The sequence below is a fragment of the Quercus suber genome, unplaced genomic scaffold (genome assembly GCF_002906115.3).
Source record: "Quercus suber isolate HL8 unplaced genomic scaffold, Cork oak 2.0 scaffold_970, whole genome shotgun sequence".
In the NCBI taxonomy this organism is placed as follows: Eukaryota; Viridiplantae; Streptophyta; class Magnoliopsida; order Fagales; family Fagaceae; genus Quercus; species Quercus suber.
This window is the reverse complement of record NW_027070389.1, coordinates 69,165-141,106: the sequence shown is the minus strand read 5'-3', so window position 1 is coordinate 141,106 and position 71,942 is coordinate 69,165. Positions and strand designations below refer to the sequence as shown.

Below are 71,942 nucleotides of genomic sequence, written 5' to 3'. Positions count from 1 at the left end.
AAAAGGAAAATACTAGAGATACATATTTTCAAGTTGTTTTACAAATTGCTAATATAGTGAGGGAATATTGATAAATGAAAAAAATGATATTAGTGTTAGGTCTTGGTGAAAAACAATAAAAATTAGCTACAATAATAGTTTATAAAAATATTGTAAAATAATTTGTGGTTGTAACATTATCTATTTTATAATGGTAAATAAATTGAGAATTTGGAAAGTGAATTATTTTTCAATGGTCAGATCTGGATCCCGTAAGAATCGGGATATTGAGTAATTGCAATTTGATTTTTTCTCACATTAACACCATGTTACCAAAAAAGCTTTCAAAAATAGTATTAATACCACCCCCATTTTGCTTCCTCCACATTAACAAGCCCAATCAACCCCTTGCCTTGCCTTTGACTCAGTGGCATTCTTCGAACACAGTCATGTTGGGCCTCACATACATAACAAAATGTTTTGTAGGACTCCTTTGGTATGCTGCATTTGCATGTTCCTATTCTTTGTTTCTAGTTTTGCATGTGTTTTGGTCAATTTCGAAAGTAACCTTACTTCTTGTTTTCTACACTTTGTTATAGTTTTATTTATATTAATTTCGTTTTTTTCAATAACTTGATCAGGACCTTTTGCAAGCTTGTAACCAACAACATGTTTGGTCTAAAGAAAAGAATATCAGTCAGAAACAACACAAAAAAAAAGGTGGTAATCATCATGGGGGCAACTGGAACTGGCAAGTCAAAATTGTCTGTTCATCTAGCTAGTCATTATGAGGCAGAACTCATAAACTCAGACAAAATGCAAGTTTATAAGGGACTTGACATTGTCACCAACAAACTCACCATGGAAGAGCAATGTGGTATACCACACCATTTGCTGGGGATACTCGATCCCTATGCTGATTTTACAGTAGACCATTTTCGTGACATGGTCGTACGTGCCATTGAGTCAATTGTGAGTCGCGGCCACCTTCCAATCATTGTTGGAGGGTCTAATACCTATATCGAGGCCCTAATTGATGATGAAGATAGCAAGTTTAGATCAAAGTATGATTGTTGCTTCCTTTGGGTGGATGTGCCCGTGTTAGTGCTTGACCCATTTTTATCAAAGCGGGTTGATCAAATGATTGAAAATGGCATGGTAGATGAGTTGAGAAAAATGTTTGATCCCAATGTGGATTATTCACAAGGGATTTTTAGGTCAATTGGGGTTCCTGAATTTGACCAATATTTTAGAAATGAATCTTCTTTAGACAAAGAAACCAATGCGATGTTAATCCAAAAGGCAATAAGTGAAATGAAGGAAAATACATACAAATTAGCATGTCGTCAAGTGGAGAAAATTTATAGGCTCAGAGATATAAAGGGATGGAATATTCACCGCCTTGATGCTACACAAGTGTTTAAGAAAAAAGGCGAAGAATCTGATGAGGCTTGGAATGAGCTCGTGGCTGGACCAGGTGTGGCAATTGTTGGTCAGTTTCTTAGCAAAACCTATTAGGTTTTGTAGGGATGCATGGTACTTTACTTGAATGTTTGATCAATCTTTTTTAATGGGGGTGGTTTTGATTTCAAATATATCTGGACTCTCCCGATTATGCATTTTACTTACGTAATACCCCTATCTAGTGTTATGTCCCCCCCATGCCAAAAATAAATGTGCATTTCCTTCTCTTTTAAAAATTTATAGAAGATTTGATTTTCTATATCACATTTCTGTTTGTTTCGACATTAACATTTTGAGAAATATGAATCATTTTTCAAAAACCATTTTCAAGAAAACTATCTCATTTTCTTTTGTTTGGTATCAACCTTAAAATGAGTTAGAAAACTATTTCTTTACTTTCCATGAGAATGAGTAATTTTCCCTATTTAACTTTGCATGAGATATTTATAGTTATTTTCCAAAAAATGTTAGTAGAAGTTAACTATATCTCATGTTAAGCTAAAATAAGAGAAGTTAAGAGGTAATTTCCTTGGACAAAATTTAGCTACAAAATTGGTTGTACTTACTTAATAAAATAAACAATACTATATATTTTAAAAATCTAACCATTGAATTATATGTTCTTTACGCTCTTAGTACACATGTCAAATTTTGTGTTAATCGAATATTATTTACTATATGATTTATAAACTTATATTTTATGCATGATTTTAAACTACAAAAACTTGTAATTTAAACAATTGTCGGGGACGTTTTTGTGACAAGGGCCGAAAATGCGAGAACGGCCTAGATCTCCCCTTGGGTTTTTTAGAAGTGTTTATTGAAGAGAATCAAGCCTAAAATTCCAAATGTATAATGAACAAAAGACTAATGGTGCTTTGACAAGAGAGAATTAAAATGCTGATAACAAAAGTGCAGAAAAAGTATAAAAACATAACAAGTTTGAAACTTCGACCCATAGAGTCCGTTTGGATAGCACTTATTGTTGCTGAAAGTTGATAAAAACTGATTGTTGCTGAAAACACTGTAGCAAAATAATTTTTAAATGTGTAAATAGTATCGTGGGACCCACTTTTAATATTTTTTAATACATAAACAGTGCGTGCACGCACAGCACACGCACAGTGAATTTTGTCCCCCCAGTCAACAAGTGCGGCCAGAAGAAAAAAAAAAAAAAAAAAAAGAGTAAAACGCAACTTAACTTTCAGCAGAAAAACCTGCTATCCAAACACAGACATAGTCAACGAGAAGAGGAAATTGAGAGAGGTTATGAGGAAGAGAGGGAAGGTACCCCTGTACCCATATTTTCACCTCTATGCTTTAGAATTGCAAGAATGTTAGCTGGCTAGATGAGCTTAACAAAAGTGCAAAAATAACATAAAAACATAACAGGTCTGAAAGTTCGACCCACAGTCAGCGAGAAGAGCAAATTGATAGAGGTTGTGAGGAAGAGAGGGAAGGTTCCTCTGTACCCATATTTACACTCCTAAGGTTCAGAATTGTGAGAATGTTTCCTGACTCAGTGGGCTTTTGCTTTCAAGTTTCAGCTCTATAGGGAAAACTTGGTTGGTCTTGTTTTGAACTGAAGAGAGAGTTTTATATAGAGTTTGGAGTGTTGCTAATGACTATTTTTTGAGTAGTGGAAGAGGCTTTCATCCCCCATGATACTAATTTAGTGTTTTGGCTTGGGTTGCTTTTGTTTAGGGAAGAGTTTGGCACGCTTTTAGCATGATTTTAGAAATAAAGTGGTTGATTCCATTAGTTATTATTTCCTTGTCATTGTAGGGTTTTGAGAGCTGCATTTGGTGGCTACAATAGGCTAGCTAATTAGTTTAGGGTCAGCTATGTTTTTTGGGTGGAAAAGAAAATATGGTAGCAAAATTAGGTTAGGGCAGAAACTTTGGGCCACAATCAGTTAGAGCATAAAATTTTTTTTTGAGGTGAAAATTTTGGTTACAAGACCTTTTCCATGAGCCTGAGGTACTATCAGTGTTTCTTGCTCACTTGGTAGCACGTATAGGCTGGGCTGGGCTCATGCAAAAGGTCCGAAAGGAACTGACCCATATTTTCCAAATCACACTTCTTTGATTTCCCCCATATGTTGCATGGGCTTAGGCCATGCTTAAAAAAATAAAATAAAATATAATACATAAATTAAGCCCACAAGAAAGTCGGGCTTGTAAAGAATGTGTTGCGAAAATAGGTATCAACAACAATTTATTGATGACATAGCTATTGATATTTAATTTTCTAAAATTTTTGCAAGCATAGAGGATATAAGAAGAAGATGTAATCCAATGATGGATTTGTCAAAATTCATCTCCAATAAAAAGATATTGAGTAAGGTTGTAGTCTAAAGTTATAACTAATTTTGTAGCTAAACTTTGTCCAATTTCCTTTAACTCTTTTTTTTTTTTCCATACACAAGAAAATAAGAAAAAATATCTTCACATAAGGTTTTCCATTGAAACCAATGGAGCATTAATATTAAATTGAAAAAGAAAATAGAAAAATGAAAGTAGAAGTAAAGTGTTGTTAGACAAATAACTACTATAATTATCAAATTTCATATTTTGAAAAAAATTTAAATTGTAGAATATATAATTATACAAACACAATCATAGAAAATGCTCATTAATAATTGTTGTAAGTATCAAATTTCATATTTAGAAAAAAAGAAAAGAAAATAGAGAATTTCTTATTTGTAAAAATTTCCAGTATATTGTATGGGCTACTGACTTAAACATATATAGAATCGAAAATGTTTAACTTTTGGTTAACCTAAAAATATTGTGCCATATAAAATTTTGATGAGGCTTTACAATTTTTATACATATTCTAATTAAGTTTAAAATGCTCATTACCATATGCTTTAAGTAGGTAACTAGGTTGTCTTTAACCCTACCATTCCAAGTGCATCAATGAATTAATGTTGAGTTTGGATAGCAAGATTTGGGCATATGGATTTAGATTTGAGTGATTAAAATCTAAATACCTTGTTTAATTTGGATAGTTTTAAAAGATCAAGGATTTGGATTTACCACATCTACTGAAGATTTTAACCCTTTAAAATCCTTAAATTTGAAATGATATATGAATTCAATAGATTTGAAATCAAGATATCATATATATATATATATAATCAAATCAAATTTTCAATTAGAGTCAGTTGGGAAATATAGTCCCCGGTTGATAGAATTAACAAGTTTTAAAACCAAGTTGTTAATTAGATCTATTATGAATAATCTTTATTTAAGCAAACAAATATCAATATCATGCTCAATGGAATAGTAAATAAGATAAGATATAATGACCCAGGAAAACTAATGAAACAAACTAGTTTCACAATAAAAAAACCTGAGGGGAAACCTTCCTAAAAAGCAATCCATTATAATAAAGAAATGTTTCAAATCTAGTACAAAGCCTTTGTCCTTAAACTTTATAATCCTAGTAGATGAACTTATAGTAGAAACCATTTACTGCTTTAGAACCTCTAAACTCTTCAATATATGAACACTCCACCCACAATCACAATTGAATCTCCATCTGACTTCAAGAACCTCTTGAATGTTTTCCTCATAGTAGCAAGTTTGTGGTGGTTACTATGACTTCAACTTTTTCACCAATAGAATCTTCAAATCTACTTTGAAACTCTTTGGTTTGGTGAAATAGAGAAAATTTGATTACAAAACCCTAGCCACATAAACAGAGTGTTTCTCTCTCTCTAAAAAGCCTTATAATAGATGGCTTATGATGTCCTTTAAATACCGGTTCAAATGGGTCTCAATTCGAGCTTCAAACAAATAAGTTGTGGGCTTTTTCATGTTGCTGATTTTTGCTAATTCGTGAAGCTTGATCGATCGAGAGGTATCAAGACTTCTATCAAGGAGGCAGTAGGTTTCAAGCTTCTATCGAGAGGTATTGAGACTGCTATCGAGGTTCATGCTGAAAATGTGCTAAAAATGTATTTTTCTTGAGCAAATTTTATGTCTTTAACTTGGTCTTCAATTACAACTTTAAGACACGTCAAAACTTAATAAAAGACACATAATTTGGCATGGTTGACAATACCAAAACACATAACCCTAACAATCTCCCCCTTTGTCAATCCATGACAAAACCTTAAGTACAAGAGTAAGCCCAATACATTAATAACCCGAATACAATGAATGAATCCGCTATATTCAAATAAACTAGCCTATCTAAAAAGAACCAGCCCTGAGAAACTATAGCACGAACTAGAATTGACTGTTTTAATTGGCTCCATACTTGTCTTTCTTGAAAGTACTTAACAAACATGTTATGCACACCATGTGAAAACAATGACAAATAATAAACAAGTAAAGTGCATTTTGTCATAGGATATACCAATTACATAAAAATATTAACCTAACAAAGTCTAAAGTTGTGTCACATGTTTATGTAATTTTCTAATTTTTGTGCAAAGTGAGTTATTAGTATAAAAGTTGAAGGGTCAAAAATAAATAAAACAAAGGAAAAAGAAAAGTTTTTGTTTGACTTTGATAAGGAAAAAGAAAGGTTTGGAGAGAAAAAAAAAAAAAACAAAAATAAAAATAAACTTATATTTACGTTGGACTTTTACGCTTGAACTTAGGTTTCATTCCCGTCAAGACCAAATTTAGATCAGCGTAAACTAAAAAAAAAAAAAAAAAAAATCTATCAACATATATTTTTTCTTATATTCAAGACCAAATTTAGATCAGCGTAAACTAAAAAAAAAAAAAAAAAAAAATCTATCAACATATATTTTTTCTTATATATTATTATTATTATTATACAAATAGTGCTTGGACAAACTAAAATTGAGAATTTAATAGATAAAAATTTAAATGATTTTTCTTTTTCATTTTAAAAAAAAATAAATAAACTTATATTTATTTTATAACTAACTCATTTATATTTTCAAATATACAAGCATTATATATATAAACTTGGTAAAAAGTTAATATGTATTTAGTTATGCTCATTTGTTAATGTATCACATGCAGTATGCATGAGTTACAAGCTTGTTTTAAATTTATTGATTCTTGTTGACGAAAATTGTTAACCCATGTTTAACAATAATTGTTAGATTATGTTTAACAAACATTGATAAATTATGTTTAACATGAATTTTTATTTAGTCAAATTCATCAAACATAATTTCACCCATAGGGCTTTGGCGTATGAGTTTTATTCATATGAGTAGTGTCCATTCAAGACAATGTATCTCTTAATTACAATCCCTTATTTCAAGGGAAGACCATTTGATTCCAGTCACGTTGTCTTTGTACATAAGTTTATTTATTTTCATACTTTAAGGGGATATGTGTTTTTTTATCTATTTGTGGCTGCACCTAATGATTTATTTAGGTTGCCTATGTACCCTTGGCGAGGATCATGCAAATTCGTAGTTCTTAATTTGAGGTTTTAGATTTAAAATCCTCAAATATAATTTTGCCCAATTTAAATAATGGACATTTAAGTCAAATACTTTGTATTTAATTAAGCATCGACTTAAATTTTTTTTTTTTTTGGTTGAGATAATTAATTTTAATTTCAAGGATAAGTCAAGGACCATGTTTTTATGGAAATTGAACCAAGGATTCTCTCTTTGAGAAGTTGAATGTCCAAGCAATTTTCCTTTTCTTTCATTTGCTTTTTTGTAGGAATTTTAATGATATTTTGATTGAGGTTCCCAAATTTAATTAAGGGAAAAAAAACTCCATTGAAGCAATTTTATTTTTTTATGAACATGTTTTAGGAATTGGGAATTGAAAAATTTCCTCAAATCAATGTTTATGGTCATTTTATTTTGTGAATTATTAACTCCAATCTTGATTAAGAAATTAGGAGTTCCAAAGAATTAGTCATGTTGGAATTTGAAGGAATTAGAATCCCCACTTTATTTAAAATAATTTTGGGAGTCAATGACTTCATTGAAATGTGGTGGAGTCGAGGACTCTATTAGTTTGGTAGTGCCAAGGACTCTATTAGTTTGGTAGTCAAGGACTCCATTAATTTAGTAGAGTTAAAGACTCTATTAAAATGTGGTAAAGTTAAGGACTTCGTTAAGATGTGGTAGAGTCAAAGACTCCATTAGTTTGGTAGAGTCAAGGACTCCACTATTTGGGTAGAGTCAAGGACTCTGTTAGTTTGGTAGAGTCAAAGACTTTATTAAAATATGGTAGAGCAAGGACTCCATTGATGAATTTGATTTGGTAGAGTCAAGGACTCTAGTTGAGAAAACACTGAACCAAAACTTGAAAGAATTTTTATTTGGTAATGTTCAAATAGGATTTACGAGTCAAAGACTTGTATCTAAAGCTTCATGTATGGAGTTAGGAACTCCTCATGAAATCCAACCCTATTTGTTTTACCAAACAAAAATTCAAATTTGAAGAAGTGGGAGAGAGAGAGAGAGAGAGAGAGATTTTGGTGGAGTCAAGGACTCTAGTTGAGAAAATATTAAATCATACTTGAGAGAATTTTTATTTGATAACTTTTAAATAGGATTTACAAGTCAAAGACTTAAAGCTTCATGCATGGAGCTAGAAACTCCTCATAAAACCTAACACTATTTGTTTTACCAAACAAAAATTCAGATTTGAAAAGAATGAAAAGAGAGAAATTTAGAGAAGAAAGGGACTAATAAAATCCCAACCTAATGTTGATACTGTGTGTTCGTCCTTTGCTTGTTGCTCTCTATCTCTGTTTGTGTGTGTGTGTGTCTCTCTCTTTTTTCTTTTTTCTTTTTCTCTGTTTTGCTATCTATTTTTTCGCTATTGCGTGCTTCTTCCTTTTTTTGGCTTGTTAAAGTCCCTTTAATTTTTTTTTGAGGAATTGAGAAACCCTTTTCTCGTCTTTTTTCTCTTAACTGATCAATTCATGGGCCAAAACTGCAAGGAAAGTGCAATACTGCACTAGCATTTTCCGGGACCATTAACTTCTTTCACGTGTTCATGCTATCACCCCACTTTTCAGCTTTTCAATTTTTTATTATTATTTTTGTTCCTGCGGTGGAAACCTTTTTCAGTCTTTATCTCTTTTTTTTTTTTTGGGATAATGGTAGACTAGTTTTTCATAATCCTGTGCCTACCTTTCCTTTAGCTCCTTCTTTTTCTCTTCTTACTCCTTTCCTACAGGTAATGGCAGAGTAAGGTAGCTTTTCAGCCTCTCTAACCAAAAAAAAAAAGCTTTTCAGCCTCACGTGGACCCCTATTTTTTTTTACACACCCATATATATGTACTTGCTTCTGAGCACGTGCTCACGTGCATACTGAGAGGTTTTTTTTATTTTTTATGTAAGAATTAATTTAGAGTATTTATTATAATTTGGGATTACTAAATTTTTCAATCACAAAAAAAAAAAACCATAGGGGTGTGATAACTGATGAGTATCATGTGTGGAGAAATAATTTTTCATCACAACCCAGGATTTTTTTGTGATTGAAAAATATAGTAATATCAAATTGTAATAAATGTTCTAAATTAACTCTTACTCAAAAAATAGAAAAACCTCTGAGCACGCGCGTGCTCAAAGGCTATTTAAAAAAAAAAAAAAAACTTATTGTCATCATTTTCCATTCATCCAAATTTGAGGTTTATGCATTAGTCCAATAATATGGTTTTTTTTTTTTTTTTGTTGATTTAAGGTTAATATTTGGGCAATTAACTTAGACGTAGTAAAATTAGGGTGATTAACTTAATTTCTATCTTTTTCTTAATATTTAAAAGTAATATTACTCTCTTATATTTTGATTTTTTATATTGCTATAATATTCTAAAAAAGTTGTGAATTTTTGTGACACATTTTGATTTCAAATCCTAATCTTTATCTGTGTAGTTGAAAAAAAATCATCTTCTCTACATGCAAATAATAAATCAACAACCATAGCTAAACTGTAGGTGCAACCAATATATATATATATATATATGCCTTGAATTTCATAGCAAAATCAAATAATCGATCAAACTTCCAAATTCCAAATGGAGTAATAGTCTGAGAACTAAACCGAATGCTCATAGTAGTACAAATTTAAATTGAAAAATTAACATAAATTTTAAAAACTAAGAACTATCTACTATGACTATAGCTCATCACTGACTCCCTTCCATCTCTCTCACCGCTATTAATGCTAACAACTATGTCGTTGATGATTAGCTACAACACCGCTGGGGCTCAAAATCTTTGTAGACAACATTGGCTTCATTTTAAAAATGGGTCACTCACCTAAGAAATAATAAGAAAAAATTTTAGACGTTTGCAAACCAAATATTTTTTACAAACACCTAGAACACATATTTAACCACAAAAGCAACGGACACAACTCACCACATTCCCCAAATTATGAAATGCAGAAATATAAAAGGAAAAAAAATGAAGAACAATCAAACGTGAAGAAGAAAAAGAATAGGAGGAAGAGAGAGCACCACTTAAAATAATTAGGGAATGCCTTTATCATCTATAATATACAATATCAACTAATTAGTCAATAACTTCAAACCGATAACCACAAAAACAAAAAAAAAAAAAAGAGATAAAAATATATATCATTTTCATACTTTGAAAAAGAATTCGCACCAAAGTGAAACAATTAGAGAAAATATTTTTAAAAAAGAACCAGTACGGCAAAATTAAAAGCAAATAGATATTAAAGAGACTAAAAAAAAAAGAAAAAAGAAGAGGTTGTTCAGTGGGAGGATATTACCAATTACCAAAGTCAAGTAGATGAGTGGATTCGGAATGGCTCTAGATCTAGACTCTAGAGTGGCAATAGAAAACAAGAATGGCCAAGATCTGCTTTCTCTCCCCACTGGCCAAATCTCTTTTTGGCAGCCTCTTCTTCTCTCCATCTAAAAACAAAATATATAGATACAGGATAAAAAAGAGATGAGAAGAAAGTGCATTTGTTTATATAAAAAAATTGTTAGAGAAGAAAGTGCAGTTATTTTGCGATATAGCTGTATAATAACTGATCAATAGTGGCTAGCTGAGAAAGTGTGAACCGCAAAGAAACTGAAAAGGAACTAATGAAAAATGTATTTTACAATGATTTTTTTTTTTTTTGAGAAACTATTTTACAATGAATTTGGTTTACAATTTGTTGTAAAAGGAAAAAAAAAATTTGAGTTTAGTAATTGTATAAGTGGAAAACGTGGTTGGCAAATTAATAACAATTTTTTAGGAGTGAAACATGGTAAATCTAATTGGTTAAAAAAAGGGGGAAAATGATTTTGTTAATTTAAAAAGTTGAAAACGTTCCATCAAAATAAAAAGTGGGAAGTTATCCACACACGCACACAAAAGAAGAAGAAGAAGAAGTGGAAAACTAACCGTGAGAGAGAAATGGAGAAGTGGGAGAAAAAACTGTTTTTTATTTTATTTTATTTTATTTAAACTTTAGCTAAAAATTAGGAGTTTTTAAATTACTACTTTTAAAAATCTAACCCTCTTATTTAAGCCTTAAAAATAGATGAATTTAAGGGTATTTTGGGCACAAAAAATGTGGAACCCAAACACGAAAAGTCCCTTAAATAGTAGTATAATAATAAATATATATATATATATATACACATATGTGTTCATAAAAAAAAAGTATATATATATATATATATATTGATCTCATTACGAAAAGTCCCTTAAATAGTAGTATAATAATAAATATATATATATATATATACACATATGTGTTCATAAAAAAAAAGTATATATATATATATATATATTGATCTCATTCTATTATTTAGTGCACAGCATTAGTGTCACTGCTGTTTGTGTTGCCGTATAGGTGTATCCGTGTATGTACTTATGACAATTTTTTTTTTAGTTTCAACAATTCCAAATCCAAATTCAAATTCAAATTTAAGTTTCCAAACATAATATAAATACTTTAATTGAAGTGGCAGTCTAAAATCTAAATACTTTTACAATAATTTTTCCCCATATGACATGCCATGTAGAAGCCTTAGGGTACGTTTGGTACGTTGTAATAGCTCCTGTAATGGAATAGCTATTCATGTGTAATATCAATTCGGTCATTTGGTTGCATCTTTATTACATGGATTAATTATTACATTGGAATAACTATTCTTTAAATTGAAGAATAGCTATTCCTCTTTAAAATGGATGTAATAGCTATTCCTCAGGGTATATAATAGGTTTTAAAATTAATATATTTTCAAAAATGTAAAGTTTCCTTATACATTTTCTTTTACAAGTTTTCCATATGTAACAACCAAACTAATGAATAGTAATAATTATTCCATTACAATGTCTTCTATTCCCAGTAATAAATATGAGTCCAAATCTTCTGTCCCACTTTTCCTGCTCCACTCTATACTCCACAAATAAATACTTACCACGTGTTCACCTAATTAATTAAATATTATCATTATTGACTTATTAATCTTACAGTTATTAATTAATAGTATCATGTGGCAAGTATTTATTGGTGGAGTATAGAGTGGAGCAGGAAAAGTGGGACAGAAGATTTGAACTCAATAAATATTACTATTCCTAATGTAATCTACATTCAGTGTACCAAACGTACCCTTAATGACCAAATCAATATAATTAACAGGTTCCCTCTTCCTGCATTAGTAAATGACTAAAATTGCTTTCTTTTAAGTATTATTTTTCTTTTAAATGCCATTTGCATAAAAATGTGATATCTATACTACTATTTAAAGGGTTTCCCTTGTTTGGACTGGATTTTTTTATTATTCTAAAATACCCTTATTTCTCTAGGTTTAAGTAGAGATAAAACTAAATGATAATTTGGTAAAAATACATGTCTAACTTGTACTAAAATATTGCCTATAAAATAAGAACACTTTCTCACTAACCCACTTTTATTATTTTTTTTTAGTACTTTATTATTATTTAAAAAAACACCCCACGTACTAATAGTTATAAAAAATAAAAATAAATAACTGAGTGCCGCACACCCACGTTTCAGTCACACACTCAACTCCAAACTTTTACCTAACAAATTTAAATCTCTCTGGTAGTTATAATGTTATCAAATTACTTCCCATCTCTTCCATAATGTTAACATGTATAGTGTTGTGGGCTTTAGGCTCAACTAGATTACTTGTATAGCACACATTTTTGTACTACACTTTTACTTGTACTGCACTCATATGCCTTCTATATAAAGGCACTCACGTATATTCTTTCACTATGAAATACAATATTACAGATTTCAGTATTTCTAACATAGTATCAGAGCCATCGCTCTAACATTTTCATTGCAGTCTTGTCTCTATTAGTGTTATTCCAGACTCACAATTGCTTCCGCTGTTACAACTGCTGTTGCAACCATTCGTCGTTAAACCTCTAACGCATCTCAGTCATCGTCTTTGGTTCGGACCTGCAACCATCGTCATTTAGAGTCCCGAGACCACTGCCATATCGTCGCCGCCGTGATCCTTGCTCCGATTGTGTTTTTGCAGGCATCACTAAGATCGTCCACTGCCGATCTACCATTTAGTGAAAACCTGACCACCATCAGAGGTTCCACGCGCCCTCACGCGCTGCCCAAAGAATCTGCGCATAAGATCACGTGCTCCATGCACTGCCAAGCGCCGTCTGTCTTCTTCATGCGCCTACATGCGCTGCCATGCGGCAGATCTGCACCTGTTGACGTCAGCCCTAGGTGACATCATCACTGCCACGTCAGCCCTAGCTGACGTCATCACTCTGCGTCATTGCTTACATCATCATAGTCAGCCGCTTACATCAGCAAACGTCATCTGCTTATGTCATCCTAGTTAGCTGACTGAGCCGTTGACCGTTGACTTTGACTTTGACCGTTGACTTTTTCATAGTTGACTTTTTGCAGTCTCAGTGCTCCTTACCCAGTTTTTCACTTAGATTTCATTTTTGCAGTCCATTTTTGCATATTTTGCTTCTAAATGAAGAATAAGGACATGTATTCTTCTTGTTGCAATAATCGTAGCCTACAATTCAGCAAACGTTTTTGCAATTTTTGCAAACGTTTTGGCCACAATATTGAGATATCGTCGCAACAAATCAGCTATTTCAATTTTTGCTGCTACTGTTGCTAACACTGAGAGTGTCCAACTGATGGCTCCCATCTTTGCACAGTCTAAATCTTCAAGACGCACTTTCACCATGTCCATAGATGACCTTAAAAACATCATCGCCAATGTTATTCGTATGGTTGGTAATGCATCTTATTCCTTTTCTCTCTCAGCTTTATCTGGTATGTCTCCTTCCTCTTGGCTTATGGATTCCGCTTGTTGCAATCACATGACACCTCACTCGTCCTTATTTTCTGAACTCAAACCTGCACCACACCCTCTTAATATTCGCATAGCAAATGGTTCCACAATGTCTGGCCATAATATAGGTTCTGTTTCGACCTCCAACCTCTCGGTTCTTGGGGTCTTTAATGTTCCTGACCTTTCTTACAATTTATTTTCTGTGGGACAATTAGCTGAGTTAGGTTATCGCATTATATTTGATTATTCTGGGTGTATTATGCAGGATCCGAGGATGGGACATGAGCTTGGGATCGGTCCCAGAGTTGGGCGTATGTTTCCCGTGGACAACATTTGTCTTCCACTTGTTGCTCCTGTTTTTATTGCTATAGCTACTACAGTTTCTTCAATTCCTTCCCTTGCACTTTGGCATGCTCGACTTGGTCACGCATCTTCCTCTCGTGTATAACAATTGACTTTTAGAGGTTTGTTAGGTTCGGTGTCTACAGAAAATTTTGATTGTGTTTCATGTCAGTTAGGAAAACAACTAGCTTTGCCTTTCAATATTAGTGAATCCATATCCATTGATATCTTTGACCTTATTTATTCTGATGTTTGGGGGCCTTCCTTTGTCTCTAGTATTGGTGGGTCTCGATATTTTGTTGTCTTTGTTGATAATTACTCTCGTTATAGCTGGATTTTTAATATGAAACATCGTTCTGAATTATTGGAAGTATATTCTAATTTTGCAAAAATAGTTGAAACTCAGTTTTCCAGATACATCAAAATTTTTCAATCTGATAATGCTCTTGAATACACTCAATATGCTTTCCAAGCTGTTTTGCATTCCTATGGCACTGTTCATCAACTAACTTGTCCAGGTACTTCTCAACAAAATGGTAGAGCCGAACAAAAACTTCGTCATATTCTTGACACTGTTCGTGCTCTCCTTTTATCTGCCCAAGTTCTTGCTCCTTTTTGGGGTGAAGCTACTCTTCATGCTGTTTATACTATTAATCACATTTCGAGTTTTGTTATCCAAAATCAAACTCCTTATGAGCGCCTTTTTGAGTCACCTCTAGACTATCACCACCTTCGCTCCTTCGGTTCTGCTTGTTTCGTTCTTCTTTAGCCACATGAGCATAACAAACTTGAGTTTCGGTTCAGGTTTTGTTGTTTTCTTGGCTATGGCGAAACTCAAAAGGGGTATCGGTGTTATGATCTTGTCTTTCATCGTCTTCGTGTCTCCCACAATGTTGTCTTTTGGGAAAATTGCCTCTTTGTCGAGCTCTGTCACTTCTGTGCCTCCCTGTCTTCCTCCTTTGTCTTAGAACTTTTTCCAGATGAGACACATATTCCTTCTGTAGCTGCTCCTGATCCTCCTGTAGTTGCTCCTGATTCTCCTGTAGACTTCTCTGTCCAACTACCAGATATCAGTGATCCTTTTCCTAGTTCACCTTTTAATGAACAAGTGGAAGATGAACAGGTTGAAGACGAGGTACCCAACCCTAACCTTGAGCTTGGGTCCTTGCTCCTGCTCTGTTTGAAGATCTTGCACAAGACATTCCACCTCGTCACTCAACTCGAATAAGATCTATTCCTGCACATTTACTTGACTATTATTGTTACACTGCCTTTGCTACACTACACGAGCCTCACACCTATCGTGAGGCTTCCACTAACCCTTTATGGCAGATTACAATGAAAGAGGAATTTGATGCATTATCTAAAAACCATACTTGGGATTTGGTGACATTTCTCCCCGGGAAATCTGTGGTTGGTTGTAAGTGGATCTACAAGATTAAGACTCGCTGATGGGTCCATTGAGTGCTACAAAACTCGTCTTGTTGCAAAAGGTTTTACATAGGAGTATGAGATTGATTATGAAGAGACCTTTGCTCCGGTTGCTCGTATCTCATCTGTTCGTGCCCTCTTAGCTGTTGCTGCTGCCAGTAAATGAGACATTTTTTAGATGGATGTCAAAAATTCATTCTTTAATGGAGATTTAAGTGAAGAAGTGTATATGCAACCTCCTCCTGGTCTCTCTGTTGACTCAAACAAGGTTTGTCACATTCGACGTGCACTTTATGGCCTTAAACAAGTTCCACGAGCTTGGTTTGCCAAATTCAGCTCTACCATCTCTCGCTTGGGTTACATGGCTAGTCATTATGATTCTGCTTTATTTCTTCGTTGCATTGACAAATGCACTATTTTACTTCTCCTATATGTGGATGATATGATCATAATTAGTGATGACCTCAATGGCATTCAAGAACTCAAGGCTTTTCTTAGTCAGCAGTTTGAGATGAAAGATCTTGGATATCTCAGCTACTTCTTGGATCTTGAAATCAGTCATTCTACAGATGAACTTTATATTACTCAAGCCAAGTATGCCTCTGAACTCTTGTTTCGAGCTGGACTCACTAATAGCAAGACTGCTGACACTCCAGTTGAGCTTAATGCGCATTTGACTCCCTCAGGGGGGAAACCATTGTCTAATCCCTCTCTTTACAGACGCGTGATTGGCAGCCTAGTTTATCTCACTGTCACTCATCCAGACATTTCCTATGCTGTTCAACAGGTGAGCCAATATCTGTCTGCTCCACGATTTACTCACTATGCTGTTGTTCTACGCATTCTTCGATACCTAAAGGGCACTCTCTTCTATGGTCTTTTCTACTCTACTCAGTCTCCTCTTATTCTCTGTGCATTTTCTGAGGCTGATTGGGCAGGAGATCCCACTAATCGCAGGTCCACCACTGGTTATTGCTTTCTTTTTGGTTCTTCTTTGATTTCTTGGCGAAACAAGAAACAAACTCATGTGGCCCGCTCAAGTACTAAAGCAGAATATCGCGCCCTTGCTGATACCACATCTGAGCTCCTTTGGCTATGATGGCTTCAAGACTTAGGTGTGTCTACATCCTCTGCTACTCCTCTCTATTGTGACAACCAAAGTGCCATTTATATTGCTCACAATGATGTCTTCCATGAACGGACTAAACACATTGAGATCGATTGTTATTTTATCAGTTATCATCTTGTCCATGGTGCTCTTGAGTTGATCTCAGTCTCTTCTAAAGATCAACTTGCAGATATCTTCACCAAGTCACATCCTAAGGGATGCATTCGTACTTTGGTTGACAACTTTAAGTTGGTCTCACATCCACCTTGAGTTTTAGGGGGGTTGTTAATAAGTATAGTGTTGTGGGCTTTAGGCCCAACTAGATTACTTGTATAGCACACATTCTTATACTACACTCTTACTTGTACTACACTCATATGCTTCCTATATAAAGGCATTTATATATATTCTTTCACTATGAAATACAATACTACAGATTTCAGTATTTCAAACACATAAAAAAGAAAATACTCCCTATCTCCATCTCCCTATCTCACGTTATGAAATTTAAAACCACGTTCATTCTCCCAAAAAAAAAAAAAAAAAAACCACGTTCTCACATCCACCACAATATTATCCTTCTTCAGTTTCTTCTTCCATCATCCACCCAATCTTCTTCCACCATCTTTCACTCTCACTTTGTTAAGTCTTCACAGTTTTTTCAAATCCTATTCATAAACTGATACATGTTTTGATGTCAAAATGGTAGGCGTCTAAGATGAAGTATTTAATAGTGGCTCCAATGTGGTGTTTTGGTCATTGTTGGTCCTCAATAGGGAAGGTCGGGGGCAGGTTTTTGGATTCGGACATTTTCCCCTAATTCCATTGGATTGTCATCATCGTTATCCTTAATTTTTGGTTTACTGGATAGATTGTGGCTGTGGGTTTAGAAGATTATGATACTTTGTTTACTAGAAGCATTATTAAGGGTATCAGTACACCTTTCAATTTGCAGTATTTATAATTCGGAACTTTTTTGTTGTTGTTATTATTCAAGGGTGTCTGATGTTCCTGATCACATTATGCCTTCACTTCATACATTTTTTCTAGAGTAATTTTTTCTAGAATGTCTTATCAATTGGCCGAATTCAAGATTAATGTACGATTCGGGATTAATGTACGGCTGTGAATGTTCTTGAATTTTGTTGTTGTGTTAGCCACGGATGTAAACAATCTTAAATCCATTTCAATTAAAAAAAATTAACAATCTTGAATTTTGTTGTTGTGTTAGCCACGGATGTAAACAATCTTAAATCCATTTCAATTAAAAAAAATTAACTTCCACACAAAGAATGATATAGGATTATAGTCTTTTGACTCTTTGTTAGATAACTATAATCCTTTCCTAAATCTAATCTTTTTTTAGTATGAGATAGGACAAAATTGCTTTTTGCCCCTTTCCGAAAAAAAATCCAGCATTTTGCCTTCTTTCTCAAACTAATTAGGGAAATGCCCCTCTTTTGAAAATCGAGTTTTTGAAAATCGATTTAAGCCCTATAGCGGCGTTTTTAAGGACCCTATAGTGACGTTTTAAGGACCTATAGTGACGTTTTGTAACTCGATTTTCATAAAGTCGAGTTATAGGTAAAAAAAAAAAAAAATTGCATGTAACTCGACTTTATGAAAATCGAGTTACAAAACGTCATTATATGTCCTTAAAACGTCACTATAGGGTCCTTAAAAACGCCGCTATAGCCCTAAATCGATTTTCAGAAACTCGATTTTCAAAAGAGGGGGATTTCCTTAATTAGTTTGAGAAAGAGGGCAAAATGCTGGATTTTTTTTCAGAAAGGGGGAAAAAGCAATTTTCTCTGTATGAGATAGGATTATAGTCTTTTGACTCTTTGTTAGATAACTGTAATCCTTTCCTAAATCTAATCTTTTTTTACAGGCATGAAGAAATGGGGAGAGAAAAGCCAAAAGAAGGAGGAGAGATAAAATAAAGGGTATTTATCTCCACAGAAAAGAAGAAGATTGAACTCCATGCTAATCTATTTCCATATTCTTCCAACGGTAAGTTGGTCTCACTTTGTTCCTATCTTTAATGAACTCTTAAAATAATTCTAGCTTTGCATGGACATATCATGTGATGAAAAAAATTATTTCACCCACAAATCCATAACTCATCATACTCCTAAGTGTTTTTGTGATAAGAAAATGTATCAATCTCAATTTATAATTGATGCAAATTATGAATCTTAAAAAAAAAAAAAAAAAAAAAAACTTCTAAGCACGCACGTGAGTGATTGAATATATCTGGAATTGAAGTTTTATTGGAAATGGCAAATGTTTTGTTATGGCATAAAGTCAGCTTATAACAGTGATTTTTTATGTTATATGATGCTTGCAGATATGATTACTTTATTGGCATCAAGTGCAGTCAAGAATTGCCCTAATAAGAATGATGAGATAGCCCTAATAAGAAGGATATGACCATGGCATGGATGAGAATCAGCTATAATTGTGTGGAAATTGGGCATTCATTTTCCTAATGCCCCTAATCTTTTTATGCTATTAGTACCTTTTGAGTTACTTTGTATCATTTAAGTTTCTCTATTTCTACTTAAGTTTGTCTTTGGATTATGTATTCACACCGTCAATTTAGATCTATTATTTTAGTTGTTGTATTGAGTGATACTTCACATTGCATTGAATTAAATGTACAAATTTTAGTTCAAGTTAACATAAAATTCTTTTTAAAAGAATCCTTTAAGGTGGCTTTACACGAATTGATAGCTCATTTCTATTAAAAGTTTTAAAAAAATTCACTTTTAAGTCACTTTTGTAATCCTCTTATAAGAAAAATAGTAGTCCTTAATTGATTGTGTTTTAGGCTTTATTGTAGATCATCGCGTACCCTTGGTACGGTATAAGTATAAATGATTCTAGGGTGTGAGGGGTAAGGGTCGGAGTTCAAGTCTGCAAGAGGGAGTTTTACATACATAATACACTTAGATTATACTAGAATAAAAATTCTATCTTGTATAAAAAAAAAAGATTTATTGTAGATGAGATGTTTGGACTTTGGAGTTGTCCCTTTAAATCTTGATCCATTTTTTTCGGTAAAAAATATAAATCTTGATCTTTTAAACTTAATATTTTTTACTGACAAATGATGTCCACATTATTTACAAATAAAAGCATATTATTGGGGAAAAAAAAAACCAAGCATTGGTATATTTTGGTGTATCCAACAGAAACATTTAGGGCTCAAAACTTATTGCATGTGCTTTGTGTTGCTCTAAGGATATATTGACTTCTACGCATTTGTCCAAATAATATTATGCATTTGTGAAAGCTGTAAAGTATTTGCATTTAAAAACAAGAAACAAAGAAAAGCCTTTACACTGTGTTTGGTTGGGGCAATTTTAGAGGGGATGGAAAACATAGGGTGGAAAATTGAGTGGAAAACAGTATTTTCCACTGTTTGGGAAAGAGAGAAAAATAGGGAGAGTGGAAAACCCGGGAGAAAATTTTCTCTCCCGGGCTCACAAATTTCGTCTCCCCAAATCAGAAGGAAAAGGCATAAGAGAAAATTGCCTCTTTGCACTTTTACAAAAATGCCCTCTCCAACGTCTACAACAACCCAGTGCGGGCACGGCAGAATAAGAAGAAAGAAGAGGCAGAATAAGAAGAAAGAAGTAGGAAATAACCACCAAACCCAGCACCACCACCAAACACTGCAACCTAGCACAAAAAAATTAACCCAAAATCAACACAAAATTAACGAAAAAACAATTAGAAAATCCAACTCAAAATCACTGCCCAAAATCAAACCCAACCCAAAATCATCATCTATAATAAAAGCATAAAACTCAAATTGTAAAAGAAGAGGAGGAAAGAAAAATATTCTCAAAAAAAAAAAAAAAAACGAAATTTTTACCGTGTTCATCCAAAAACCCATCCAAAAAACGAAATCATCATCTATCATTTTATTTTTGACAAACCCATGTTCATCCAAAAACTTTAGACCAAAATCTAGCCATCCACCTGCAACTCCTCACCAAAAAAAAAAAAAAAAAAAAATGAAAGAAAGAAGGAGAAGAAAGAGAGGCGGAGACAGAGAAAAGAGATAAAAAGGAGACAAAGAAAAGGGAAATATTATTTAATAAAAAAGTATGTATAATAGATAAATTAATAGGGGTGTTTTGTAAAAATAATAGTGTAAAAATGATGGTGTTTTATTTAATGAGTATAAATAAATTTATTTATTACATATTATGTAATAAGAGTATAATAGTCAATTTATATAAATTACATTTTCTATTATTCCCTTTTTCTCTCCAACAAAATAAAAGAGTTTTCCACTCTCTTATTTTTCCACTCCTCCAACCAAACACATAAGAGGGAAAACTAAAAATTTTCCATCCTCCCACTTTTTTATCCTCCCACAATTTTCCATCCTCTCACTTTTCCGCTCCTCCAAACCCTTAAGGAATGAACGTAATAACGAAAAATCGCAAGGGAAGCTTATGTAATTTTCCCAAAACCTAATGTATTGGGGGTTAATTGTTAAGATTGGAAATGCAGGGTGGGACTAAATGTTGGGAAATGCTTTGTAAAGAAAAAAAAAATCCATATATATATTCTTTCTTTTTTGGTTTTATGTTAAAAATTTTGATTCATTTAAATTTGGGTTTTTTTACGTTTGTCAAGTGGTGTTATGTATTTGTCAATTATTGTTATAGTTAAGAGTGATATTAGCCTTTGATCATGCACTCAATGTTGGGATGCTTTGTAAAGAAAAAAAAAATCCATATATATTCTTTCTTTTTTGGGTTTATGTTAAAAAATTCAATTCATTTAAATTTGGTTCTTTTTTTTTTTTTTTTTTTTTGCGTTTGTCAAGTGGTGTCATGTATTTGTCAATTATTGATATAATTAAGCGTGATACTAACTTTTGAGCACACGCTCATGCGTGTGCTTTTTTGGGTAAAGATTAATAATTTGCATCGATTATAATTTGGGATTGCTACATTTTTCAATCACAAAAAGAACCTAGGGATGTGTTGAAGAATTATTTAAAAATTTGATTCATTTAAATTTGGGTTTTTTTGCGTTTGTCAAGTGGTGTTATGTATTTGTCAATTATTGATATAATTAAGAGTGATACTAGCTTCTGAGCACGTGCTCAATTTTTTTGGTAAAGATTAATAATTTGAATCTATTATAATTTGGGATTAGTACAATTTTCAATCGCAAAAAAACCTAGGAGTGTGATGAGTATTATGTGCGGTGAAATAATTCTTCATCACACCTCTAGTTTTTTTTTTTTTTTTTTTTTTTTTGTGATTGAAAAATATAGAAATCCCAAATTATAATAGATGCAAATTATTAATCTTTACTCAAAAAAATAGAAGAGGCCAGTTGTTATTGACTTATATAAACTTGCACGATCTACCATATATGAGTTGTAAAACAACGTTGTTTGATTCTTGTAATTTTTATTTGGTTAAATATCAAATTCACTAATAAGCAAGCCTGTTCTTACTCCTAATACATTAATTTTTGCTTGAATTTCACTTTTATGCATTCCAGTATTTTCATTTCCATGTTGATGCATTTGTAGAAGTCCTGTTCCATTTCTCTTAACTCAGACAATTGTTCTCAAGTATAAGGCATTAGCGCATGCAAAGTGGGCTGAGCATCACTTGAATTTTGTGTCTTTAGCTTTCCTTTAGTTCCATCATTGGATTCCATGTGTTGTAATCTCTCTCTCTCTCTCTCTCTCACACACACACACACACACACACACTCACTCTTTGATTACCTGTTGGTGAGAAAATATGGATTAATCAATGAGAATCTGGACTTTGGAGCATGCCATGGATGTCACTCTCAAAAAGTCCCATAGATTATAGAAAAAAGAAAGAGTCCATGCTGAATGCATCATTCAAACATATAATAGATGGGAAGAAACGTTAATCACAACATGTATTAGGACATATGTCAAGAAAAGATTTGATCATTTTATCTCAAATACTTAACACAACTTTGTGACTGATAATAGATGGGAAGAAATGTTAATCTCAAACATCTTAGAACATATGTCAAGGAAAGGTCAGATAATTTTATCAAAAAAAGAAAAAGAAAAGGTCAGATAATTTTATCTTAAATACTTAACACAACTTTGTGATTGAGGTCGATATATAGCAGATTGCCTAATAGACATTGTCAAGACCTCCATTCCTAAGATTGCAAAAGATCTTTATTGTTTAATTGCAAACCTAACATGCCATTATCTCTAACCTCACAAAATGGATACTAATGGTAAGACGAATGGATTTGAGGACTGTGTTCTAATAAGGCCAACAACAGTATTTCTCAACTGACATGTTCTAGTGTTTTTAACAAAAACAAAAATGTCAAAGATTTAAATATCTCTTAAACATCTCATCTCCAACTATCAAATTATTAAAAAAAAAAAAACCAATAAGAAACAACATAATATAAACAAGATCAAAATACATATAAACCTCAAACATAATTGAAATCCTAAAATTTTTAACAAAAAAGCTGTCATTAGTTTACCGTGTAAGATCGTTTAGAGGATTAATTATAAACAATAGTGAAAATATGTTAATAAAACCTAAATAAAAAAACTTAATTAATAATTTTACACTGTTAAAACAAGAACATATTTTAGACATAGAGTATATAATAGAATTTTAAATAAATAATATTAAATTGATATTTAAATATTAAAAAATAATCACTTAAATTTATCGTTTTAACCCTAATTTTTTTTAGTAAAAATGTATTTATAGAGTATAGCAGCTAACAACCGTAGTTTACAAACAAAACAAAAGTGTGCGCATTATTAGTGGTGGACATGCAATCGGCGCATCTTAGTAACGCCCACGCAACAAAGTACTGTCACAAACTCTTCTCCCTCTCCTCCACTTCACTCCTCGCATCCGATTCTCTCTCTCTCTCTCTCTCTCTCTCTAAATTTTCCCGTGAAACAAACAGAAAACCTAAAAAAAAAAAAAAAACGAAAAGAAATTTCTTAATAGCCACTCTGTGCTTCTCTGCTTTTCGTTTATTTTACGGTGAAATGAATAAGTTTTGGTGAAAGTGCGGTGAAATTAGGGTTTCGTTTGATTGAAGATGATGATTCCGTGGGGTGGAATCAGTTGCTGTTTGAGTGCAGCTGCTCTGTACCTTCTTGGAAGAAGCAGTGGAAGGTACATGCTTAATTCTAGCCCTAATTGTTTTATCTGTTTATTCAAATTTGAAAATAATTAGTTTAGGTTTTGCTAATTTGTTCACATACATTGCTTAATTTGGCAATTGCTTGTAATGGGTGTTCTTTATTTCTATTTCTATTTTTTTTTTTTTTTTAAATGTGGTTTTGATGCATTTGTTTTTGGTGATTTATGATAGGGATGCAGTGCTTCTTAAGTCAGTGGCTCGGGTGAATCAGTTGAGGGAATTGGGTATGCGCCTTTTTGGAAACTGGAGGGTTCATTTTTTTTATATTGTTTTTGTTGTTACAATGTGTTTTGAATTAGACAAATGATTCTTGTGGATGTTAAATTTACATTTGTTTAGGTTGTGTTTGAGTTTTGAGGATTTTAAATCAATAGTTTTGAAGTATAGTTGTTAGTGTAAATTGGTTGATATAACTAAACAACATGATGATTCGGGTTTTGGTGATTTTGTTCAGACAAAATCAATTGTGTGATATTATGAATTTGACTTGTTATCTAACATCTAATCATTTTATAACCACATGTTAATGAAAATTAAGTCTGAAGACAACATATTTCATAACTGTTGAGGTGGTAGGTTATGATTGATGTACAATAAAAGTGATGTTATTGGTGGTCAAGTGAAAATGATTTTGCGTTAATCACTATGTGCCATCTTAACCGGTGTTGTTAAAAGTGCGCTTTAAGCGGGCTTAAGCTCAAAGCTCGAAGCCCCAAGGCTCTAGCGCTTTTTGCCTCAAAAGCTAGGCTCATTCAAAGAAGCGCGCTTTATGCGCACTCTTTTGCACTCTTTCAAAAAGCTCAAAGCTCACTTTTAGGCGCTTTTTAATATTTTTTTTTAAAAATAAATCAAAACTGAAATAAAACATTAGGATCTTGACATTATTGATATAAACCATTGATTTGACATGTTTTTAGTGTAACTTACTTATCAAAAAAAGATATTTTGAGTGTAACTTGTCCTAAAAGGCTAAAACCCAGCTCACAACCTCCCTGTTCTTCCCTATATTTATTTTTATTTTTTCTTGATTTTTCTCCTTGAAATAGTAACCCACCCAGCTTCTTCTTCTTATTTTATTTTTTCCCTTTTGGATATATGCTTGGTACCAATTACCATGTCGCTATGTCATATTCTTAGCTCATTCATGGGGAAAAAAAAAGTGCGATATAACATATTTGTGGTGATTGTTTAATTACTTCAGTGGTTGATGTTGAACATAGCAGACTAATTCCTATAGAGTTACAAGTGATTAAATTATTAACTAATATTACTAACTAGTCATAGGGCATTATGGATATTGGAGATTTAAGAAAGGATATTACATGGAAGTACTCATATCTAGCTTATCCAAAAAAAATAAAATGACTTGATCTGCAATTTTTGTGTTAAAATTGAAAAAGTAGGGCTTATCTAAATGTTATATGAATTATATAAAATTTTTTATTTCAATTTCTATGATAATTTGATCATTTGGTTGTTGCATTTCTCACTAATAATTATTTTTAAATTTATTAAATTATTATTTTTAAATGTGCGCTTCACTTCAATCAGGCGCTTGCTTGCGCTTTGTGCTTCGTGCCTAGGCTCCAAGAGGTCTTTGCGCTTAAGTGCACCCCTTGCTTTGACCAACACTGATCTTAACAAGTGGTGAAGATTTTTGTGTTTGTAGTTTTGTCATATTAATAAAGCTCAAATTCATAAATAAATTTTGATAGTAGAAAAAGAAGAAGAAGAAGAAGATTTGTCATTTCATATTCTATTCAAGTCCTTTAAACTAAAATTTGAAATTCAAATCCTTCTCTTTAAATGGAAATATCTAAACAAACTGCTAGTGTGTTAGATTGATGTATTTTGGGTTTTAAAACCTTCAATGTGAATAGAATTTGTTTCCAAGCTACCAGTGAGCTCTAACTTAATGTCGTGTTTGTGGATTTGCTCATTTGTTCTTTTTGATTTGTTGTGAAGTATACTTGTCAAGATTACTCATTGAATCTGTTGCCCAATTAGTTTCTGTGAGGATTATATAACGTTGGAACTTTGCTCATGATATGCAGATAGCACGTCTTTGTAATAAAATATGGCAACTTAGTTGTGTCTATACAAGTTCTGTTGGTCTTTTATGCCTTTCTACAGTGAAATGTCATAAGTGCTATTTGCATGTATGTATATGTTTATATATGATGCAAAATTTTAAAAATAAATAAACTTCTTGTAGAAGTGATCTGTTGAACTGAAAAAAGAAGAAGTGATCTCTTGATTGAGTTTATCAATCTTTGGGTAATATTACACACTGATGTTTTAGGCACATTAGACCTTCAAAGTATTTTTTGAATTGCATCAATCAAACTCTTACTCTCACTTTATTTATGTGCTGGGCTACAGTATGATGTCTTTTAGTGAAGAACATGAAAAGGCGATTATTAATTATGCTTTTTGGGTAAGTGATTACTGGTTATGTTAACAAGTCATCTTAGAATAAGTTTGTTGTCCTTGAGAAAGAATTACTGAGATTGCTTGGTGATGCTTAATTGTAGTATAATATTATGATTCTTTCGTAATTTCAACCATATCATTTGTGACTTGTTCCAACAATCTTTGCCAATATGCTCTAGCCCAAATTGCACTTCCTTCTCCCTGAAGAATGTGTGGAGGGTGAGGTCTTGGGTTCAAAACCCACTACATGCATGGGCACCTTTAATTTTATAAATAAATAAGAAAATATGAGAGTTTTCTTGCTGTCTTCTTAGGGTGCTGAGGACTTAAGATATAGGCTTTTAAATGTGCTCTGGTTTTGAACTTCTATGGGGGTTGATTTATTTCATAACTAATGTGATTAGTATGCTTTGATATGATCCTTAATGATGAGTTTTCTTGCCATCTTCTTAGGTTGCTGAGGACTTAAGATATAGGCTTTAAATGTGCTCTGGTTTTGAACTTCTATTGGGGTTGATTTATTTCATAACTAATGTGATTAGTCTGGTTTGATACATTCCTTAATGATGAGTTTTGTGTTCTTATGCTTTTCAGCTCAGTTATTGGATGCTGAGTGTATATTACCTCTGGTTGTCACAATTTCTGGAAGAGTTGGTTCTGAAACCCCGGTCAACTGTGAGTTCAGTGGTTTACGGGGTGTTATTGTAGAGGAAACGGTACACATTTATTAATTCAAAGATCATAACATACATATATTTTATAAGAAAATTTAGTTTTGTCTCTCAATTTGTAATCCATATGTAACAATCATATTGATATCTATTTCAGGCAGAACAACATTTTTTGAAACACAATGATGCTGGGTCATGGATACAGGATTCTGCTTTGATGCTGTCCATGAGTAAAGAGGTTCCATGGTATCTGGTAATAGACTCTCTCTCTCTCACCCCCTGAGGTTGCATCTTTGTGTGTGGTTCGGACTCCTAAGTTTATTTTGCCTTAATTGTTCAGTTGAAGGATGTTGACTTTCATTTAAAATTTAAGTTTTGACTTACTTTATTTCTTGGTGGCTCCTTGGTTCATCTGTCAGGATGATGGAACTGGTCGTGTATTTGTGGTGGGGGCTCGAAATGCATCAGGGTTTGTACTACCAGTTGGAAGTGAGGTTTTTGAAGAGTCAGGAAGATCCCTGGTACGTGGAACATTAGACTATCTCCAAGGCCTAAAGGTATGCCTTCTTCACCAATTTATCCCTTTGAGCTTGAGGACACTGGCAAAATTTTGGGTCAATTAATGTGATGAAGTTTACATGTTTTAGATGCTTGGAGTCAAGCGAATTGAACGAGTACTTCCAACTGGGACTTCCTTGACTGTTGTTGGTGAGGTATGAGCACTAGAATATAATTATGAATTCTTACATACTCTCCTTGATTGGAGTGTGGCTTTGTCGCATTTTTCTTGTTTTTCCCTTCCTGTTTTGCTTGATCATTGTAATTTTGGTTCTTGATTTTTGCCCCCAAAGTACATCCCTAGTGTACTTGGGTTGGCTATTTTTATTTATAAAATTTTTTGTTATCTATCAATAAAAAAAAAAAAAACTGAAGAAGATAAACACTGTCAACTTAGGGTTCAGTTGTTTTACGCATTGTATTACCATGTCTGATTTTTTAATTTATGTTAACTCTTCTCTTTGATTTTGGTTGTATTCGTTTCAAGTGCAATGGGTTTACCATCGTAAACACAATTTTCTTTTCTTATCAATAAAACTTTGATTACATATAAAAAAAGGGATTCTATTATATCATTATGTACTCAAGAACTAGATGAATAGTTGAGCCTTTCTCTCTCCCTCTCTCTCTCTTTCTTTCTTTCTTTTTTTTTTTTTTTTTTTTTTCAATTAGAATTTTGTCTATTTTGTGTGTGTTTCTCCCTCTCTCTCTCTTTCTTTTTTTTTTTTTTTTTTTTTTTTTTTTTTCAATTAGAATTTTGTCTATTTTGTGTGTGTGGTAGAATTGCATTATTTGTTTGTTCTAAGTTGTGTTTTCAGTTTAAATCAATCTGCTTCAATTTGGTGGCTCTTATAGATTGCTTAGTCAACACATGGCTATACAATAATGCATGTATTATTAATTCTATGATATTAAAGAAACATTGTCATGTTTTCACAAATGGCTAAATAATAGTTCCATGCATGCGCTAGCACTTGGCAAAGTGATTGTTTACATAGTAAACTTGGGTCTTTCATTCCCTTTGTGGTGAACTATTTTGTGATAATCATATCAGAAAAAACGTGCAGCAGAATACTTTGTTTCTCATGAGTCTGATCCTCTAGGAAAAAGGGAAAAAAAAATGAAAAAGAAAAGTGAAAAACTCATGAATCTTAGATTCTAACACATTAGAGCATGAAATTTAAATCAAATAGGAACAGACCTACACAATCCATTAATACTTGTGCAAAGAAAAGATCTACAAATCATAGATCAGAACCCATTCTATACATCTTGTGGTCTTGGATGGTGTGCTTTGATGGATTTGATTTTATGCTACTATATTTATTTATTTGTTGTTTTAATTGATTTTCAGGCTGTAAAAGATGATGTTGGAACAATACGCATTCAACGACCCCATAAAGGGCCATTTTATGTTTCTCCCAAATCTATTGACCAGCTCATAGCTAATCTTGGGAAGTGGGCAAGGTTGTGTTTCTGTCTGTATATACCTGCACACTTTTCCCCCATTCTTTTTAATTATTTTAATCTAATTAACAGAGATTTACTTAACAGGTGGTATAAGTATGCATCTATGGGTTTGACGGTGTTTGGTTTCTATCTCATTGCTAAGCGCACTATCCAATATTTCATGGAAAGAAGGCGACGTTCTGAATTGCAGAGAAGGTATGTTGTACTAGTATTTATAATTTTTATTGGGAAACTGAAAACAACATAAGAGTGACTGATCAATTCATGTCCAATGGGAATGTTATAATTTTGAACATGCAGGGTTCTTGCTGCCGCTGCCAAGAGATCAGGGCAAGAAAATGAAGGTAAAAGTGTTGCATGTCTAAACCATGTAACTTACTCATATTCTGTTCTTGTTTCAATATGGTATTGAAAGTTGCAACTTATTTCAGGTTTAAATGAAAAGGCTGACAATGAGTTAGATGCTGCTAAAAGAGACCGTCTAATGCCAGATATATGTGTCATATGTCTCGAGCAGGAGTACAATGCTGTTTTTGTTCCGTAAGAAAACCAAATATTTTTTCCTTATTTTAGGCAAAAAGGAACTATTTAGATGTCAATCTTCTGTGAGCCACTGCCATTTATATTTATCTTTCTATCCTATAATCTTTTAATGATGGATGTGGTGATGTTGAGAATAAAAGGAAGTGGCCACTTTTCTTTGCAAGCTTTTACATCAATTTATGAACAATTTCTTGATTGGTTGCTTATTCATCACTTTCATATTCCAATTAAGTCTGATTGACTAGGTGGACCATTAGCCATGCATGATTGTCTGGGTTTGTCTAAAACATGATTACCTATGCTTGTTCTGTCCCTGTGACCACAGATGCTGTGGGAGGATGGATACCACGCACATTTTCTTAGTATGTTGAGCTGGCCACCTTTTTTTTTTTTTTTTTGGTGGGGTTGGGGTGGGGGTGGTACTTTTGAACTTGATTAAATTTCACACAATATGGTCTCCATAGTCTATATAATTATTTATGTAACAAAAGATTAAAGTTTTACTATTTGTGAAGAAAAAGCAAAGTTGCCAAGAATATAAAAAGCACATGGCTCTCAACAAACTGAATGCTTCTAGAATGTGATGTATAGTGCATCAAATGATCTAGACTCATATTTAAGACATGACCAAATCAACATTTAGCTTTGCTATCTTGAAAATTCTTATGTTCCTCATCCTTATTTAGTGTTTGTTCACTTGTTTGACAGTTCAAAAATCAAATTTAACAAATGACCTATTGCTTATAATTTCCAGGTGTGGTCATATGTGCTGTTGTATAACATGCTCTTCACACTTGACCAACTGTCCTCTTTGCCGGCGGCGAATTGAGCAGGTAGTGAAGACTTTCCGCCATTGAGGTTCTAGCAACCATGCCAGATGCTCAGATTTGAATGATAGTAGTTCACATGTAGGAATCTCAAGGCCTAAAGTTTCCTTCATCATGAGAGTTTTTTGCTAAATGGGGTAAAAATTCTGATAAGCCTTCTCTACAGCTTTCTGTTCGCAAGTTTGAAATCTACATCTGTTCGGAGAAATGGTCCCCACGTGATTACAATGTAGATTATTCATCGATAAGCATATTGTTGGGCTCTTCTGAATTGTAAATAATTTACAAATAGACAACCCTGTAAATTGATGTGATTCATAGAATTTTTTATGTCTTGACTATTGTCTCTGTTTTGGTCTGCCAATGGAGACGCCTTAGTTACTTTGTGCCTCTCTTTTTTGCGGCCACCTTACCATGATGCCTAAGTACATGATACTCTGTCTGGGATTTTATTATTTTTATAATATAAACGATTGAAGCATGGTCTAACTATAGGAGTAAAGTAATATACCAAAATTGTCTTTGTCACGGAGAGGATTTTTTTTTTTTTTTTTTTTTTTGGGGGGGGGGGTGGAAATAAAAATTGTCACCAAGAGGATGGATGTTGCTAACAGCATGAGATTTATTAAAAACATAAATATAGGGTAAATACATAATATACCTGAAGTTTGACCATAGTTTTAAATTTATCTTGAAGTTCTGATTGCAGAAATTTTACTTTATAGTTTCAAAATCATTTCAATTTAGATTCTCAGTGAGTTTTATTAACTAAAATAACTGAAACAAACCTAATTTGGACTTTGGGAGTTGGGACTTATCTTGACACCGAAAAATCCTTCTGCCAGACAGTTTTAAATGCCAAGAGAACAATCCACAAGGTAATGGCTTCATCGTTGTTTATCTGTAATGATTCATCGAGCTTGTATTAAGCTGATTTGTGAGCCTGAACAATTCAGATATAGATCTTTTTATGCAATTGAAATTTCAGGACTAAATGTAAAATTAAGGTCTAGCATGATAATCATAACTTCGAAGATGTAGGAAATTTGGTGATGAAGATTGAATAAAACTGCAAACTAATAACAGAATGAAAAATTTTCAAACCCAACCTATTGACATCTCTAGCTAAAAGGAAAAATTATATAATGTTTTGGGAGCATAATGATTGTACTTCCCCATCTCATATGAATAATAGGTCCTACTATGAATTTAATTAATTAATGTGTCCCGAAAGACTATATAACTATCTGTTTATGAGGTGTTTAAGAATCAATATAATATCTTGATATATTGCAAATAAGGAATAGAATAAAATAAATGAAATATCAACTTAAACTTCGTCAAAATGAATTAGTGTGTTTATAATCTGTATAAGATTTCACATTGTATTTGTGGAACTTCTGCTTTAGTTGTGTCGGCTCTAATAATTTTATATTATGTGATTTCTAAGAAGCATATTGCTTTGAGGGAGAAAGTTTTCAAGCGAGTTCCAGTTGAAGTATCTTTTCCCTTCCTTTCCAGACCATACGCTACTTACAGAGCGGTGCATTTTGACAAATAGGTTTCTTGATTCTTTTCTGATTTCAATAATAATTTGTGGAATAAGGATTTTGGTGTAGTAGCATAACAAACAAAGAAGATAGCAGCAAAGCTTTGTTTATTTGTCAAACTTCAATAGTAATGGAATCCAATTCCAGTTTCACTGGATCCAAACCAAATTTTTTACCATATTAAGTTGTGGTTGTGACTTGTGTAAAACAGCTAGCGATTTTCGAATCACGTAATGGCTTGTGTGTACCAGTGGTACTCGTAAGATTCCTATTTTTGGAGAAAATGAGAGCAACGAAAGGTTGGGAATATGATCCCAAACATCAAATCACTTGGAAAATATGGGATTTCTCATTGATCAGGAATCTTAGCCAAACTTCCTCAATCACTCTAGCTACTAATGAAAGTTAGTTTCACACAAGGATCACGCAAAGGTGCTCCCTGAATTTTAATTGCACCATCCTTACTATATTGTTTCTATGGTCTCTTCAATCTTCTCAGTTGTCAAATAAATAGGAGGCTTCCCAAGCCCTCACAGAGCACTGCTTTCCACTGTCACTCAACCAAAGCTAACACCAAACTCATTCAAATTTTACATAAACATCTATGGAGAACAATCAAGATAGCTCAAAATCTACAGGTGCGTGTGAGAAAATCCGCGGTGCAATGAGTGATTGTCCAATTCGTCGCTTCTTAAGTCGCCAAAGAGATTCTAGTCCTGCCTCCCCTATTCCAAATCCTTCACTCCCAACCCATAATCATCAAGGGAGAACCATTGATATCCAAACCACACTGGCTGCTCATGAACATCCCAAGTTGGTAGAAGGTTCCCAACACCTCAAAGCTCATGAAAAGACCAAGGCAGATGAGGTTCCTATTGAGTTTGATTATTCTGGCCTGCATTCTCCAATTGTGAAAGGGAGGTCAGCAACACCATATTTGCCTATTCAAAACATCAATCCAGTGAGAAAAATTTCTCCAACGAAAGAGAATAACTTTAAACCACCCCTTGTTCCAGTGCAAGAGAACCCCATGCTTAAGAGACAAAATAATGGCCAAGGAGTCAAGGGTACTTCAGAAGTTGAGGAGAAGCACAAGCCCAAGTTAGAGGCACCTGCAAAAGCACTGAATGGTGAGGGGAAACATCATGGTGTGAACATGGAGCAACAAGTTAAAAAAGAAGGTGAGAATCGAGGAGTAGATAATAAAACATTTTCTGATTACATTAATCGAGCAAAGAAGATCATCAGGACTGTCACAAATGTTGGTGGCAGGCACAATACCTCTGGACATGATGATGCTTATGATACAAAGAAAAAGGATCATGCTAATGATCATTTTTCGGAATATATTAATCGTGCCAAGGTGAAGATCAGAACTACATCAGGTATTGGAAATGGAAGGAATTAACGTTTCCTTCAAACTAGAGTAAGACCATTTCAAATGAACCGAAGAGCCTCTACTATTACTACATAAAGGCCTTGGACTCTTGGTGAATGATGTTGGTTTGGTTTTCTTCCCGGTTGCATTCTTGTGCTTGGGCTTAAGCCTACTCTGTCTATGGCTCTGTCTTTCTCTCAGGTTTTATCTTCTTGGAAGCATATTATGTTAAATAATTTGGTTTGGTTCTTCCTATTTGTTATGCCTTATTTTATTGCTTTATCAGTGTATTGTACTGAATCCTTGATAATATGTTACATATATTTGGATCTGCCAATATATTATAGTATTCTTCCAAATGGTTTGTGTATTTCTGTTTCATTGGATTTCATAACCCAAAATATGTTATTTTTAGATAATGTCAGCATGAGAGGTATAAAAGTGAGGGCCGATAGAAGAGCAATCCATTAAGATCTATGGTAGGAGGGAACATATATTGAAGATAAAGCTGCAATGTAAAAGTAGATTATTTTGAAACTGCTCAAATTCGAGCATGATTCATCAACGCAAGTAATAGCTTCCCGCAGAATTAAGCCAAGGATATACAAACAGCAGGATTTTTTTTTTTAAACTTCTTACTATTAAAAGTAGTGCTCACAAATCTCATGATAAGTACTCATAAATTCATAGTGAACTTCAATAGGAGCTTTTCTTCAAGCAATAACACGTTGGTTTAGTTGCTACTAGAGCCATAAAGTATTATCTAAATTGATTTTTCTTTTTTTTTGCTGACAATAAGCTCCAATTGCATCATAGGAATTACAAAAAAAATGGTTCTTTTTCTTTCGTGTACTTATAGCTATTGGCATCAATTTTTTCATTTTGATCATTTATGCGATTCATGGATTATACCTATTTGCACAGATTCATGGATTATACCTATTTGCACAAATACCTCGCTGATTCCCACTCGTTAATACATAGTGCCCAATAAGCACATCTTGGGTTGGTAGGAAAATGGGATTCCCAATAGCTGGAGGCAATAGATTGCACACACTCCCTTTCCCAAACAAATCAATAGGCTGAGCACTTCACTTTGATTTATTGGATTTGTTGCTAAAATATCAGTATTAAACATGAAACAAAGAAACTCATATATGTTTCCCCTTCAGAATTTTAGAACCCTTGCAAAGGATAATATTGCCAGTCCATTACATGATATATAGCATTGTTCAACCAATAAAGTACAGGATCCAAAACCTTGGGACACAGTTTTCTACTTTCTTTCAATTCACTTGACAACATAAAACAAAAAAGACACTTTTTATCTCCATAAAACAAAACAAAAAAAAAAAAAAAGATACTTATTGCTCACAAAAAAAGATCAATCTAATCAGATCAGGTAATGTCAATTACGAATTGTCCTTCAACGCAACTAAAATTGATCCATGATTGGAAAAAAAAAGAAAAAAAAAGAATACAAACATATAATGATCAGAACAAGCTAAGAACACAAATAAATTTGTGATCAAAATGAAAACTAAGGCACCCTATAGCGACACATTGGACACATATTACTCTTCCCTAGCCACTTAAAAATGCAGTTTTGATGATAGGTATGTGAGCATGGCATTTTTCTAGCTTCCGACTCGACACAAAACTCATCCAAACACACTGCACACACCTCACCAGCCAAGCCCACCATCCCTTTTTCAATCTTCACCACCTCCAATCCCATTTTTGATTCTTCACTCGCTGGCCTCACTCCCTCTTCATCATCATCATCATCAGAATCTTCCATTGTCATGAAATAAGTATGACGGTGAGTAAAACGACCTCCATGAAAACGATTGCGATGAGCACTAAAACGAGGGTCATAATCCATATCCATGTAAACAGGACTAACGATACCATCATCATCATCATCATCTTGTTCTTGTTCTTCCACTTCAGCAATATTGTTTGAAATGGTTTCATTGGGTGGTGTTGTTCTCTCTAACGGCAAGTCAGAGAGAACAGAATTTGAAGGTGGCGAGGAGTTTTGGACTTCAAGAGACGAAAAAATCTCTTCTCCTTGTGCATTCAAGGCAAATAACGACATGTTATATTGCCAATTTGGCGGCGGCGGTGGTGGCAATTCTTGCACCAAATCCAATGCATTAACATTCTTGTTATCGGCTTGTTAGTAGTACTACTAGACATGTTTTTGAAGAATATACTGATATAAAAGAGAGACTGATCAACAAAAATGAATTGAAGAACGAGAAAACTAGAAAAAGGATATTGTGAATAACAACAATGACGGAGATCTAGACTTGGGAGAGTGAGAAAGTCGGCTTATATATAGAGAGAGAGAGCAAAACAAATTGGTGTAGGGTAAAAACAGTTTTATCCTAGCTAGGGTTTATTTATTCTTTGGCTCCAAGAATACTGAAATACCCATATTTTTTTTTTTTTGGTATCGTTTGTTAAATTCAAAAATCAAAATGGGCAATTGCCTGAGATCCCAAGTGGAAAAAAAAAAAAAACCCAATTTTTTTAAAATGAAAAAAAAAATTATATTTTTATATCAATTCAAAATAAGATAGATCTCACATGCATCTATTGCTTTTTTTTTTTTTTTTTTTTTTTTTTTTTTTTTTTTTTTTTTTAAAGTAGCAGACGTGGAAGGATGAAGCCAGTGTTTTTATTTCAAGTATGTACCCCAAAAAAAAAAAAAAATCATCCTTTAAAAAATGAGAGTTATACAAAGATATAAATTAATACATACACACATATAATAATAATAATAATAATAATAATAATAATAATGTTTATTAAGTGTTAAAAAATATAAATAAAAAGATAATAATTATTTACTAATCCCTTTCAAGTTAATCATCTATAAAAAGATAATAATTAAGATGTACCAATTTTTTTATTTATAGAAATATCCCTTATATTGTTAATAAAATTGTGTTTATATCCTATTTGGCCTCTAATTTTAAACCCAATATATATATATATATTTTAAATCCTAAAAAAAAAAAGAATCAAACTTGAGAACCATAAAAAAGAAGAAGTTAAATTAATGACTATGATGATGAGAGAAAAATATAACTTTAAGAAGACACAAAAATGAAAAATCAAACACTATTTTGATATGAAAATAGCACATTTAATTTGATGCTATTAGAATTACTCAACATTATGTTATACTAGCAAAATTACATAATTTGTTATTTTTTCTCTTAATTATATCAACTCAAACATATGTGCATATTTTCTTAAGTACATGCAATATGTAAATTTTTTTGTTTTAAAGATAATGTGTGGGTTCCATATCAATTAGATATAGAGTTAAACATCTAGGTTCTTATAGAAATGGCTATTTTCTTAAGCAAAATTGACCATACCAGCACTCTTCGCTACATCTATGTAACGCTCCTCCAATGTGTCATGGATGCCCCCTCTTGAGATGCATAGCAAGTTAAAATAAGACCTTTTTCAAAGCTTCATTTACTTCATGCAACTTTCCAATTTCCTCCAATTTTTTGGACCAAGAAAGCATCAGCTAAATCTCAACTGGTTTAGGAAACTTTGGGGCAGAGAACCAAAGCCACCATATTTTGAATCATAAATTCCAGAGAGCTATGATAGAGCATGAGATATAACATTAATAATCAAAGAAGGAAATAATAATATTATAAAATTTGTTAGCCAAAAAATTGGATTTTGTGCTTATGATTTATAGAGGGACTAAAGAACAAGTTTCTCCCTTTTAAACCAAAAAAAAAATCAGGACGATGACGGTTGAATGCAGAAAAACTTATAATTTCCAACTCGGCAAACCCACAATAAAAGATAAGCCTGCCTATGCAATCATACTCTTAGACATACCATAAAATGATAGTAAGATAAGCCCCACCTATGCAATTACCACCTTAGTCATAGAATAAAAAAAAAAAAAAAAAGCAGATCTCATTATGATAAAACCTTACTTGCTCTTTAATGACAGGGCAATCTAACAAATATTCATGCCATTTTTCAGCGAATATACTTAAATATTATTACCCTGCCGTCAACATTGAAAATAGTCTGAAAGCGAATTAAAAAAGAAAAAGAAAACTAGCATCACATATTTAGGGGCTGCTTTTCTATAGGTGTTATAGGCACTGGTATGCGGAGGCGTTAAATACTTAAATTCTTTCTAATCTGTGCGTCTTTGTGCAAAATCCACAGTACGTAAAACTTAGATGAACTATCATCTAATACTTTCAAAAAGAAAAAAAAGTAGTCTTAGATGACAATATACAATGCCTTCAGTGAGACTAATGTAGTCATAATTTTCTACACAACGCTAAGAGATTAAAAAAAAAAAAAAAATTATATCTCGATCTGTAAAACAAAACAAATATAAGAAACATACTTTTTGCTCACAAAAAGATGTATCCAATTAATCAGATCAGGTAAGTTTAACTACAAATTTTCCTCATACACAACTAAAAAGCCTTAAAAGGCATACAAGTTAATCCATGTTTGTACCCAAAAAAAAAAAACAATAGAAGACTGCATAAATGATCAGAAGAAGAAGCTAGAAGCACAAATTAATTTCTGATCAAACTCAAACCTAAGGCAACCTGTAGCGACACATTGGACACATGTTACTCCTCCCCAACCACTGAATAATGCAGTCTTGATGATAGGTATGTGAGCATGGCATACGCCTAGCTTCAGAGCCAATAGAAAACTCATTCAAACACACTGCACAAGCCTCACCAGCCAAATCCACCGACCGTTCTTCAATCCTCACTACCTCCAATCCCATTATTGATTCTTCACTCGCTGGCCTCACTGCCTCTTCATCACCCTCCTCCTCCTCATCATCATAATCTTCATCATCCATGTAATCCAACCAACCAGCATCATCATATTCTTGTTCTTCCCCGACAGCATTGTCTGATATGGTTTCAATGAGTGTTATTGTTGTCTCCGTCTCCGTCTCTGTCATGGGGTGTGACTCTCCCGTAGTAATGTGAAACACAAAGTCAGAGAGTCTTGAAGACGAGGATACAAGAAATTCAAAAACAACCTCTTCTCCCTGTGAATTTAGACCAATGAGAGGCATGTAAACTTGCAAATCTGATGGTGGTAGCAATTGTTGCATCGATGCATTAACGTTCTTGCCATTGAATTGTGCTTCACTAGTACTAGACATGTTGTTGAAGAATACTAATAAAGAGAGACTGATCAACTTGAAGAACGAGAAAGCTAGAAAAGCGAAACTATGAAATAACAACAACGACGGAGTTTCAGACTTGGGACTTGGGAGTATGACTGTGAGAGAAAGTGGGCTAATGGGGAGCTATATATATAGAGAGTGAGGGTTAAAAAATTGCTGTAGAGTTTTTCCTTTCCGAATTTGAAACGGTGAAACCAGTTCTATGACTCCTATCCTAGTCCTAGTAGTAGTAGGGTTGTGTAGTAGCATACTGCAAAAACGTTTTTTTTAAAAAGTTTTGCAGAATAATAATAATAATAAAAATAAGCCTCTCACCTAGCACAATTTTGTTTTTTGTTTTTGTTTTTTTAACGACCGGTCAATAGAATATCTTGATAATTTGTCCTTCCAATATATTAAAAAAATTACTCAATTTTTTTCTATCCAAATTAAAATTAGAATTAATAGTTCTCAGAAAATTTTGGGTCCGTTTAGTAATATTGTTCAAGCAATATTGTTTATATTTTTTGAAAATACATGCGGGTAAAAAAGTATACAAAAATACGTATAATATTGTTTAAACACTGAAAACTGTTATTTAAACAACGGTAACAAACAGAACCTTTATTATTAAAATCTATTATTCATACCTAAAATCCTAAATATGGCCAAAAGAGACTTAGAATATCTCAAACTGTGTATCCACATATTTGTGCAATATGTTTTTCCCTATTAAGAAAGATAAATAGAGGTTACATCAAGCAAAGGAGACGGAAGATGAAAATTGGGGTGGTTGATGAATAGCAAAATATATGATTTTTTTTCCTCCTCATTATATAGAAGGATCTCTTATCAACTAATTAATTATCAAACCCTTTATCAAAAAATCATTATCAAAGCCACCCTTTTTTTTTTTCTTTTTACTCCTTAATTTATTTTTAAGAGTGACATTTATAGAGAAAATAAGTTTATTTTATATTTTATGATTTATGGTATGAAGAGTTTTTGTATTACTTTTATTTTAAGTGAATTTAAATTTTATATTTGCTTTTGTAGTTTAAGGATGTTATTTGTTTTTATTTATTTATTTATTTTTTAATTTTTAATTTTTAAATGTTAAGTGAAGTTGTAATAGTGCTTTGATAAATTAGGTCCAATAGATGAGTAGAACTTATATAAAAATAATAGACTATTTTTCGAATGTATGTATCATCATTTCTTGAAGATTACTAACAATACTTGTTACAATTGTTTTATGAAAATAATTTTTTAATAAAAAATTAAAATTAATTAAATCCTATATAAGATTTACTATGTCGCAAGAAAAATTAAGTAATTAATCATATTATCAATTAAAAAGAGAATTTAGCACACAATGAAAAGTAGCAATATATGGGTGATCGAATATATTCAAATTTAGAAAAAAAAATAAAAAGGATCCAATTACCTACTACTTATAAGGTGGTCCCGCCAAGATTGATGTGTACGTGCTCTCATTGATCTGGGTACACAAAATTGGAACCATGTACTTATTGATGAGATTTTTCTCGTGTGTGATGTTTCTATTATAAAGAGTATTCCGTTTTACAAATAAACTCATCGCCTCCTTCCTTCATGAAGCTAGAGAGAAGGCCTAAGGATCTGCTAATCTGGAATAGAAATGTTAGGGGGAGTTCTTGGAAAAAAATGCCTATTATACATTGCAACAAATACAATATATAGCTATGTTGGGGGAGTCTTCAAATGCTATTGTATGATTAGGCAAATGTGCAAAGGGCAAAAACAGTCCCTCAAGAAATAAAGAGAGCTTGTTAATCGTTGGGGAAGACCAATCTCTACTCTTCAAAGGAAAAGGTGCGAAAAATTACGATAACTCAACAAAATCTCATAACATTTTTATAATTTTCTTGTTGTGAATTGTGGTGAATCCCGATATAATCTATTTATATTTTATTTTGACTTACGATGAGTTAATGACTCAATTTATAATGAAAATATAATGAAAGATCAACCAAATTTCATTATTAAATAATAAAAAAAGTCTTTTTTTCCCCTTGGGCTGAGCTTAAAAACTTCAAAATTCAAATCATAGATGGTGTGTAAATTGGTTAATTTTCCACATTGCTCCTTCTGTTTAATCAAACAATTAAACAAACAAAGAATACAGAAGGGCAGTTTGGTAATCATATAAGATTCAAAATACAGTACTATTTGTTAGTCGTTATGGAGTGCATAAAACAACCAAACCATGGACACGCTTCCGAGCTTGTTGCCGCCATTCCAACCGCTGCTGCTCTCTCATTCCCAAAAAAGGAAAACCAAAATAAATATCCTATTTATGCATCGAAATCCAATCCCTCTCAAGAAATCAAATCTCACCCACCCCAATAAAAAAAGAGCATTCACAGGGGTGGCCAAATCTCCAGGTATTTCTATTTCCTGAGAATCTCCTGTGTCTCTTTTTTTTTTTACATTCTGTTTGTTTCCAGGGCAAATAAGGGAAATTGAATGAAAATACGATATGGGTTTTCTTTGGGGGGCATGAATATGATAAGAACGAGAAAGACTAGTCTTGTGAGACTTACAAGTTGGGAGCTTTTCATGTTTTTGAAACCAGGGCTATATATAATAAAACAGAGGGGCCAAAGTTTTCTGATTTTATTTTCTTTTATTATCAAGCTGGTTTTTTTTTTTTTTTTTATTGTAAAAAAAAAAAAAAAAAAAAAAAGGTTTTGTGCGTGTAGGGTTAAACTTAGGTATAGTTGCTTAGGTAATGTATCTTAGGTACTCTAATTAAATTTAACGTGATAGCTGTATTGATTAATACAGAAAAAATAATGGTATCTACTCAAAGGACAATTAAATTCAACCATGTAATTTGTTGGTCAATGCAAACACAATGCTTAATTTTATTGAAGGGAATTTAAGGGCTTGTTTGAATTGAGAGGGGAGGGAGAGAGAGTAGAGTAGATTAGAGTTAGCTGAAAATAAACTAATTTTGGGACAATTTTACTTTACTCTACTTTACTCTCTCTCTCCTTCTCAATCCAAATAAGGGCTCGTTTGGATTGAGAGGAGAGAGAGAGAGGGAGAATAGAGTAGAGTTAGCTGAAAATAGGTTAATTTTGGGCCAATTGTACTCTGCTCCACTTTATTTTCCCTCCCTTCCTCTCAATATAAATGGACCAAAAGATACAATACCTAAGGAATTATACCTAATTTTTACCTCTCTCTCTATATATATATATAGCCATGGCCTGCCATAAATTTGATAAGTCACACATTACAAAGCTATGACTACAAGAATTTTACAACTATCATTCAGTGACTATGAAAAATTTACCCACAATCCAGCACATGATATTTCTTCTAAAGATTTGAACCAACCTTATAATACACACACACATATGAAGGAAGAATGATGGTCGTATTACTATAGTTCTGCTTCTCTGGTGCAAAATTTCCAATATGTCCTGGTTGTTATAAGCGAATGGAATGACAAAGATAGTTTATATTCTCTGACTGTAGATTGCAAATTTGTAACTTATGTCCCTTCTATTCCAGCCAAAGAAAGAGGATTTCTTGATTTATATTATGCGGCACCTTTTTGTTGTTGTTGATTTTCTTGTTTCTGTGTTACCTCGTACAGCATTTTTCCTATACTGAGCATAAATCCAAAATTTGGTGAAATAAGCTGGAGAAACTGGTTGTTGAGGGAAAAATGAGCTTTGAAAAATTTTAGTTTGGAGTTTGGATAGTAACTCTTGCATTATTACTTGAGTAATATACCCTGGAGGCTGGAGGATATCAACTCTTACATAATAACTTTTGGTATCAAAGTAAAAACTCACTGAAACATGCATTGTGGCATTGGGGTTGAATAAATTTTAGATAGTAAAATCTAACATGTGGTATCTTAGTACCATATATCTCACAACTATAGCTCCTTGGGAGTTAGCAACTGAGATGTTCCTTTTTTGTTTATGCTGAATCTAGCAGATCAATAATTTTCAAGGAAACAGATGGCCACTCTTCAAGATATTTGTGTTGCAGCTGCTATTAATATTCTGTCTGCATTTGCATTTCTTGTGGCATTTGCAATATTGCGGCTACAACCTGTCAATGATAGAGTTTACTTCCCAAAATGGTATCTCAAGGGTTTAAGAAGCAGCCCAAAGAGCTCTGTGGCTTTAGGCAGATTCGTCAACTTGGATTTCAAAATGTACATGAGGTTTTTGAATTGGATGCCTGCCGCATTGAAGATGCCAGAACCTGAGCTTGTTGAACATGCAGGGCTTGATTCTGCTGTATATATTAGGATCTACCTTCTTGGGTGAGTTTATAGTTTATAGTTCCTGTGAATTTGTATCTCTGTATTTTCCACTGTGCATGGTATCCTAATCCTTGTGACTACTCTTTTTTTTCCTTTTAATTATGTTATCACTAATACAGAGCTGACTTAGTTTTGTGTGTGTGTTAAAATTCTTGATGGGTTATGCAATTTAAAGCAGACACATATTAACAAATGACTGCGCTATTACTTATTGATTTTGTTCTTTACTTTTGATGCATCAACTAATTTGAAGACTCCTTTTTTTTTTTTTTGCAGTTTGAAAATTCTTTTCCCTATAACCATTCTTACTCTTGTGGTTTTGGTACCCGTAAACTGGACTGGGAAGACACTAGAATTAGCAAAGTTTAAGAATCTTACATTTAGCAATATCGACAAGCTTTCAATATCCAATATTCCTACAGGATCGAAAAGGTGAGAAATGATTTAGTTCCACAAACATGTATATATTCAGTTTAGATTCTCAATTTGTATGTTTTTTTCTTATAGGCTTATAAGCTTTTTTCAGTTATTTTGTAAAGCTGTGTAACAATTCTCTCCCTTGCAGATTTTCTGTTTTCTTATTTCTGATAATTAAATTTTCTTGACATTATTTTTCTTCAAGTAATAAGGGCTAAAAGTGATAATTTCATTATGGTTCAGTGGAATGAAGGTGCATAATTCTTTTCACTATTAAATCTAAAAATCGAATGGAATTATATGATTTAGAATGCTATTTCTACTAAGTTTGACATAGTTTGAAATATCTCAAACTTTTTATACCTACATTACTTGTACTACTTGTCGTCACTACTGATGGAAAAACTTATCGAAGATTGAAATCATAGAACTGTTCATAATTTAAGTTTCCATATTGAAATATGGTATCCTGGAGGAACCTTCTTGAATGTTGATTTCTCATGAATGGTACAAAACACCATTAACAGCTCTTATCCTAATTTTAAGCATAATCTTGGGTTTTCTCAATTTAGTGAGTGAGTACTTGAGTTTGTCTCGTTGATTTCTTTGAAAAATATGTTCTTCTGTTTTTGTTTGTTTTTTATTTTTTTTATTTTTTACGTAGTCCAATTTGGAAATGTTGGTCCATACTGCTAAGAAATTTTGTGTTATTCTCTTCCAGGTTTTGGGCTCATCTTGTAATGTCGTATGTCTGCTCATTTTGGACATTCTATGTTCTTTACAAGGAATACAAGAAAGTAGCTACCATGAGGTTGGAATTTTTGGCATCTGAATGTCGTCGTCCAGATCAATTCACTGTAAATTTTTAGAAACTTGTCTTACATTATGGTTTTTTCTGTTTCTTCAGGCTTGTAGACATATTCTATAAGGAGCAAATTAAGATTAATCGAATAATCAAGTCCTATGATTCATAGAATAATTACATGTATGGAAATATTAATTAATAGGAGAGATACTATAGCCTCTTATCATAGATGAATATTAGTAAATGCTAAACCTTCAATCCAAGTTCAATCTTTATCTGATTATGGGACTTATCCATGTTGATCTATTGTGGAAAATGTAGAATTTCATAGAGAAACATTCACTTGTGCACAATGATATCAGATAAACTAATCTCTTGCATTTTATTAATAGTTCTTTAAATTACCCTTATAATGCTTCAAAAGTTGAGGGCTTATCTGAAACCTACACTCCAACACATGGATAAAAAGTGCCAGTCTTTAAAAAGTGAAATACCATATTATTCAAATGGAGTTGTTCACAAGTGATTAGAATGTTTTTTTGCTTTCCTGTATCATATTATCTCTCCATGAATTTATACCATCGATTTAAAAAAAAAAAATTATTCAGTCAAACAGTAAAAAATTCCACGTAAGATTACAGACTACTAATAACGCATCTAAAGATTTAAAGAAAAAAATTATTTGTCATCATTGTTCTGGTTCCAGATATCAATCTTCTGCATGTATGGCATATAACTCCATTTTAATGACAGGATTAAAAATAAAAATAAAAATAATTTTTCCTGATTTAATTCAGTGGTCCATTTGAATTAGAATACATGAAAACTTGCAAACACTTACATAGCTCTCTCTCATGTATGTGTGCATACTTGCTCATTAATTTGTAGCATATAGCCCTTGTTTTACCTATATTAAACCATACCTTGTGAAATTTTGTTTAATGCAATCTCAACTATCAAAGAGTCTCATTAAAATGTTGCATTTGTATACCATACACTTCAAAACTTGTTGTGAGAACTTCATCATATACCTTCACATATAGCTGGCCAACCAATTTATTTATTGGTGACAAAGATGCTCCTAATTTGGTATCTGTTAGAATAATGGTTAAATGATTAAATTCACCATTTGCTAATAGCTTAAGGTTTTGGGACAATTGAGAATTTATCATATATCAAAGCAGGTGGCCCTAAGTTTAAACCCTATCTCCACTCTACCTCCCAATATAAAAGTTAAAAATTCCATTTTTTGGGGCCCATTTATTTAGGGAGAGTTTGGGCCAATATGTGAAGGGGAGTGTTAGAATAATATTTAAATGATTAACTTCACAATTTCCTAATAGCTTAAACTTTTGGAAGAATTGGTAATTTAATAGTCATTCTATATTCTTGCCACTAGCATATCTGAAGAAAAATGTGTATGTGTGTCCATTTGTTGCTCCCATTAGCATTTTCTTATATACGAATTACATTTTAGCCTTCTGTTTATGATATTGACTCTTAAGTCCTTTTGCAGGTTCTTGTGAGAAATGTTCCCCCAGATCCGGATGAATCAGTCAGTGAGCACATTGAACATTTCTTTTGCGTAAATCATCCTGATCATTATCTGACACACCAAGTGAGTAACTGTATCAAATTCTGTTAATAGTTTGACTGGTGCAGGCAGTAGCATATAGTTACGTGAAGCTCCATGTATTTTAATTTTTGTAGGTTGTACACAATGCAGTTAAGCTTGCAAAATTGGTTGAAAAAAAGAATAGCTTTCAAAACTGGCTTGTCTACTACCAAAATAAGTATGAGAGAAATCCTGTGAATAAGCCTACTATAAAGGTACTTCTCTCCGAATGGTAAAATTTGGCTTTTGTTCTTGTTGAATTAGATACCTCTCTAATTGAGCCCCTTGTCTTACTTGCATAAAATGAAAATGATAATAAATTTCATAGTGATTTAAGACTCTTGAGTTCATCTGACATCCATTTATATATAGACAGGTTTCTGGGGACTTTGGGGAAGTAGAGTGGATGCTATTGACCATTACACTGATGAGATTGCAAAGTTGAGTGAAGAAGTAAGTCTTGATTTTGCACTGGCAAATGAGGTTTCGTGTCATCTTTCTAGATTCTTTTTTAACATTTAGTGTCCTATTTCTTGTAGGCTTGTTATTTTTCTGTAAGTACTTTATTCTTTTTTACTGTTATTATTGTTGTTACTGTGGCTTTGCTATTATTTGTTTTATGTCCTCTGCTTTGCCACCTAATTATTTGCTCATGTGATTGTGTTTACATGGTTAATAGTCTGCTTCATTCTCCCTGTGGATGGTAGAAAGTACATCCTTTTTTCAAACTCAGCTAGTATGTTTGTCATCATAAAGTACATGATGAGGCCTGATAACATTTTATGATAACATCTAAGAAAATTTAAGAGTAAATTAAAGAGTTGCCAGCATCATACTATAAAATATGGACAAATTCTGTTTTCTTACTAGTTTGGTTTAAATTATTGGAACTACAAATTTTTTTTTTTTTGGTGGGGGGAGATTGGGAATGGCTAGGTGTTAAGAATGTTTGAATAATGTCCCTGTTAACACAGGTTAGAGATTTGCAATTTTTCTTTAGTGGAAGAGTGTTACTCAGGTTATATTATGTTTACTATTTGAAAACACAGTCTTTGGAGAAGGATGACATTGACATATAAGAAGTGATAAAATAATGTTAAACCTTCTTAATACCTGTATATCTTCTTGACATATAATGATATAACAGAATGTGCTAATAATTAGCTATTATTATACATTGTTTATATTAGGCAATGCAGTCCTCATATCGATGCCTCTAGATCTTCTCTTCTTTTCTGAAAAATGAAACTGATAGATAAGGATGTTTCTCTTTTTTCTCCTTTAGATGTTTAACAATGTTACTTTCATTCAGGAAGATGCAGAAAGAGAAAGGGTAATTATTGATCCCAAGGCTATAGTTCCAGCAGCATTTGTTTCATTCAAAACACGATGGGGAGCAGCTGTCTGTGCTCAAACTCAGCAATCAAAAGACCCTACAATTTGGTTGACAGATTGGGCTCCTGAGCCACGTGATGTCTTTTGGGACAATCTTGCGATTCCATATTTTGAACTCACTATTCGTAGATTGCTTATGGCTGTTGGTCTATTTTTCCTTATTTTCTTCTTTATGATACCTATAGCGTTCGTTCAATCTCTGGCCAACATTGAGGGCATTGAGAAGGTTCTTCCTTTCTTGAAGCCACTAATAGAAAAGTAGGAACCTTTTCCTTCTATTATTAAATGCCTTCTTTCAGTATGTCAAACCCATTCTATTCTTGAATTGAATGAATCAATTTTTTTTAAATGCTATACTGAACCTCTTGGCTTTTACTGTGCTATTTTCTTGGTTTCATCATCAAACAAAATTGTGAGCTTTCCAAGCTAAAAGGAGAATCATGATATTATTATTATACTAATATTAGGGGGCACACTGCAACTATAAGTTAACAATATTGACAAATTTATGCTCATGTTTGAACTGGCTTTCTTATGGAAAGAATGTGGTAGGATGTAGACAAGGAGAAAGTGCATATTACTTAATGATTTCAATGTCTATATGTTTTATTCCTATTCATATGCTGAAATTTAGTAAAAATATACTTCTTTTATCTTCTTCTTATTTCCTACAGTATAAAAGCACATCAAATTTTCTTGTCGTGTGTATCAATTATAACTGAGGCTTGAAATCTTTGTGCAGGAAAGTTGTCACGTCTGTAATCCAAGGATTTCTCCCAGGCATTGCATTAAAGATATTTCTTATTGTACTTCCAAAAGTTCTTATGACTATGTCCCAAATAGAAGGATTTACATCACTCTCATCATTGGAGAGGAGATCTGCTCAAAAATATCATCTATTCATACTAGTTAATGTGTTTCTTGGAAGTGTTGTCACAGGAACAGCACTTCAGCAACTTCATCAGTTTATTGACGCCCCCGCTGGAGAGTATGTTGCTCCTTTATTTGCTCATTTGTAAAAATGGTCTAAGAACAAGTACATTATGTTACTTTTTATTCCTTTCCATCAACGCAATAGGAAAAGGACAGAATATAATATTTTGTTCGGCAAAGCATAGTTGAGATCAATATTTTGTGTCAAGAAGATCCCTTTGATCCTCAGTTTCCATTTGAAACATTTTCAGAGAAATAAATCATAGACTACCCTGAATTAATGTGATTGAATATAATTTCCAAAGAGCTAAACTCAGGACCTGCTCTCTCCAAACTGCAGAGCATGCTTGTGTTCATAATATTCATATCTGGATTTATTTATGATGCAATGTGTTAATTACAATAAAATATTTATTGAAAAATATGAGTGCTTTATGCTTGCATTTTGAAGTCCTGGGATTCTTTCTAGTGTTCCTTTTCTTGTGCCATATCATTACAGATTGTCCTACTGAAAATGAGAATATAATCAAAGGTTCTGCTGCTCATGCAGGTTTGCCAAAACCATTGGTATGTCTGTCCCAATGAAAGCGACATTCTTCATCACCTATATAATGGTCGATGGATGGGCTGGGATTGCTGCAGAGATCCTCAGAATGGTTCCATTAGTTATATTCCACCTTAAGAACACATTTTTGGTTAAGACAGAGCAAGATAGGGAGCAGGCAATGGATCCTGGTTTTTTGAGCTTTGCTACTTCTGAACCTCGGATACAGTTGTATATCTTGCTGGGGCTTGTTTATTCTGTCATTACACCCGTACTTCTTCCATTCATAGTTGCCTTCTTTGCCTTTTCCTTTTTGATATTCCGTCATCAGGTACATCAAGATATAGGGTTGGCAGTCATCTTTAAATGTTTTAACACGTGTATAAATGCATCAAATAGAAGCTAGGATGTGGAGAAGATAAAAGCGGAAAAAAAAAAAAAAAATTCAAATGAATTTGTATTGAGAGTTAGTGCAATATGTTCACAGTTACTAGTTCATTTTTATTTTCACTTAACCCCTGGCAACTGACATGCCTCTCTTACGGTTTCAAGCTATAACATAAATTTCTATATTTATCTAACCAATCAACATTATACCTAATAGAATAATTCTTCATATGTTATGAGTTCTAGCATACTATTAAAAAAAAAAGCAGAAAATGTTGTGGCTCCCTATGTGGCAGTGTCACATTAGTCAAGTTGTAAGTGTAACCCTTAAATTATGCATTCCACGCACCTTGAAATGAGTGATACACATGCAATGACAACTTAACCGTGAAATGTTCTTTCAGTTCTGTAAATTTTCTTTAGCACATTTTGACTATTTATATTTTAATTTTCTTGGACCTTGAGTTGGTAAAACACAATAGACAAAATGTCCTGCAGAAACCTCATTATCTGATTGGTGTTACGGCTTTTGATTTCTTTTTGCAAGATTATCAATGTGTATGACCAGAAGTATGAAAGTGGGGCATCCTTTTGGCCAGATGTTCATCGGCGCATAATTATTGGCTTGATAATAGCTCAAATTATTCATATGGGATTGTTGGGTGCTTCAGGTGCTGACAAATCGACAACACCATGTCTCATTGCACAGCCGATTTTGACACTATGGTTTCATATATTTTGCAAGGGGCGTTTTGAATCTGCTTTTGTGAGATTTCCATTGCAGGTTAGTGAGGAACACATTTGGTGAAGAGCTATTTTTATACGTTAAGCTGTATTTGTCTTCCATCTTTATGAGATTAGTGGATTCATAAAATTATGGCAAAATTTTAGAAATGGATTTTTGATGAGTTCATTGACATATCCTGAAGTTGAGGTGTCAGCTTTATTCTGGTTTCTTTAAGTTTTTGTATTTGAAAAAAGGACCATTCTTATAATTTTTTATTAAATTAAATGCTAAAATCAAAACCAGCATTCTTTCACATGTTATTTTCTTTTTAGGACCGGCTGTGGAAAGAAGTCATGGTTTGAGGAAAGCCCAATCCTCCTATGAACTGTTTTGTATTCCAAACTTCTTCTGTTCTTTGTTAGATAGTGATAATACAGAACATAGATGGAAGATTGCCACATGTGACCTCCTATTCACAACTACCCATAAAAGAGTTCATTGTGTTCTAAATACAACACTACTTATGCTACACAACTTCGTAGACAATTCTACACAGTATTATAGGCACAAACTACCCCAACTCAAATAAACTTCAATTTATGCAAATAGGACACAGCTTGTGTCCAGTGCATTAGTGCACTGGACACGTTGGGAAACGAACACTTGTCCAAAACTGGACACGTGTCCAAAGCAACTGATGCACTGGACACAATCCCAACCTATACAAATAACCCTTACATGTTGGGACACATCACACATGGACATAGAACTTTCTGCATTGTACCTAGGGGAAACATATATGTACTTTCAATACTAAATAGAATGGGTGGTATGCATTCAAAAATCACTATATTTCTTATGAATGCCATTTACCCTGATACACCTGATGGTTTGCCCATGATGTCCTCATAAAGAGAATGTCTCTTGAACAATGTATAGCCTACCACCTTAGTATGAGCTACTGATGAAAAATATACAGGAAGCTGACTCTTGTTCTTTTTCCTTGGCCATAATTTTTTGAAAAGATTCTGTATAACATTTTTTTACAGGAGGCCATGGTGAAGGATACGCTTGAAAGGGCTACTGAACCAAACCTGAACCTGAAAACCTATCTTCAGGATGCTTACATACACCCAGTTTTCAAGGGCAGCAAGTTGGATATACCAGTAGTCATTGATGAAGAAGAGAACAATCCACTTGTTCCTACAAAGAGGACTTCTCGTCAGAGTAGTATTCATAGTTTTGATGTCAGTTCTGAAGCTGATCTTTGAGATATTAGGAAAGAATCATATAGTCATTCCATAAGCACAGGGATTCTAATAATCTTTTTCAATAATTGAATAGGTACATGATAAAAGTCACTCCTCATGAATGCTCATAAAGTGCGAAGTGACAGACAACTTTATAGAAAGCACAGTGGTATTGCCTCTTGAGAATTCCGGTAACCTCTTGACCAAAAATTTTCCCATTTTTAAATTTCAATGATATCATTTCTAGCAGAAAATGTGTTGAGTTTTTGGCATGCTAGAAAGCTAACTTCTCTGTGACAGCTTTGCTTTTACCAGGGAAATTATTTGCTGGCTTGAATTATTGTTTCTTCCAAGAAACCTGTGTAAGAACTACGAAGACTGTTTGAGGTTGTGCAATCTCTCAATTGGCATTCTGGTGGAATAGAAAGAGTAATTTGCATCCATTTTTAAAGCAGCTTGAGGGTCTATTCTGGTGGAATAGAAAGGGTCTTTTTTGAAAGAGTAATATGCAGATGCACATGACATGGATGGCCTAAAGAAAACTTTGTTCAGTGTACATCAAAGCAGCTTGAGGGTCTTTTAAGGTCATTTTGCCCAAACAAATGTAAACCTCAGATTTTTCTACTCTCTTTCTATAGATCATTCGTCTTTTGCCGAACTCATGTCTGCAATTCTTACATTAAGTGATGTCTTTAATTTAGAATGTGAAGCATGTCAGTTTCCATAGCTCTTTTTCAACTAGTGGTCATGGTCATCAGTCTCGATCCTTCAATGTTGACACACGGACATATATGTTCACTCCCACTCTTCTATGTTGAGTTTCCTTATTTTTATTGTATTTGTTGACAATTATTTTCAAATGACACGTTTGTTTTTATTGAAATAAGGATCCAAGTCATCTCATATTGTTTCTAAATTTTATTGAGAAATCTTTATTTAGTTTGATAATCCCATTAAGATTCTTCAATTTGGTAATGTATTACGATAAATCACAATCTGTTATAAATTCTTTTTTGGCCGATCGTCAAACTAGCTATGCACAAACCTTCAAATACAATGATGTTGCTGAACGAAAGTAGTGCTATTTGTTAGAAGTTTGCACCTTGTTCAATACCCAAGTTCTCAATCGACTTTGGGGTGATGTTCTCATTGCGTGCCATTTCATTAATTGTATGCCTTCTGCTATTCTGAATTATAAGTTTTCATTTTCTCTTTTATATCTTGATTACCAACCACTTGCTCATTTTGTGTTTTATACAGTGTTTCACCTTACCTGCACTCCTTTGTTGGTATTATATCCTCTATTTCTATTCCATCATCTTATAAGCAAGTCTTATCTTCATCCAGATTACATGTTATGGAAGAGGAAATGAGTGCTATTTATAAGAATCAAACAGTTTCTTTCTTGTTGGGTTTACACTGTTAAGTACTTTTCTGATGGATCTGTTGAGCACCTTAAGACACAATTGGTTGTCAAAGGGCACACACAAACATATGGTGTTGACCGTCTAGAGACCTCTCCAGTAGCCAGTCTCAATTTCGTTCAGATTTGCTTTCTGTTGGCATTTCTCTGACTCAAAGGAAATATGTCCTTGATCTTTTGTTTGAAATTGATCAGCTCTTGGGTTCTTATGTTGTTGATACTCCTATGGGCTCTACTGTTAAAATTGATTTTGAGCAAGGACAACTATATATTGATGTCAGTTGACACCGGTGCTTGGTTAGGAAGTTGATTTATCTTATTGTTACTTGTACTGAAATTTTTTATGCCGTTGTTGTGTTTAGTCAATATATACATGCTCCCTGTCAGCCTCATTATGAAACCTTTTTCATAACTTGTGTTACCTGAAGGGTGCTTTTGGCCATGGATTGCTAATGGGCCTTCTACTTCTTGTGACTGGTTTTAATACTGACTGGACTGTCATTCTCTTTGATAAGCTTTCTATCTCAGGTTATTTGATCCTTTAATTGAGGTAATCTTATTATTTGTCATAGTGAAAAGTATAATGTTATTGAGCGCTTTAATGTTGAAACTGAGTATAGAGCTATAGTTCATACTAGTTCAGAAATGTTTTGGGTTCATTCCCTCATTTAGGACATTGATGTTGATGTTCCTACTACTCTAGGGGTGTTAATTCGGGTTAGCATGTCGGATTCGTGTCGTGTCGAGGTAGGGGTATTCGACTAAATAGCCCAACCCTAACCCGACTCATTTAATAATTGTGTCATGATTCTTCAACCCTAACCCGATCTGTTAATAAGACGGGTTGACCTGACCCAACCCATTTGACACGCTTAATAAACGAGTCGTGTTGAGTTGACACGAATGTAACATAACTCATTTCAACCTGCATAATATTAAATATAATATCCATCTAGAAATTTTTTTTTTTTTTTTACATCTCAAAAGCAGTGCATACTTCAAGTTTTCAACTCACATTCAAAATAATATAGTTGAACAAAAATATAACATTCATCTAGAAATAAGTTCTTTACACTTCAAACGAAGTGCATACACTTCAACCTAAATTCAAAATAATATATTTTAACAAAAATAAAATAACATAGTTTAACAAAAATAATATCCTTGGAACTCACCAAATGCTCAGTGTCAATATTGAAAGAATTGGAGCAAACAGTAGACTAACGTTTATAGAACAAAAACATTATGTAGAAAAAATTATTGCAAAATTTTGAAACACCAAGAAAACAGTTTTCTTTAATTCTAAAATTTACTAAACACATGAGAGAGAGAGAGAGAGAGAGAGAGAGAGAGAGAGAGAGAGAGAGAGAGAGAGAGAGCAATAACCAGTTTGAGAATTTGAGTTTGAAAATTGGGCATGAGACTATAAGATAGTAGAATGGGTATTACGGTTGAAATAAAAATGAATAAAATTAGATATTTATAAGATGGTTTAGAGATTTAGGGTTTGAAGAGCTTAGAGATCTAGGATTTGTAAAGTTTTAATTTCCAATTATATCCCTTGTCAGTTTTTGTAATTATTCACTTTTCTTTTTAAATTTAAAATATATGTTGGATATAAAAGGCATTTGACAAATTTAAAATAAAATGAATATTTATTTGTTATACGAGTTAAATGAGTTGTGTTAAGTGGGTCATTTCGGGTTGACACAAACAAATTGACGTGTTAAATGTGTCTATTGCGAGTTATGTGGGTTAACTCGTCTATGACACATTTTTTATCGTGTTGCCTTCAGGTCAACCCATTTATGACCCAAACCCATTAAAGCCCAACCTTAACCGACAAAAACTCGTGTCGTGTTTGCGGGTTAGGTCGATCATTGACACCTCTATCCTACTCGGCTACTCCTATGTGGATGTGTTATGATAATCAAGGAACCATTTTTATTGTGAATGGTCTTATTTTTCATGAGTGCATCAAACATATCAAGACTGACTATCATTCCATTCAGGATTTACCGATGAGGAGACACATTGTCACTCCCTATGTTCGCTGGAATGATCAATTAGGTGATATTCTTATAAAGCTGTTAATTTTTGCCTCCTTCCAGTATTTGTTTTTCAAGCTGGGGTGTGCTTGATTTGTATGCTCCAGGTTGAGAGGAACAGTTAACAGTTAACTTAACAATATTATTATATATTTATTTGCATGTTAGTTTAACGGTATTCTTATAATGAGATCATTCACTCCAATATAAATATATAGGCTGCTATGGTGAAGGGGCTAATTAATTAAGCCCTAAACTTATTTTCTAATCCCTCTCTTTTTGTTCATTTTTCTTCCCACCAAACTCTAATCTTCCATATTTTTCTATTCAACTTACAAAATACAAGCCAAAACTTGTTTAATTGTACATGATGATCCAACTCAAAAGCATTTTTTGGTGATATCATAAATAGTACAATGGAAAAAGCAATGTTGTTGGGGGGACACCTCAAGTTCAAAGAGCCAAGCCATCGCAGATGATCATGCAATGGGATGCTTCACATACTTTGAAACACGCTTTCTAAAGATCCTATATATATACACACACACACACACAGCGTGAGGGAGGACGGATGTTGAAATTGAAAAGGAAAATCCAAAGCATCATAGCAGAGTTCAAGTTACAGAGGAGAGGAGCAATGATCAAGCAGTTGTGGCAGAGTCAATTTGGGCTAGCAAGGAGTCGTTAGAATTGATTGAAGCAATGCCATACTGTGAACAGTTCATCCATTCCTTTGAAGAGCTGATGCCACGTGGTTTAGGAAGTTAGAAGGCAGTTAGTGATTGAGCTCCACGTGTAATACTTAGATAGGATTTTCTTGTAACTGCTTTTCCCTCCAAAATAGGGAAGTTAGTTTTTCTGTTTTCTTTGCTTCTTAGACCGTACATATGTAGGATTAGATGCTATGTATTATAACTCAGTTGCTTGTACTCATTTTCTCTAATCAATAAAATCTGAGTTTTATTTAGAGAGAGTGTTCTAGAATTTTTTACAATGGAAAATGAAGCATGGAAAAGCAAATCACTATATAAATATTCATTTTTTAAATTTGCAGATTTATACCTCCTGCACCCCCAGACCTCCCTGTTGTCCGTTCTATATCTTTACCACCTCAACTTCATCGGCCTAAATCAAGAATTAGCATAAGCTCGAAGGATATATATAGTTAAATAAATAGACATCAAGGAGAGAAAATAAAATACAAGACAAACAGCATTAACAACATCTCAGCCACAAGAACAAGCATCCGGATTCTGTGGCAGCCTTAGAGTAATGTTTTCTAAAGCTGTTAGCAACTATGGATCCAAGTATGAAGTATCAACATTATGGGGGCATTGTTAAGGATTTGCAATTCATTTTAACAAAGAGCAATTGCATGCAAAATTTTTGAAGTAGAAAATTCCTTCCTTCCCCTAGACTAGACAATAAAAACCCAGTAAAACTTGATTCCCTCCCACTACTTCCTGACAGTGAAGATTCTAGTTTGATATTTTTAATATTTGACATGAATATTATTCAAAACCCCAGATGTAAATGGCACACCAAATGCACTCTACCTCTGGCATTATAGCTACACTTGCAGTAGACACATGCACACGACCCTGTGTTTCTGTCTAAGGAACGTTGAATCCAATATTGAACACCATTTTCAGCCTTAAGAATAGAGAAATAAATACATAAATAAAGATACATCAAGTCACATAGAAACAACAATTCTGATGGATAGTTAGGAACACATACATCTGAGCTTGATAAGGGAATGAAAGGAGCATTAAAATGCAATGCAGAAGCAATTTCAGAAAGAAAACATATAGGATGAAACATAATACAGAAGCATGTAACTAATTCATATACAATTCCAGGAAATCTGTAACGAAACAAGTACTAATATTCTATATATTCTGTAAGCTAGACCTACTAATCTCCTGTCAATGGTTACAACTTTGACTACATTTGCTAGCATCTTTTTCCGCATATGTCAAATAGTAAATATATATATATATATTTCTGTTTCCCAATGATGTGTGCAACTAGAAATGAGTCCATGGCATAGATTTGGAAGCATAGAAGAAGCATGTACCTACAAGAGACGGTGCCATACTCTTTTGCCAAAGCTGAAATGAGAAACAAGCAAGAAAGACGAGAGATAAGAGTTAGAAAAGAAAGAATGAAATTTTACGTGGTAACTGATATCAAGTACCATGTAAATTTTTGTTTTTATTTTTATCCTAAGTAAAAAATTACCCACTTTCAATTAAAAAAAAAAACTAGTTAGTGATCATTGATTTTCCCATTTTAGAGCTACAAAATTTTTTAAAAATTATTGACGTTGTAAGTGATTATTAGTAAGTAAAAGATTGATATTAATAATGTGCTTAAATAAAAACAAGAATTTGTCATATCAACAGTTTGTAACTCTAACATTACTTAAATATTTGGAAAGGTTTGCCAAATTAATATTTCACACTTTTTGGGTTCGAGGATACAATCAATTAATCAAGGACACAGCCTCATTGTGATCCTCACTTATGCTGATAACATTATCTTAACATGAAACATCTAGAACAAATTGAGGAGATTAAGAAAATTTTGGGAGAACAATTCCAACTTATAGACTTTGGGAATTTGAAATATTTCTTGGGCACACAAGTTTCTTGATTGAAGAAGGGAAGGGAATCTTCTTATCATACCGCAAGCTTTTTTTTTTTTGTTTAATTAAAAAAAAAGAAAAGAAGAAGACGATTTTATTTCAAACCTTACATAAATTAATGGTTCTAAACTCTAAACCCGTAATCCTGTTATAAGGTATTCAGATTGCTTCAGAAACTCCAAATACTTTACTAGGTTCCATTTTTCTTCTCTCTTAGCATTTTATATTGTTGGAGACACTTTATTATATTTGATTAAAAAATTTAGGTGAAACTATTCTTTTGATCCTTAATTACGTGTCATAACTCAATTTTTTCCTGGCCTCTTCTTGCTGTCAAAACTAACTGTAACTACTCAATTTTTAAATAAAAAAAAAATTAATAATAAGAACTAAAGATACTTACATGTCTTTTTTTCTTTCTTTTTTTTGCTCCAAAAAATATTTACAGGTCGAACTACTCAAATTTATAAAAGAATCTTACTGACATCACTTGATTTTTGAAAAGAAATGGAACTAGAAACAACATTAAACTTTATCTCAAAAAAAACCAAAAAAAAAAAAAAAAAACTATTCCAAAATTGTATAAAATAAATTAATGCAAAATAAAGACTTAACAAATAATTTTGGGACTAAATTTGTGTGAGGGGTTGTACAAAATGCATTGTCACAAAGTGTAAACCGAATGGAAGCCACTCCTAAAGGGCACTAATTAGAGAAGGAACCAAGTGATATTAAAGAAGTCTATTTGGGTCTGATGTCATCACCTAACAAGTAATGTCATAAAGACACAATTAGAATCATATTTATTGTGCCCCAACAATTTTACATCACATTTAATGTGATTTGATATGTCCCTTATAGGGGCAAACCGATAGCTGCCCAATTGTATCCTATTGACCCACACATTTAATGACAAGCATCAAATCAACTCAAAAACTTGAGTTTAGGGAATACTTTAGTTTTGGGTGAAAAAAAGAGAATAACTAGCTTGTATAAATAGGGTTGAACAATATCAGTATGAAAATGTAATCTCATAACTTAAGCTCTCATTTACAAACTTTATCATTGGAGTGTCATTGATAATTCTTTCGGGAGAGGGCCAAACTCACCCAAATATTTAGTATTTGTGCAAAAGACATTATCAATGAATCATCCCTGATCAGACGGTCTTCCCTTCTCTAAAGAATCCTACCTCCCAAAATTTGTAAAATCTATCCTAAGATTTATATGGGGAAAGTATGTCACACTATTGAGAATTTGTGAGGGAGTGGTTGACTGCTCAACTGAAGATTTGAAGAGTGAAGAGGGAAGCTACATCCGAGTAAGGGTGACTCTGGATGTTTTCCAACCTCTTTATCGAGGAAGGATAATCAAGCTTGATGAAGAAGAGAAAATTTAGGTCAATTTCAGGTATGAACGATTACCAAATATCTGCTATTGGTGTGGCTGTCTTGATCATGGAGACAAGGAGTGTGATCTCTAGATTCAGAGTAAGGGTACTCTCCAGACAACTTCCCAACAATTTGGGTCGTAGATTCGGGCAATTCTAATGGGTTCATCAAGGAAGAACGTGGTTCTGGTTTCGGGGTACTATGAAGATAGGAGGGAAAATATCTCGACACAACAGCAAAGGGCAAACAAGTTAGGTCTGACTCCGGTGCCACCACCAAAAATGGTGAATCAAACAGATAAGGAAAATTCTAATATGGAGGTGGATTTTGTGGAAGTTCCAAATTTAAAATCCCACAAGTCCATGGTTTTAAAAAACAATTCACATCCTGTTTTCCAGGATCTTGAAAATAAAGGAGTTTCTTTTTCTTAGCAACTAAAGGATATTGATGATGATCTTGGGATTTATGAGGATCCCTTGAATTTAGCACATGCCACAATTGCCAAAACACGTAAGAAAAAATCTCCATCGTTTGATTTGGGCATGTTAAGGAATGACCTGGATGCAAGTCAGAGTATGTCATGTGCTCCAACTCTAGTTCCTCCACTCCATCAGAATCATGCAACACCCCTTCACGATATTTCCAACAATTTGCAGGTATCTGATACCCCTGATGGCACTGCCCAGGACAAATGGAAGCGCTATTCTCACCATAGATGATTTTGTTGGTTCCAAACGACCCATGGACATGGTTATTGATCATAGTGAGTTACCAAGCAAGAAATTTTTTGTTTCACACAATGACAAAGAAAATTACTTTGTATTGACAGAGGCTGGCTTCCAGCCCTGCCAAAAGCAATGAATTGCATAGTTTGAAACTGCAGGGGCCTTGGGAACCAACTGGCAATTCAAGAGCTTGTAGAATTGGTGAAGGAAAAAGCTCCCTCTGTTGTGTTCTTAACCAAAACATTGGCAGACGAAGCAAGGTTAAACTACATAAAAGATTGGATTCGTTTTGATAAGAAGTTTTTTGTTCAAAGAATTAATAAAGGTGGAGGTTTGGTGTTGTTTTGGAAAGATGATATCAACATTGATGTAGAGTCCTCATCACTAAATTATATTGATGTTACGGTCAATAAAAATTTCGGGAAAGCTTAGAGGTTCACTGGTTTCTATGGTGAGCCTGAAACACATAAAAGACATGAATCATGGGATCTTCTTCATCATTTACACAGTCAAAACTCCTTACCCTAGCTTTGCGCTAGAGATTTTAATGAGATTACCAAGTAATCTGAGAAGTTAGGAGGAAGATTAAGACCACACAACTAAATGCAGATATTTAGAGAAGTTTTAGACGAATGTGAATTTATGGATTTGGGGTTCAAAGGCTTCCCTTACACTTGGAGTAAACATTATCGTATTGGGGTGTCAATTTGGGAAAGATTGGACATAGCAGTTGCTTCACATGAGTGATTTATAGAATTTCTAAGTACTCGAGTGCATCATATTGACACCATGACCTCTGATCATAAACTATTATGGGTTGATTTATTAGACTTGGAATTTTAGCAAAAGAAAAAATTGTTTAGGTTTGAAGAAATGTGGCTAGCTAATAAAGGCTGTGGTGACATAGTTGAAAGGGTATGGCAAGCCAGCTATGATGGGGCTGAAAAAACAAAGGTGATTCGGAAATTGGAAAATTATGGAAAGGAATTGGCTAGATGGAGCAGGAATTGTTTTGGCAATATTCGAAGAAAGCTGGAGAAAAAAAGAAAAGAACTAACACGGGTTGAGAGATTAGCTTTACAGGGAGGAGGTTCGTTTTGGGTTGTGCAATTGCAGAAGGAAATAAATTCGCTCATGGACAAAAAAGAGAGGATGTGGAGGCAAAGATCATGTACACTTTATATTAAAGATGGGAATCTAAATACTTGTTTTTTTCATTGCCGAGCCAATCAAAGAAAACAAAAAAACTACATTGTTGGAATCCGAAACCAGGTCAATGAATGGTGCACCTAGCAAGATTAGATTTCAGCAAGTTTTTTGGAGTATTATCAACAGTTATTTACTTCATCAAATCCAGAAGACTTGACACTAATTTAGATTTCATTCCTCATATTGTAACCAAAGACATGAATGATATTCTTATCAAGCATAGGAGGTTGAGGTCGCTTTGAAACAAATGGTGTTAGGACATATGTGTTTCACTTGTTAAGAACATATGTCATTCTTTTATGTAATTGGCTAATCTTTTGACAAAATGCACTTTACTTGTAATTGGATAGATCTAGGTGTTTTTAATACTTTAAGAAACAAGGTTTCAAGATCAAGTGTTAAAACCATTCAAGTCTGTCCAAGAAACAAGTTGAATAGTGCAATTCATTAAAGCTCGACAACTGCATCTATCAAGCTTAAGAAAGTTGTCTCAGCCCGTGTGCTCGATAGCTTCTATCTGTCGAGGTTTAAAAATTTCAAAATTTAAATATGATTTTCTTGAGATCCGTGAATGTGTCTTTGAGCCTTCTTTTCTCCTAACTTTAGACATATAAAATGATTATTTTAAGGGCCGTTAAAGAGTTCACAAGTTGCACAAGTGTTGAGCAAAATTTGTTCAAGCAAATTGTGACCGAAGACAGAGTTTTACCCTAGTTCATCATTCTTGTGAAGAAGTTATTGTGTTTGTACACTGTAAGGTTTTGTGACCAAGTATCTTCTTGATCTTCATCGTGGATGAATTGAAGAATTTTGCAGCCAACAATCTTCTCTAGTTGGTGATTGAAGTCGCATACTGGGATCCGCGCAATTGGTTAGTCATGTACTGGGAACCGTACATCAAAAGGAGAAATTGTCATTACAGAACAAGTCCAATTAGGTATTGGAGTAAGGGTTCAACTGTAAGTTGATATAAGGTACTGAGATTCCTTTACTTGTAACCATTTGTTGTGATAATAGTGGAATTTCGAGAGTGGTGACCTTAAAATCACCGGTGGAGTTTTTGTCATGTAAGTTTTCCCTATTCATAAAAAAATCACCGTGTCAATTTATTTTCCGCTGCATACTTTAGTTATTGGTGATTTGTTTGTGCTACTATGCGTTTGCATGTTAATTTGATTAATTAATAAACTTGGCTAATTAATCAATTAATTAATCACAAGGGGTCAATTTGTTTTTGGCCTATCAAGTGGTATTAGAGCAAGTACACTCTGATTAAGTTTAATCTTTGCTGTGTTGATCCATTGACCCCTGTTGTCATGACTGTAACCAGCTTGAGGAGATCCTTGTTTTCAAATACATCTTGTTTTTCTAATCTTTATTTGTTTGAATGTTTCAGAAAATACAAGTCTAAAAGTTATTTGAATTCTCTTATAATGACTATTGGAAAAGATCTCAATTTGACTAAGAAGAAACTAGACTGTCTCAGAATGAAAATGTGCAAAGGAGTTCATCTGAGAAGAATAAAAATTAAAGGCTTAGCTTGTAAAAGGCAGATGAGAGAAAGTATCGTTCCCACTGATCTGTCATCTAAGCACGAAGTGTATTTTATGATGAAGTCCGCATTTAAAGTTATGGATATATGTTTATGGTACCTTGACAGCGGTTGCTCAAGACACATGACTGGAGACCGATCTCTCTTCAGGGTTTTCGAGTTTAAGAAAGGTGGCAATGTCACTTTTGGTGATGGGAGCAAGTCATAGATTAAAGGAAAATGAATCATCTCTTTACTTGGACTGCCAGACATTGTAAATGTTCTTAATGTAAAAGGTCTAAGGGTGAATTTGTTGAGCATAAGTCATATATGTGATCAAGACTTCATGGTACTATTCTTAAAGAGAAAGTGTCTTGTCATGGATGAGTCTAGAAAGAAACTCATAAGTGGTGTTCGCACTTTAGACAACTGTTATGGATTGGTTCTTGATATTGATATTATGTGCAATAGCATTTGTTTGCTAAATGAAGATCTATGGCATCAACGAATGGGACATGCTAGTTACAAACATCTTTCTATTGTATCTAAGCATGAATCAGTCTTATGGGTCCAACTAGAACCGAGTCTCTTAGTGGTAAGAGATACATTATGGTTGTGGTAGACGACTTCACTAGGTACAGTTGAGTCATTCTCCTACGATCCAAGTCTAATGCTCTTGAGCACATTGAAGCTTTGTGCACAAGATTGCGAAATGAAAAGAACCTGAAGATTGATCGAATTTGAAGTAACCATGGTAAAGCATTCGAGAACTCATATATGGAGTCCTTTTGCACAAGATCAGGTATATCTCAAGAATTCTCTGCTCCTATTACTTCTTAACAGAATGGTGTGGTAGAAAGAAAGAACAAGGTTATTCAGGAGATGGCCAGAGCCATGTTGCATAACAAAGATGTGGCTAGAAACTTGTAGGGAAAAGTCGTTAACATTGCATGTCATACAGTTTATAGGTATACTTTAGACTCGGTACCAAAAAGACTCCTTATGAGTTATGGAAAGGAAGGAAGCTGAATGTGAAGTATTTCAAAATATTTGGAAGTACTTGTTTCATCCTCAAGGATAGAGAGAATGTGGGAAAGTTTGACTCTCGAAGCGATGAAGGTATATTTCTAGGTTACTCTTCCACAAGCAAGGATTATCGGGTATACAATAAAAGAACTATGAAGGTAATGGAGATAGTGAATGTTGTTATTGATGAGTCTTCAGATTCCAGTTTTGAGAAAGGTATTGAGGAACTCCCCAAAGAAATTCTTCCTCCTAAGCCTAAGGAAGTTCAAGAAATTGTTGAACAAGAACCTACATCTCCAAGTAGTCTCAGTACTCCTAGTGTTGTGGAAGATTCTGCAGATATACCCACTTCACCAGATTCTGAATCTCATGAAGAGAAAGGACCTTCCTCCAAGATTAAATAAAATCATCCTCCAGAAGTTATTGTAGGAAACATGAATGAACTCACATTAAGGAAACATACAGTTGATAAATGTGTTGTTAACTTTGTGTCTTATTCTTATTATTTGTCACAGGTTAAACCCACAAAATTTGAGGAAACACTTCATGATGAAAGTTGGGTTGAAGCAATGCATGGTAAACTGTTTCAGTTTTAGACGAATGATGTCTGGCCGCTAGTACCTAGATCGAAGGGTGAGCACATCATCGGCACAAAGTGGATATTCTGCAATAAGACTGATGAAGAAGGCAATGTGATTCACAATAAGGCTCGACTTGTAGCTCAAGGATACTCACAAATGGAAGGAGTAGACTATGATAAAACATTTGCCCCCGTTGCCCGTATGGAGTCCATCAGAATTCTCCTTGCCCTAACATGTCACCTGAAGTTCAAACTTTATCAGATGGATGTAAAGACTGCTTTCTTGAATGGGCTACTTAAAGAAGATGTCTATGTGGCTCAACCAAAAGGATTCATTGATCCACACTTTTCCGATCATGTGTTGTATCTCAAGAAGGCATTTTATGGGTTAAAGTAAGCCCTTAGAGCTTGGTATGATAGACTCACACAATATTTGGTGTCACATGGGTTTACAAGAGGAAATGTTGATCAAACCCTCTTCATTAAAAGGGAAGATGGCAAGTTAATAGTTGCTCAAGTCTATGTTGATGATATCATCTTTGGATCGACTAAGGATGAACTTGCTCATGGCTTCTCAAAACTCATGCAAACTGAGTTCGAGATGAGCACAATTGGAGAGCTGACTCACTTCCTTGGATTGTAGATTCGTCAACAAGATTCAGGTATTTTCCTATCTCAATCTAAATATGCTAAGAATCTTGTGAAAAAGTTTGGTTTGGAATCTGCTAGTTCTGTTAGAACCCCCATGAGCCCAAATGTTAAACTAACTGTAGACTTGTTAGGCAAAAGTGTAGATTCATTTCTCTATAGAAGCATGATAGGTAGTCTTCTTTACCTTACTACTAGTAGACTTGACATTAGTTACAATATTGGTGTGTGTGCTAGATATTAGGCTAACCCCAACGAATCTCATATGACTGCTTTAAAAAGAATTATAAAGTATGTCAAAACCACTGCTGAGTTCGGTGTGTGGTACAGCAAAGACACAAATGATGTCTTAGCTGGGTATGCTGATGCTGATTGGGCTAGGAATGCTGATGATGGAAATGAAACATTGAGGGGTTGTTTTTATGTGGGTAATAATCTTGTCTCTTGGATGAGCAAAAAGTAGAACTCCATCTCTTTATCCACTGCAAAAGCTGAGTACATCGCTGTTGGTAGCTATTGCACCCAACTCCTATGGATGCAAAAACTCCTCCATGATTATGGTATTTGTCAAGAGCATCTCACCATCTATTGTGACAATACCAGTGCCATCAACATCTCTAAGAATCCGGCTCAACATTCTCGAACCAAACACATAGAGATTTGACATCACTTCATTAGAGAGCTTGTTGAAGATGGTATTCTCACTCTTGAGTTTATTCACACCGATGATCAGAAGGCTAACTTGTTCACTAAACCTCTTGACAGCAAACGTTTTGAATTCCTTCGTCCAAACATTGGTATTTTTTCCATAGATTGATCTCTTTTTCTCCTTTTTTTTTTCACATGCATTTGCATCTAGTTTTTATGCTTTGCTTTGTTTAAAATGTTTTTGTTTGTTTGTTTTTAGTTTTATTTATTTTGTTTTTGATATAAAAATAAATAAATAAAATTGAAAAATCAGAAAAATAAAAAACAGTGTGTTTTATGTGTACATTAGTACTTGTGTACCTTAGATGGCCATTGAAACAAAATTTTCTAAATTTTGTATCTTTTATAGCTTAGATGAGCATCTCTATGCACAACTAAGCAAGTGAGTTTTGTGGTTTTTGTTTGTGATGAGTAAGATTAAGTAATCTCTTATACTTAACACTCGTATCACTCTTTTTGACGGGAATGACTAGAAAATTCTAAGAGAAATGCATAAATAACCATCTCACCACTGTTGCCTGCCAATCATGAAATGACATTTGTATGCTTCGGCATAATAAAAGTGCAATGTCAATGACATTTGTATGCTTCGGCATAGCAAAATTGGAATGTCAAATATCATTAGGTATTTCTTTTCTCTCTCTTATATGCCCATGCATGATATGCTTATTAAAAAGAAAAATATGCAAAGAAAAATAAAAAGCAAAAAGATCAAAATGCTTTAAATATGATTGCAAGTGTGTATTCCAGGAGATGTGGGAGTTATAGGATATACCTTGAAGGTGATAGTCTCCATCAAACAGTTATGATTGTGTGTGAGTGAAAGTGATTTTCTCATATCTCAAATCGTCATAACTAGTTAACACTCATGCAATCTTGCGATGTTTTTCACACACAACACGCAATATTCTTTGCTACTCTTGATACATGTGCAGGTACAATGTGATTTGGCCATCACAAGATTTACATGTGTTAATGTATATGTTCACTAAACTGTCTTGACTTGTTTTTTAAATATAAAATTGGTTAGACTTGTTGTGTATGTGTGTGTGTGTGTGTTTTTGGGATCCATGTGCTTAAAATTATTGTTGAGAGATGATTTTGGGAGCTTAATATATTGATTGGATCATTGGTTGAGTTGCATGTTGGATTGCATTCATGCCTGTGTTTTTCTCTTTTCGAAAAACTGTTTTTAAAAGCTAGCTTGATAGCTTTTCGACACCTGGCTATCTGTCGAGCTTCTTAAGCTTTGTCTTATCGCATTCTTGACAGCTTCTCGACACCTAGCAAATCGATCGAGAAAGTTCCTGACCTCTCGATAGCTTCTTGACAGCTAAGTCGATCGATCAAGCTTTTATTCTTGTATCTGGTGGTTTGTTCCTCGACACATGCTCGACACCTGCATTTGTCGATGACCTATATCTCGACACCTACCTTGACACATGGCTCGATACCTCTCGACGCCTGCATTTGTCGAGATTTACTGAGGTTCTATATATAGGTTCTTCGCAATTCTCTTCTCATTTTTCTCAATCTCTCTCTTGATGGAAGTGTCTTTTCACCTCCCTACTCACACTCTCTCTCTCTCCAAACCTCATTCCCAAGTGATTCTCGAGCTTAATCAAGTTTTTCATCACTTGGTATGTCTCTAATCCCTCATTTTCATACATTTCATTCTTTAAAACCTAAGTTTTTGGGATTTTTGCAAAATTTGGGGTTTTTCAAAATCAAAGAGGTTTTTGTGAAATTTTTGGGACCAGTTTTGAAGATTTGATCCTAAAAACTTCATGCATTGTATTTCATGTGCATTATAACTATATTTTCATGCATTTAGTTGTGCGTTATACATGTTGAACAGTTTGTGTGCTGGTAGGATTGGATTGGGTTAAGCCCATTATGCAATTTGTTTTGCATGTCACACATTCATGCATTTCCCATGCATACATACTCTCTTTTCAATATACTTATTATATTTGAACTGTTTTGGAGCTTTTCTGATTGTCTTTCTCTTTCTCTCTCCCCCTCTTTTCTGTTTACGTTAGTCGTATCTATGGCACCTAAACGTAAGTCTGCTCTATCCCGGAACCCTCTTCGTTCCGAGGCATCCACTTCATCTGATCCTACTCCATCACATATTTGGTTTCGTGATGAGGATGCCCGAAAGGCCTTCTCAGAGAACTTTTCTCAATGAGACATTTATTCTGAACGCCAAGTCATTTTGGCGAACTTCACCGACACCGACCTTCCCAATGTCATTCACAATTGGGGATGAAAGTCACTGTGTGACGTCCTGGTCACCTGTCCTTCCATGCTTATATAGGAGTTTTACTCCAATATGCATGGAATTGATCGTTCAGTATCTCACTTCTTCACTTGCGTTCAAGGTACGCGCTTTCTTGTCACTCCGCAACTTGTTGTGGATGTGCTTTGGGTTTCTAGGGTAGAGTTTCTTGACTATCCTAGTTATGAGCGTCTGAGGACTATGTCTAAGGATGAGCTCATGTCTGCTTTCTGCGAGTGCCCTTTTGATTGGGGTGATCGTCAGTTTACACCATGTAAGCCCTTTGCTAAAGGTCCTAAATTCTTAAATATGGTGATGACTTTTGTTTTGCACCCACTCTCTCATTATAACTCCATCACAGAGTCTCGTGCTAGGTTTTTGTTATCCTTTCTTGAGCATTTTACTATAGACTTCCCTTCTCGTTTTATTCTTTCCATTATAGATGTTCATCAGAATTCGGCGTCCCGTGATAAGAGTATCTTTCCTTCCGCTATCACAAGGATTTTACGCCATTTTTCTGTCCCTTTTCCGGTGTTTGACCATTTCACTCATATTTGTGCCATAAACGCCACTACCGTTAAACGTAGTGAGGCGTAGTTTAGGTCACGACAGTCAGATTCAGCAGCTCCTCTCTCCCGTTTGGCTCCATCTCATTCTGCTCCATCCACATCCGCTCCCTCCTCTTCTATGAGCGATGTGTCTTTTCGCGACATCATGGCACAGCTTCAGTGCAAGGATGCTCGCCTTAATACACTCTTTACTAAGTTGTATCAAGTGAACATTCGTGTTGGCCATATTGCATAGCAACAAGCGAACATGGGTGGCTTCGCTTCTGAGGCTTCTCCTCTACTTCATCCAGTGGCTTCTGATTCTGTGGTTAAGGATGATGATGATGATGGTGATGACAATGATGCTTTTGATGATGATGATGGAGATGCTAGCTCTATCGATGAAATGTCTACTTGACACTCTACCCTTTGTCACTCGTGACAAAAATGGGGAGTAGTTTTGGGTTATATGAGAGTAGTCATTCTTAGGAGGAGAGTTAGTATAAGACCATTTTGTTAAGGGGAGTGTTGATATGAGGGATGTAATGAGGATGTTATGTATCTTTTCTTTCTATTTTAGATACATTTATTCTTGTACATTGGGTCTTGTGACCATTTTTGACATACATTGTACTTATTCTCTTTATATGTTGATGTATGTTTCTTTCACCTGCCCTTACATATGTTGTTTCTTTTCTCTCTTTGTGCACATGCTTCTTATTACTTGTATGCAATCTATTATTTTTGCTTTACACAAAGATACTTTGATAAGTTTTGTTTAAAGTGTTTCAGAAATACAGGATGTTAAAGTCTACTTGCCATAAACTCTCTTCTTGTAAAGTTTTTCAAGAGTTTGTGTTAGGATAGATTTTATTGTATTTAACAAGTGAATATGAGTTGAGTGATTTATGACTTCTCTCATATGTTCATTTGTTTGTTGTGGTTTTGTCACGGATTGCCAAATGGGGAGATTGTTAGGACATATGTGTTTTACTTGTTAAGAACATATGTCATTCTTTTATGTAATTGGTTAATCCTTTGACAAAACCACTTTACTTGTAATTGGCTGATCTAGATATTTTTAATACTTCAACAAATAAGATTTCAAGATCAAGTGTTAAATTTATTCAAGTCTGCCCAAGAAATAAGTTGAATAGTGCAAATTTATTAAATCTCGACAGCTGCATCTATCGAGTTTAAGAAAGCTGTCTTAACCTGTGTGCTCGACAACTACTCGACACCTGCTCAACAGCGTCTATTTGTCAAGGTTTAAGAATTTCAGAATTCTGATATGATTTTCTTGAGATTCGTGAATGTGTCTTTGGGCATTCTTTTCTTCTAACCCTAGAAATATAAAAAGATTATTTTAAGTGCCGTCAAAGAGTTCACAAGTTGCATAAGTGTTGAGCAAAGTTTGTTCAAGCAAATTGTGACTGGAGACAGAGTTTTGCCTTAGTTCATCATTCTTGAGAAGAAGTTGCTGTGTTTGTACACCGTAGGGTTTTGTGATCAAGCATCTTCTTGATCTTCATCATGGATGAACTGAAGAACTTTACAGTCAACAACCTTCTCTAGTTGGTGATTGAAGTCGCGTACTGGGATCCTCACAATTAGTTAGACATGTACTAGGAGTCGTGCATCAAAAGGAGAAATTGTCATTACAGAACAAGTCCAATTGTTTATTGGGGTAAAGGTTCAACTATAGGTTGGTATAAGATACTAAGATTCTTTTATTTGTAACCGCTTGTTATGATAATAGTAGAATTTCAGGAGTGGTGACCTTAAATCACCCGATGGGATTTTTACCATGTAGGTTTTTCCTATTCGTAAACAAATCACCGTGTCAATTTATTTTCCTCTGCATACTTTAGCTATTGGTGATTTGTTTGTGCCACCACGCGTTTGCATGTTAATTTTATTAATTAATAAACTTGGCTAATTAATCAATTAATTCATTATAATGGGTTAATTTGTTTTTGGCCTATCAAATGGCTCCATTCAAAGCTCTGGGACTGGACGAAATGCCTCCCTTATTTTATCATAATTTTTGGGACTTGGTAAAAGGTGATGTTATCAACACCATTTTTAATTTTTTGAATTCAGGTTTTTTGCCTAATCCATTAAATCATATATTCATTACCTTGATTCCAAAAACAAAAAATCCGGAGAAGGTTACTGAGTTTAGACCCATCAGCCTTTGCAATGTATTTTACAAATTTTTTTCAAAAGTATTAGCAAACAGATTGAAGAAAGTGTTACCCTATATCATTTCTAAACATCAAAATGCATTTTTGAAAGGTCGCTTGATCACTAATAATATCCTCGTGGCTTTTGAAACACTGCATTATATGAAAAATCATAACTTTGGGAGTTTGGGTTTTATTGCCCTTAAGTTATATATGAATAAATCCTATGATCAAGTTGAATGGTCTTTTTTGAAAGATATCACGTTGCAGATGGGGTTTAATGATCAGTGGGTGGCTCTAGTCATGGAATGCATCACTTCTATGACATATTCCATTTTGATTAATGGGGAACCCAATGGAAACATTAAACGAAGTAGAGGTATTCGCCAAGGAGATCCAGTTTCCGCATATCTTTTCTTGTTGTACTCGGAGGGCCTACATAGATTGATACAAAAAGCAAATTGTGTAATGGTGATATCAATGGTGTATCTATTTGTTGTAATGACCCAAAACTAACACTCTTGCTCTTTGCAGATGATAGTCTTTTGTTTTGTTGGGCTATCACCCATGACTATCAAAAGGTTGGAGATTCCTTCTTCCTATGAACGGGTCTCAGGGCAAAGACTGAATAGAGACAAGACAACTCTCTTTTTTAGTAAATCCACTCCTATTGATATGCAAAATTAGATTATGGGTGATCTTGGAGTTACTGAATTGAAGCAATATGAAGATTATTTGGGCTTGCTCCCCATGGTGTGGAGGAATAAAAGAGCAAGTTTTGATCAATTGAAACAACTAGTATAGAAGAAATAACAGGGATGGGAAGAAAACTTTTGTCTCAAGCAGGAAGAGAAGTTCTCATTAAATCAATGATTCAAGCAATCCCCACGTATACCATGAGTTGTTTTAAGCTTCCGGTCACCTTGTGTTATGAAATTGAATTGCTCATTTGGAAATTCTGGTGGGGACAAAGGGGGGATAGAAGAAAAATCCATTAGGTGAAATTTGATGATATGTGAAAACATAAAGATCAAGGAGAAATGGGTTTCAAGGATCTCACAATGTTTAATGAGGCAATGCAAGCCAAATTGGCTTGGAGACTCCTTCATGATGACAATTCCTTCTTTTATAGAGTTTTTAAGGCAAGATTTTTTCTAGAGGGTCTATTCTTGAGGCAAAAGATTCATCCTTGGCCTCATATGCATGGAGAAGTATACTCAAGGGAAGAGATGTTATCTTTAAGGGTGCACTTTGGAGAGAGGGTGATGGGAAACAAATCAAAATATGGGGAGATAATTGGTTACCATCTAAAAATAAGGCTAAAATCACCTCACCTGTGTTGTATGGACAAGAAAACTCTTCAGTGGCAGTTTTGATAAACCAATATACAAGAAGATGGCGAACTGATGTTATTGACCATGTGTTTGGAGTGGCAGAAGCAAAAGTTATAAAAAAGCATCCCCCTAAGTTCATCCAGTCAACAAGACATGCTACTATGGCCTTTCACTCCAACAGGCCCACACTCTGTCAAATCAGGTTATCGTTTCTTGCATGAGGGTGCTGCACTGAATCAGTTGAGAAATGTACGGGGATTGGAGGTTCCTAACAAAGTAAAAAACTTTGTTTGGCGAGCTTGTAGGGAAGCTCTTCCAACAAAAGCCAACTTGTGTCACAAGAAAATTGTCCAAGATGCCCTGTGTGAAAACTGTAAGGTGAGGAATGAGGATGGTTCACATGTTGTTTTCTTTTGTTCTGATGTGCAGGAGGTATGGAAATTAGACCCACAATGGAGCTAGATCTCGGCATTGGAAGGGAAACCTGTGATGGATATTTTTACACATGCTTTCTCAGAGAACAAAGACACAGCACTACTGGCATTCACAGGGTGGGCTGTATGGAACTGCGGAAATCATATTCGGTTCAAGGAAGCTATGTGTCCTTTGAACCAAATCCTCAACTTGGCGAAGGAAAGGAAGGCTGAGTTTCAACACGCTCATCCAACCATTTCGAAACTGCTACCCAGAAGCACACCAGGTGGAAGCCGCCAGACTTAGGTGGTTTTAAAGTAAACTACGACGGAGCTATTTTCTCAGAGCAAGGAAGAGCTGGAATTGGAGTTGTGATTTGCAACTCGAAAGGAATTGTTATGGCATCTTTGTCACAG

General features: G+C 33.9%; 7 protein-coding genes across 10 annotated transcripts in view; 5 read left to right on the top strand and 2 right to left on the bottom strand.

Annotated features, from left to right (window-relative positions):
* Positions 1 to 1,497, top strand: part of LOC111998748 (adenylate isopentenyltransferase 3, chloroplastic) — a 7,231-nt gene extending 5,734 nt beyond the window's left edge. The window contains exon 5 of the mRNA XM_065768603.1: positions 700 to 1,497. Within this exon, the coding sequence (XP_065624675.1) occupies positions 700 to 1,497 (798 nt within the window). The remainder of the gene's footprint in view (positions 1 to 699) is intronic.
* A 14,329-nt stretch (positions 1,498 to 15,826) lies between these two features.
* On the top strand, positions 15,827 to 16,564 carry LOC136065438 (secreted RxLR effector protein 161-like). Its single transcript, XM_065768602.1, has one exon. It carries the CDS (start codon positions 15,827 to 15,829, stop codon positions 16,562 to 16,564), a length of 738 nt encoding a protein of 245 aa, XP_065624674.1.
* Positions 16,565 to 23,397: 6,833 nt separating this feature from the next.
* LOC111998754 (E3 ubiquitin-protein ligase SP1) lies at positions 23,398 to 30,779 on the top strand. Its single transcript, XM_024030845.2, has 11 exons — positions 23,398 to 23,760; positions 23,960 to 24,012; positions 26,816 to 26,937; positions 27,050 to 27,145; positions 27,312 to 27,449; positions 27,540 to 27,605; positions 28,805 to 28,917; positions 29,005 to 29,115; positions 29,221 to 29,264; positions 29,352 to 29,460; positions 30,218 to 30,779. The coding sequence occupies exons 1-11, from the start codon at positions 23,684 to 23,686 to the stop codon at positions 30,318 to 30,320; spliced, it is 1,032 nt and encodes a 343-aa protein (XP_023886613.1). The 5' UTR covers positions 23,398 to 23,683; the 3' UTR covers positions 30,321 to 30,779.
* Positions 30,780 to 32,122: 1,343 nt separating this feature from the next.
* Positions 32,123 to 33,577, top strand: LOC111998756 (uncharacterized). Its single transcript, XM_024030846.2, has one exon. It carries the CDS (start codon positions 32,445 to 32,447, stop codon positions 33,246 to 33,248), a length of 804 nt encoding a protein of 267 aa, XP_023886614.2. The 5' UTR covers positions 32,123 to 32,444; the 3' UTR covers positions 33,249 to 33,577.
* Positions 33,578 to 34,758: 1,181 nt separating this feature from the next.
* LOC136065437 (uncharacterized) lies at positions 34,759 to 35,319 on the bottom strand. Its single transcript, XM_065768601.1, has one exon. The coding sequence runs from the start codon at positions 35,317 to 35,319 to the stop codon at positions 34,759 to 34,761; it is 561 nt and encodes a 186-aa protein (XP_065624673.1).
* Positions 35,320 to 37,827: 2,508 nt separating this feature from the next.
* LOC111998776 (uncharacterized) lies at positions 37,828 to 38,415 on the bottom strand. The gene has a single exon (XM_024030873.2). It carries the CDS (start codon positions 38,413 to 38,415, stop codon positions 37,828 to 37,830), a length of 588 nt encoding a protein of 195 aa, XP_023886641.2.
* Positions 38,416 to 40,074: 1,659 nt separating this feature from the next.
* Positions 40,075 to 51,720, top strand: LOC111998757 (CSC1-like protein At4g02900). 4 transcript variants are annotated; one of them, XM_065768597.1, is made up of 14 exons: positions 40,075 to 40,272; positions 42,418 to 42,751; positions 43,028 to 43,183; positions 43,890 to 44,025; positions 45,490 to 45,591; positions 45,684 to 45,803; positions 45,961 to 46,041; positions 46,901 to 47,241; positions 47,726 to 47,971; positions 48,467 to 48,791; positions 49,395 to 49,631; positions 50,624 to 50,821; positions 50,919 to 51,015; positions 51,125 to 51,720. In XM_065768597.1, the coding sequence occupies exons 2-13, from the start codon at positions 42,441 to 42,443 to the stop codon at positions 50,943 to 50,945; spliced, it is 2,280 nt and encodes a 759-aa protein (XP_065624669.1). In that variant the 5' UTR covers positions 40,075 to 40,272; positions 42,418 to 42,440; the 3' UTR covers positions 50,946 to 51,015; positions 51,125 to 51,720. The 4 variants fall into 4 exon arrangements, with proteins under 4 accessions (XP_065624669.1, XP_065624670.1, XP_023886615.2 ...); XM_065768598.1 differs by lacking the exon at positions 40,075 to 40,272 and adding an exon at positions 40,651 to 40,844 and having other exon boundaries at positions 51,140 to 51,720; XM_024030847.2 differs by lacking the exon at positions 40,075 to 40,272 and adding an exon at positions 40,651 to 40,844.
* The last annotated feature ends 20,222 nt before the right edge of the window (positions 51,721 to 71,942 follow it).

Excerpts from the sequence above, each read along its gene's own strand:
- LOC136065438 (XM_065768602.1), top strand. The coding sequence starts at position 15,827 with ATGGCTAGTCATTATGATTCTGCTTTATTTCTTCGTTGCATTGACAAA.
- LOC111998754 (XM_024030845.2), top strand. The coding sequence starts at position 23,684 with ATGATGATTCCGTGGGGTGGAATCAGTTGCTGTTTGAGTGCAGCTGCT. Across the intron at positions 27,606-28,804 it reads CCTTGACTGTTGTTGGTGAG|GCTGTAAAAGATGATGTTGG; the intron begins GTATGAGCACTA and ends ATTGATTTTCAG. Across the intron at positions 29,116-29,220 it reads CGTTCTGAATTGCAGAGAAG|GGTTCTTGCTGCCGCTGCCA; the intron begins GTATGTTGTACT and ends TTGAACATGCAG.
- LOC111998756 (XM_024030846.2), top strand. The coding sequence starts at position 32,445 with ATGGAGAACAATCAAGATAGCTCAAAATCTACAGGTGCGTGTGAGAAA.
- LOC136065437 (XM_065768601.1), bottom strand. The coding sequence starts at position 35,319 with ATGTCGTTATTTGCCTTGAATGCACAAGGAGAAGAGATTTTTTCGTCT.
- LOC111998776 (XM_024030873.2), bottom strand. The coding sequence starts at position 38,415 with ATGTCTAGTACTAGTGAAGCACAATTCAATGGCAAGAACGTTAATGCA.
- LOC111998757 (XM_065768597.1), top strand. The coding sequence starts at position 42,441 with ATGGCCACTCTTCAAGATATTTGTGTTGCAGCTGCTATTAATATTCTG. Across the intron at positions 44,026-45,489 it reads GTCGTCCAGATCAATTCACT|GTTCTTGTGAGAAATGTTCC; the intron begins GTAAATTTTTAG and ends GTCCTTTTGCAG. Across the intron at positions 46,042-46,900 it reads TTGCAAAGTTGAGTGAAGAA|GAAGATGCAGAAAGAGAAAG; the intron begins GTAAGTCTTGAT and ends ACTTTCATTCAG.